A 70,233-nucleotide genomic window follows, 5' to 3' on the forward strand; every position below is an offset into this window, starting at 1 on the left:
CCTAATGCAAAAACGTCCTAAGTATGCAAAACACACTAAAAACGACTACTAATGAGATGAAATGTGATTGAAACAATGACAAAGTGATGAAGAATGAATGCTTAAATCATGCAAATTATAGACATATCACGGGGTGACAAAGATAGTCAACTTCTCGGTCACCGATCAACCAACCATCTACAACGTCATAATGGAAACGCCGTGGCTAAACCTAATGCGAGCTGTCGCCTCAACATATCATCTTTGTGTCAAATTCCCGACCCCCAATGGCGTGAAAACGTTCTGGGGCAGTCAAAAGAATTCTCGGATGTGTTTCATGGTAGTACACAAAATCCGAAACCCTATCACTGAAGCAAAGGCCGAGACCGACCGCAAGAAATCAAAACTTGGCCGGAGTGAAGAGAAAGCTATATCTAAACAGTTATAGCAATTACAGATTGAGGAAGCGCGCGAGGAGAAGAAGCCTACCTCGGATCCTGTAATCTCCATCAGCCTTGATGACGAACGGCTCGAACGATGCGTGGAAATCGGCAGCGACTTAACCGAAGAGATAAAGTCCGAGCTCATCTCATTCCTCAAAGAGAACATCAACACATTCGCCTGGTCGGCTGCTACCCGGGGTAAGCATCGACGTAATCTGCCACGAGCTGAATGTTGACCCATCTTTCAAGCCCATCAAGCAGAAGCGAAGAAAATTGGGTCGGGATCGCGCAGACGCCGTGAATGCCGAAGTAGAAAAGCTCCTGAACATCGGCTCGATCTCCGAAGTGAGATATCCAGACTGGTTCGAATCCTGTCGTGGTTAAAAAGAAGAACGGAAAGTGGAGAGTCTGCGTCGACTTCACCGACCTAAACAAAGCTTGCCCTAAAGACAGCTTTACACTCCCACATATCGATCGCTTAGTGGAAACAACCGCGGGAAACAAGTTGCTATCGTTCATGGATGCTTTTGCAGGATACAACCAGATTCTCATGCATCCCGATGATCGCGAGAAGGCAGCATTTATCATGGACCGAGGTATTTACTGCTATAAAGTCATGCCCTTCGGACTCAAGAACGCTGGCGCAACGTATCAACGGCTCGTCAACAGGATGTTCTCCGAGCAGCTTGGGAAGACGATGGAAGTTTACATCGATGACATGCTAGTCAAATCCCTTGAAGAAAACGATCACATAGTCCATCTACGCGACTGTTTTCGCCAGCTCAACAAGCACAACATGAAGCTTAACCCGGCAAAATGTCGTTTCGCGGTAAAGTCGGGTGAATTCTTAGGATATCTCGTAACTCACCGAGGCATTGAGGCAAACCCGAAGCAAATCGATGCTCTACTGAACATGCCCTCACCACAGAACAAGCGCGAAGTCCAACGTCTCACCGGGAGAGTCGCAGCCTTGAACCGATTCAAATCGCGGTCCACTAACCAATGCCTGGCTTTCTACGATACTCTGCGCAGGAACAAGAAATTCGAATGGACCGATCGCTGTGAAGAAGCTTTCCAGGAACTGAAGAAGTATTTGGCTAATCCACCGGTGTTGGCAAAACCAATCCCGGGCGAGCCATTATTTCTGTACATCGCAGTCTCTGACACAGCGATAAGTGGAGTCATAGTCAGGGAAGACAGAGGAGAGCAGAAGCCGATATTTTATGTCTCGCAAACTTTCACCGACACGGAAACACGCTACCCGTAAACTGAAAAACTCGCTCTCGCCGTAGTAATGTCAGCTCGGAAGCTACTGCCATATTTCCAGTCCCATTCGATTGTCGTCATGGCGCCCGTGTCACTCTGAACCATCCTGCACAGTCCGAGCCAGTCAGGACGCCTGGCCAAATGGGCAGTAGAACTCAGCGAGTACGATATCGAATACAGGAACAAAACATGCGCAAAATCTCAAGTCCTGGCCGATTTTATCATCGAGCTGCCCACTGAGAATGCCCGAGAAGAGTCGCCCAACGCCGTTTAGATCCTCCACGTCGATGGGTCATCCTCAAAACAAGGTTCTGGCGTCGGGATACGTTTAGCATCGCCAGAGGGCGAGATCCTCGAACAGTCTTTTCGACTAAATTTCGACGCAACTAACAACGTAGCGGAGTACGAAGCATTGATAGCAGGACTTAAGCTGGCTAGGGGACTTAAGATCAACAAGCTGTGAGCTTTTTGCAACTCCCAGCTCGTGGCCAATCAATTCAATGGAGAATACGTGGCTCGTGACGAACGAATGGAAGCATATCTTGCCCTCACGCAAGACTTGGCAAAACAGTTCGGAGAGTTCGAGTTAACCAGAATCCCGCAAGGCGAGAACACGTCGGCCGATGCCTTAGCAGCTCTAGCTAGAACCTCCGACCCAAATCTGAAGAGGATCATACCGGTAGAGTTCATCGAAAAGCCAAGCATCGAAGACAGTAGCAAAGATCAAGTATTAACAGCTCGGGAAACGGAAGACCTAGAAGAAACAGACACCGAACCGTTAGACCAACAAACTGCAGACGCAACCGGGCCCGAATACGGAAGCGACGCCAAATGGATTGGAGCCATCCGAAGTTACATAGCAGATGGAGAAGTTCCTACAGAAAAATGGGCAGCTCAGAAGCTTAAGGCAAAAGCGGCTCGGTATACTCTGATCGACGGAGAACTCTTTAAGTGGCGGTTCTCCGGACCCTTGCTAATCTTCGTCGAAGGCAACAAAGCTCGGAGAGTCATGGAAGAAATACACGGTGGATCTTGTGGAAATCACTCTGGCGTGAGAGCCCTAGCCATAAAGGTCAAACGCCATGGATATTTTTGGCCGACGATGGTCAAAGACTGCGAGAAGTTTTCTCAATGGTGCGACAAATGCTAGAGGCACGCACCAACCATTCATCAACCCGCCGAGCTCCTCTCTTCCATCACCTCGCCTTACCCCTTCATGCGCTGGTCCATGGACATTATCGGACCTCTACACAACTCCAAGCAGAAGAAACTCGTCCTCGTGCTAACAGACTACTTCTCCAAATGGATCGAGGCGGACTCCTACGCCAGCATCAAAGACGCACAGGTCGAGAACTTCGTCTGGAAGAACATCATATGCCGCCACGGGATACCTTACGAGATCGTTACAGACAAAGGATCACAGTTCATTTCGGCTCGATTCGAAGGATTCTGTGAGAAATAAGGAATTCGCCTCAGCAAGTCTACGCCTCGGTATCCTCAGGGAAACGGACAGGCGGAAGCAGCAAACAAAACGATTCTCGACGGAATAAAGAAGCGCCTCGACGCGAAGAAAGGCCGTTGGGCCGATGAATTAGAAGGAGTACTATGGTCGCACATGACAATGCCGCGACGGGCCACGGGAGAAACACCTTTCGCCCTCGTCTACGGCACGGAGTGTGTGATTCCCACCGAAGCCGAGATCCCAGGAATGAGAAGACGTTTGCTCCCCGAGCAGGAAAATACCAACACTCAGATGATGCTGGACGAACTGGACTTGATTGACGAAAGAAGAGATGCGGCTTTGGTCCGTATGCAGAACTATCAGAATGCTACAGCTCGGTACTACAATTCTCACGTTAAACATCGCCGCTTCCACGAAAGAGATCTTGTGTTACGCAAAGTCTTCCAGAATACCGCTGAACAGAACGCAGGTAAGCTCGGCGCAAATTGGGAAGGACCTTACACGATCGCAAAGGTCATCTGTCCCGGCGTCTATGAGCTAGTCAACATGAACGGCAGAGCGGTACCTAGATCTTGGAACGCCATGCATCTAAGGAAATATTACCGCTAAAAACCTAAGGTACGCATGTACTTGAACTACGGGGTGGCTTGATCCCTGAAAAGGGTACGTAGGCAGCTTGTCCTCGAATGAGTTCAGCTACCCTCCCTAATTAAAAAAGGGGGGGAGTGGGTCCGTATACATATACTCCCACTAAATTTTTCAAATTCTTTAAGTTTTTACCCTTCGGATTTTCAATTTTATCCACCTCGACACCTATCCCGAAATTCATCTCGGGAACCTTACGGTCTTCTTATCGACGCACAAAGCCAACAGTTCGTTCGGACGATGGCCACGTCCACGAACAAAGAACTCATTTCACCACTTCGGTTACAGCGCGCTATATAAGCATTCAAGACAATTCGGCCAGAGATATCTTGCCACAGAAATTATCTTCAGAAAACCCAGTTAACTTCGACACTGGTACCCCAGTTCGCTTCTAAGCACTGGCATCGACTATATCAGTTCGGGTTGCAACCGATAAAGATTAGTCCCACATGATCGAAACCCAGTTACTTTAACACTGGTACGTTACCCATCGTCACGGTTCGGAAGTTAGCTTCTACTGAACCAAAAGTCATTTCCACCGAAACCTAATAACATCAATATTAGCGTATATTTCGGCTCGGAAGTTAAAACGTTTGAATTTAACTTCTCAACGAGCAAATCATAAACCCAGTTAACTTAACACTGGTGCACGATCTTTTTCGTTTTTGGCTCGGAATTTAAAATTATTAGGCAAAACTTTTAACTTCTCAACGAGCAAGTCATAAACCCAGTTATTTGACAATGGTATCGGATTTAGCTCGGAAATATTATAAGATAAAAGTACTTTAACATAATATTCAGTGGATAAAGCCGTCCATGCATGTCTTACAAACAAAAAAAAAGGGGCAAAAGAAAGGATAAAAAGACATTTCAGGATCAGATCAAATCTTGGTTAACCGGCGAAACTTGAGCTGCCTCGGTATCTCGGTTAGAACCCGACTGGTCGGTAACACCTACTGCGGCTGCGGTGCCTTCGATCGATCGGTTCCCGAAACTATCATCGACAGAATCCGGAGAAACCGGTGGAAGCTTCAGGTCCTCTCGCAGCTCGGTTCCGAGACGGACGTACTCTTCCTCGGCATCCCCATACTCAGCCGGCCATTGAAGGACCTCTGCCTTCTCATCCTCGACCTTTTTCCCTTCCTCCAGCTCGGCTATCAGCTCGGCATTTGCCCGCGCTTGCACCAAGTACATATAGCGCGCGGATACCTTCCCGTACTAGTCCATGTTCGCCTCGATAGCCCTGACCTTCTCGGAGAACTCCCTCTTGGCTGCCTTCCTTTCCCTGACAATCTCCTTCTCCCGGAGAGCCTTTTCCTCGGTAAATAACCGATGTAGGCGAGCGATCTCGGCCTCGAGCTTTCTCTGAGTTCGCAGGCTATCCTCCGAAGCCTTCAACCGCTCTACCTTCCCGGCCTTGGCCAACGCCTTGGCCTCCTATTTAGCCGCAATCGCCTCGGAAATCCTAGCCTCAACCTCGGCTCTGGATATCTCCGACCTTTCACGAGCAATCTCGGATTTCCGAGCTCCAGAATCGTAGGCTCGAACCATGGAATTCATCGAGTTGAAGGCCTGAAATGGAACGGGAATCATCAGCAAACAAGTATGGAAACGATAGTAAAACACGTAAGGAATGAATCGATACCTTCAGAAATCCAGCAGTGGTTTCACGGTAGTATTGTGCCTCCAGCAAGGCCTCGGGAGCGGAAAGCGGCGGACCCGAGCAAGAAGCGATAAGATTAGCCAAAGCTATCTTATCCTTGTAGATGGGAGCCTTATACGGCTCCTCTTCTCCTTTCTGCGTCCTCCCGAGCTATCACCTCGGGGCCTCTTCCCTTTCGTCTTAGCCTTCGCCTCGGCACCCAGAGCTACGACCGCTCAAGCCCATACTTCCTCGGGAACTTCTACATCCGGCCGAACGTCACCAGAGGCCTCGGGTCTGGACGAATCTGCAGCGACCCGAGCCTCCTCAGTCGCCTCGGTACCATTGGAAATCTCTGGATCATTGTTAACCTCAGGCGGAGTTGGCGGTCCGAAAGTCGCCTCTAATACCCTTTTTTCCTCGGCCGCCTTTCTTTCGGCAGCATTCTTCGCCCTCAAAGACTGCGCGGCTCCTTGCATTTCAATGAGGTGATCTAGACGATGGTCGGATGATTCTGAAGAAGACTGGCTGGGAGCTCCGTGCAGCAAACGCAAGGCTCTCTCAATTCTTTCCTGGAAGAAGTGTTTCGTCCAATCGTACTTCCGAGCTATTAGTTCGTCGTGGAGATCTAGAAAGCCTTCGGGAACGTCTTCGAGAAATGACGGGTTCCGATCTGCATGAACAAGCAAAACGGTCAGTGAAAAGGTTAAAGCAAAACAAAACAGCAAATACGGCTTCGGGCGTAGTACCAATTTTTCTCCACTTTCCAACAACTTTCCCTAAGTAGTCCTCGTGGACACTATACTCATTCAAGGCTACGTAGAAGAAGTTATCGGTGTATTTCTCATCCTTGCTCGGGAAACCACCGATAACCCTCCTATTTGGCCTCGGAGATATGTAAAATCTCTCAACAGGGCCTGGTATGCGCCGGATCTCTAGGAGATTCCTCAAGTGGCAAAGGCTGACAATATTGACCGTCTCAATACTTCGGACTAAAATCCCCTCTAGATGCCGCAGGCCTCGGGTCGTTATCTGGGATAGAGCAATCTTGTACGACCACAGAAACGCCAAAATCGGCCTCGGGATTGGAAGCCAAAGGTAGCAATGGTAGAAGAACCCCTCATAAAGGGTGAAAAACCCCTCGGGCGGATCATCTGCTCGCTCATTCGGAGTTGGAAGTTTTAGCTCAATCCCCTCGCTAAAACCGAACCGGGCCTTGAGATCCCAAAGGGAATCCTCCGTGCATAAGGTGGAACCCGGGGGATCGGGTTTCCTAGCTTTCTTGGCTCGCTTTCTTTTCTGTTGACCCTTGACTGCTTGAACTTTAGCTTGAAGCAACCTGGCCGCCTCGTCAGAGTCATAATGAACCTCCTCGGCCTTAATAGGAAGTAGAGGCGTCTCGGGGGCACTTTGCCAGCATGAGACTCCAGCTTCACCAACTGCCGGTGGATGGATCCCCTTCCTATTCAAAATCGCCTCGGGATCATCAGGCAAATCCTGATCCCGAGCCACATCTGCAATCGTGTCTTCCCGAGCAATGAAACGGCTCGGGTCTTCTTCCTGTGAAGATGACTCTGCATCACTGCCGCGGTACAACTTGATCTGACGGTCCGTGGTGTCCGCCTCAGGGTCACTCGAAGAACTCCGGACCATTTTTATCTTGTATACAGGGAGAAGAGTGTCGCCTCGGGGCGAATCACTGGAGTCAGAGAGAGACATTTTCTGGCTCGGGTAATTGAAGAAGTTGATCGGAAGAACAAAGCTTGACAGATCGGAGAAATCGACCTAGATCTAATAACGGTGGCGCTACGATGGAAGTATTAACGGAAAAAGTATAAAATGCAAGAGCTCAAGATCAGAGAGAAAAGAGAACGAACCTTGAAAATTTTCCTTTGCAGTTGCGAAATGAAAAAATGAGTCGGAGACTTAACATTTATAGAGATTTAGGGCGCGTCGGGTACGAACGAGCCAAATAAAACACATCGTGTCTGCGTCTAAGGCGCGTCGGGCACGCACGAATCTCGGGAATCAACGAAGGGACCTTTCCACTTCTCGAGAAGGAATCCCAACCGTCACATGCCAAGAGAAGATGAAACGACAGAGGAATTCGAATCGCCAAAAAACTTTAAAGAGACCGAACTATCCGAAGTAAACGGCTTGGCCCAATTGTCATAAAGCTCGTCACGCTTGGTTCTCTAAACTAACAAGCTGGGGGGCTAACTGTTGGGGTCGGATTCCATCCTTTGGCACCGAGCCAGACTTAGAGCACCTCGGGAGTTTTTCAGAGATCACCTCGGGACATCGCATCATCCACCTTGGGTTATCCACCTAATCAGTCTAGGGTGCCTGAGCCCATCATCTTGTAGTATCCGAGCCCGGTCGCCTCGGGATACCCGAGCCCATCACCTCGGGGGTACCTGAACAAGACATCGGGGTACCCGAGCCCAATTGCCTCGTAGTGCCTGAGCCCATCGCCTCGGGGGCACCTGAACAAGACATCGGGGTACCCGAGCCAGTCTCTCCTGTACACCCGAGCCGATTGCACAAGTTCTCCGAGGCGAAGTCTTCATCATCACCCGAGGCAAAGACTTAGTAAATATTCATCTTCAAAGTATCATTTCTAAGCAAGGCGTCATTTCCGAAGGATCATTTCCGATAGACCCGGAAATGATAAGGAAGAATCTCGAAGGATCAACTCAAATCAGGAAAACTTCCGAAAACCCCGAAGAATAAGGAAACTATCCTAATCCGATATTCTAAGCCGACTTCAAGATAAATGGAAATCTTCCGAGAATATCGCTGGAGAGGCGGTTTGTCACCCCTATATAAAGAGATTCAAGGCTCTCGCAGAAAGGAGGCAATATCGCTCTAGAATTCACACTACGCAAAGCTCTCACAGCACAAACATCTTTTCTTTTACGATCAAACTCTTGTACGATCAAAACTACTCTTTTCATCAATAAGATCAAGAACACCATCTTTGGTTACAATTGTTTCTGTTGTTCTTTGAGAATTCACATTTATCGAATCCCTAAATTAAAACCCTAGACAAATCTCGATTGTGTTAGTTTCGACTTCCACATTGTTTACCTATAGAAGCAAGTGCATCGTGCCATAATAGAATTCTCGACTAAGTCATCAATGTGCCTATCTTATCTCACTTTCGATTATTACATGGCCAAAAGGTTAAGCCTAACTTTAAATCTAATAATCTGTTTAATAATGTATGGCTTGTATTTTTCAAAGAACTCATTCGTTTCATACAATGAATGAGATCTCAAATATTTTACCTTAGTCATCTGATATCTCTGTATTTTACCTCTTTTTAGCACACATTTCTTATGCATTTAGCTTAGTTTCCTCTCTGTTTCACTGCATTAATAGTTCTTTTTCATAAGATTTTCATCACTTAGTACGATTTGCATTGCATGGCATAGCATGTTGCATATTGGATGAGTTTCAGGTACTTTGGAGCTTATTTGGGACTTAATGGAGCAAAGAGGAACCAACACGACCTTGGAGCTAGACTTGGGATCGAGTTGGAGAGGAATGAAGTCGTTCAAGCCGCCTGGGAGCAGACTCGACCACGCAGGCTCGACGTCACGTCGAGTAGGACGCCAGGAGGCCGACTGGTAGCAGACTCGACCACGCAGGCTCGACGTCACGTCGAGTTGGACATCAAGGCGCCACCTTTGAGAATCACATGGACTCGACGTGGCAGGCTCGACGTCACGTCGAGTTGGTCTCCGCCGACTCACTATTTTGTTCTGTAGCTAATTAGGACAACCTAGTATTTCCTATAAATAGGGGTACATGCTATTGTCCAGCGGATATTCTTTTTACCCAGCAGATATTTCATTGCTCTCTCTAAAAACCCTAGTTTTGTAATCGTTTTTCCCTTTGATCCTTTGAGTTTTTGGATTTCGTTTCTTCATCAAAGTTGTAGATCTCGTTCTCATCTATAACATACTTGCTTTTTAATGATTTCTGGGTTTGAAACGTTTTCTGGGTTTTTATGCATGATATTCTTCAATGTTCTTGAGTAGTGGATTAGGGTTCTTGAGGATGGGATAGATTAGGTGTGGAATCCTTAGTATATTTAGGTGGTTATGTGTAGAATTGCTTGATTTCCCTTCTGGTTTAGTAGTTCTTAATGCTATTTCTTCTCTGATCAATTGGAAGTTGATCTCAGACATTTCCACACCCAAAAGGTGTTTGATGAAATGTCTGAACCAACTATTCCAGAGATTTGCATACTCTAGCCCAAGAGATTGGATGTTTAGAATGCTTATTGACTTTATTAGATTGAATCATAATGCCTGCTAGGTTATATTTCTTCAATGAGAATTGAGTATGAAAGTGATTTAGCTTGAGAATCTCTGTCACGAGAGTGGATTGATTTGTATTCGAATCTATTGTCTAGGGATAGCTTGATTGAGTTTGTTAACCACCTAGGTAGACTAAGGAGACTACTATAATCGATTATCCCATTCCTCAGGACCCTTTATCTCTATTGCTTGTTTAAATCTTGTTTCTGTTAGCTTCTGTTGCTTAGCTCGACCTGTTAGGCCTAGATCGTTTCACTGCTTTGTTAGGTTGATAGTTTCTTTTCTAAAGCTTTTGCATGATAGTTTCTGGTCTTTAGTTTACTTCTTGCTCTTGCTTACTTGCTGATTAGTTCTCTTTTTGCGCTTTTAAATTCGGTATTTGCATGTTAAATTGGTTGCTTAGGATCAATAGAAACACACAAAACGCTTTTATAACTGGCTTGACTTATTTGCTTTCTGTGCATACCTTAAATGCTTGCAGTCACACTGAGATTGGATTGATAAAACTGATATACTACAATGGCATGTGTATTAGGGATTGATACTTGTTAGATAGACAAAATCCTACTATCAATTTGGCGGCGTTGCCAGTCTTGTGTTGCATTGTTCCATTTCAGATTTCAGAAACGTTTAAGATCAAGTTCTTTCTTTACCTTGGTTACTAACTCTTCATTTCATCTGCTTGTTTTTGTGCTCCAGGTACCATCTTGACCTCACGTCGAGCCTGCCACGTCGAGACTAACCACTTTGTATGCAAACTCGATCTAAAGGCTCCAACAACCTCATCAGCTACAAAGACAACATCAATCGGTTAGCTCGTGAGTTAAGAGAAGGTAGAGCCAGAGACGATTGTGAACCACACAATCCAGTAGCCATGGAACCACAAGATCAAGATAATCAAGGAGTTGGTATACCACGGAACATTGGTGATGGTGATGCACCACGCAACCATCAACAGAGACAGGGCATCGTTCCACCTCCTGTCCAGAACAACAATTTCGAGATCAAGAGTGGATTGATCTCAATGATTCAAGGTAACAAGTTTCATGGGTTGCCTCTGGAAGACCCCTTAGATCACTTGGATAATTTTGATAGGCTCTGCAGCTTTACCAAGATAAATGGTGTTAGTGAAGACAACTTCAAGCTGCGTCTGTTTCCCTTCTCGCTGGGAGACAAAGCCCACCACTGGGAGAAGACACTACCCGCTGGCTCCATCACATCTTGGGACGATTGCAAGAAGGCCTTCTTAACAAAGTTCTTCTCCAATTCAAGAACTGCACGTCTACGAAATGAAATCTCCAGTTTTACACAAAAGCAGTCTGAATCCATTTGTGAGGCCTGGGAGAGATTCAAAGGCTACACTATACAGTGTCCACACCATGGTTTCAAGAAGGCTTCCCTACTCAGCACACTCTACAGGGGAGTTTTGCCCAAGATCAGAACGTTGCTAGACACTGCCTCTAATGGGAATTTCTTGAATAAGGATGTTGAGGAAGGCTGGGAATTGATAGAGAACTTAGCTCTATCTGATGGTAACTATAACGAGGATTATGATCGCTCCAACAGAGGTATTGGAGATCCGGATGCAAAGCATAATAAGGAGATGATTCAGGCTCTCAACGACAAGATGGATAAATTTCTGCTTACTCAACAGAAGCCAGTCCACTATATCACTGAAGAAGAGCACTATCAAATCCAAGAGGGGGAGAATACTCAAGCTGCAGAAGTCAGCTACGTTCAGAACCAAGGTGGCTACAACAAGGGCTACAACCCCTACCAGCCTGCTCATCCTAATCTATCTTACCGGAGCACGAATGTTGCAAACCCTCAAGATCAGGTTTACCCTCAGCAACAACAGAACCAGTCCAAGCCATTCATACCGTACAATCAAGGCTTTGTCCCTAAGCAGCAGTTTAGTGGCGGTTATCAACAATATAATCCACCACCCGGTTTTGCACAGCAACCCCAGCAAGCTCCACCTGCACAAGATCAAGACATGAAGCAAATGCTTCAGCAGCTTCTACACGGTCAAGCAGTTGGTGATAAGAAAATGGCTGAGATTCAAAACAAAGTCGACTGCTCCTACAATGATCTACATGTCAAGATTGAAGCTTTGAACTCCAGGATTAAGTACATGGAGAGCCAAGTTGCTTCTACTTCTGCGCCTCAGAATCCAGGGCAACTGCCAGGGAAAGCTATTCAGCATCAAAAAGGTCATGTTAATGCTATTCACCTTCGAAGTGGTCGAGAGCTGCAAACTCGACCTAGCCCCGCACCTGTCACTGAGGACAGTGAGATTCAAGAGGGGGAGAATTTCATTCAGCATGAAACTCAAGTCGATGACACCACTAAGCTCGACCAAGATGCTGTACTTAGTGATCAAGCTAGGAGCCCCCAGATCAAAGAACCAGTTATTGATAAGAGTAAGAAGAAAGCTTTCGTTCCACCACCCTACAAGCCCAAAATACCATTCCCAGGAAGATTCAAGAGGGATATCATTGAGAAGTACAGAGCCATGTTTGCTAAACACATCAAGGAGATTGAATTAAGGATGCCTCTCATTGATGCTTTCATGCTGATTCCGGATTCTCACAAGTACTTGAAGGACATGATAATGGAGAGAATTAAGGAAGTGCAAGGGATGGAGAGTCATGAGTGCAGTGAAATCATCCAAACGAAGATTATTCCCAAGAAATTGGGAGATCCTGGTTCGTTTACTCTACCTTGCTCTCTAGGCACTTTAGCCTTCAGTAACTGCCTCTGCGATCTTGGTGCTTTTAAAAGTCTCATGCCTCTCTCCGTGGCCAAGAGACTGGGTTTCAGCAAGTATAAACCTTGCAACATCTCCTTGATCCTGGCTGATGAGTCTATCAGATTTCCTCATGGGTTATTAGAAGATTTGCCTATTAAGATTGGAAATGCTGAAATCCCTACAGACTTCATAGTGCTAGAAATGGATGAACCAAAAGATCCTTTAATCTTAGGAAGGCCCTTCTTAGCCACTGCTGGAGCTGTCATTGATGTTAAGAATGGGAAGATTGATCTTAATCTGGGAAATGATTTCACAATGAAGTTTGACATCAATGATGCCACGAGGAAGCCAACAATTGAAGGACAGACCTTCGTAATGGATTGCCTAGCTGATGAACAGCTAGAGGAGGTTGCTGAGGAAGATCACCAACAAACTTCTTTGACTAAGAGTGGTGAAGCAGGATATCTTCTCACTGAAACCTTGAGCTGTGGTAAGTCACTAGATTCACACAAGGAAGCAGTAGGGTTAGAGGTCTTTAAAGGCTTGATTGGGTCAAAAACAGAGGTTAAGGTGGCATATGAAGCAAGCTCAACACATGCTCAACCAACTGACTCGAGTATACATTTGAGCAAGCCTACAACTCGTCTAGAGAACTCTAGCTCGACCAAACATCGTGATAAGCTGCTAGAGTCTAGCAATTCTGCTCCAGATGGCTGGTTAGAACTCAAGGAGAGGTCCAAATGGCAGGATAAAGCCATAAGGGAGCTAACATGCACTGTGAGAGAGCTGAATGATCAAATCAAGAAGCTCCATGGGATAGCCAACCAAGTACCACTCCAAATCAAGGACATCCCAAATGATGAAGCGTCTACTCTGGTCAGCGCAAAGGGGAGTGAATTCACTTCAGAATGGTCTATAGCGGAAGACTATCCAGTTGCTCAACAAGAAGCTTACTATGAGAAAAGAGCCATTGAGTACTCAACTGCAGATTTATCAAGAGAGCCTGCTAAGCCAGATGATTCATCCACCTGCAGGACAGAGGAGACCTCATTTTCTCTCTACAATCCACCCTAAGCTCATTCAGTGTGAGAAGTCAAGCTAAAGACTTTAAACAAGCTCATTTGGGAGGAAGTCCCATGTCTATCCTTGTACATATTAGTTAATTCCTTGTTATTTTTGATGTTTTTGCTTAAATGTCTCAGGATAAAGCGTTTTAAGGAAGCCAAGGCGCAAAACAGAATCAGTGGACTTGACTCGACCTGCCCTACTCGACTGCAAGTCGAGCTTGCCCCTTGGTGTCACTCCAAACCAAAACCGAAGCCCTACTCGACGTACTAGCTCGACCTAACGTCGAGCCCACCAGTACCACGTCAATTACCTCCTTCTTCACCCATCCATGAGGTAATAACTACAATTCACCATTGTATATACCACATTTCATTTTGTTTCTCTGTTGGTTTGCCCTGAGTACTCTCTTCCAAATGCTTGTTACACAGAGGACTGTGTAATTTAAGTTTGGGGGAGGGCTCAGGGAGTATTTGACATTGTGTTTTATTTTCTTATTTCAAATTTTGCATCATTGCATCTAAGGCATAGAAACCATAAAAATTTGAAATTTTTTCGAAAATGATTTCACAAAAACAGAGTGTTCATATAGCTTGCATTGTCATTTTAGGATTGTTTTAGTATGCTTTCACTTAGGGCTGTTGCATCATGCATTTGCATTGGAGATTATGATGATTATAACCTTGTAAATATGCTTATTCACTAAGTAGAACTCAGTGCCCTGGTTGTTAGTTCTCTAATGCATAATCGATTGAACTTGAAGTAAGACCGCACCATCTTTTGAATTCAACGCTTGACTTTCTTGTTTTTAGTCGAATCTCGCTTTGATCTTATGCCATTCCCTATCTATTTGAACTTGAATTTTGACTTATAATTATCATGCTGTGCATTGTGCTATGAACTCATGGATACCTTAAAATACTTGGACTTTCTTTTACCTTTTGATCACTCTTGCTAGTCCAAGTAGCTGACTCCCATCTTTGGAGCAGTTATTCCCTACCCTTAGCCTTAACCTTCTTTCAAGCCATTTATCATTTGTGTGTGAATGTGAGGCCTTATTTCGATTGAGCTTGGTAGAAAGTGTTAGGTCTGTAACGACAAGGATAGTATCTCATGTAGTTCTGGTTCACGTTATCTGGACCAGATAGGACTAGGTGGGTGCTTAATTCTGGGTTTGGGTTGTGTTTAAAAGAAAGAAAAGGTTGTGTTCATCATTGAAAGAAAAGAAAAGGGAAAAGAGTCCTAAGGAGAAGTAGCTAAAGTAAGAGAAGTCTAGTAAAGGATTTGGGTGTGCTAAAGTAAAGGAAAAAGGGTTCTGTAAATAGCTTAAAGAGATTGGGCAAAAGCCTTGTGTTTATAAGAAGAAAGAAAAGGGAAACCTAGTTGTTAAAGAAACCTGATCCGCTAGACAGAGCAGTAAGAAAGCTTCTCCTAGGATAGAAAGCAAAGAAAAGAAAGGGATGATTTGAGTAAAGTCTGTAAATGTTTTGAGTGCAAAAGGGTAGAGTTAAGTTCATGATTCTGGGATTAGAAATAGGACGAATTGGAATAGCACTTCGAAGAACTTGGGGGGCTAATTGTTGGTGTCGGATCCCGCATCAGAAGTACGAGACCAACCAAAGATTGCCACATAATCAAGATAATGGCCCATAAAGGATGAAGCCCATTGGACCCGTGAGCCGAAGGGACGGTCGAAGTGGTTGTCACCATTTCGAGAATCCGAAGTGACTGCACTGTGACACGAGTTCGGTGAAGAAGACACGGGTAAGTCGGTTCAAGGACACTTGGGCCAAAAGAGGCGAGGCCCATGAAGATCAGAGTCAACTCAAATTCAAACGTTGAGCATTAAAACCGAAGAATCAAAACGGACACATTTAAGAAGAAATAATTGTACTTAATTACTCATTTTAATGTCGTTTATCTATGTATAAATATAGAGGCCAATGACCATGTAAAGGGGATCATCCTCTGGAGAAAAGAAATACTATAGCAATTTTTCGTACCAATTTATAAGTTTTTACATATTCATTTTTGTCCCTCAAGAATAATCTTTCCCACCTAATAGAATACTTGAGTGTGTGAATCCGACATCCACAGGGTCTTATCCTTGTATGCATAACTTGATACTCACCTTTAGCATTCTACTAAAGCTCAATCATTCTTGAGAGATCCCCTTTTGCGATTTAAACCAGATCTTTAAGGGACCATCTTTGTCTCTAAAACCTTTACCTTTTAGCCAAATGTGTTCATATCCATTGCATAGTATGATTCACGGTTCGTACTTAATAAATGTTAAAGGGAATATGCAGATTTGAATGCTTGATTTGATTAAGGCAAAGGTTAGGTTGAGATGTGAAGAAGATGGCTAATGTTTTTAAGTAGAGATCAGTCAACCTTGCACTCTAGAATTAGCAACCTGGACATTGAATTCACTTACTCTATGTGCATGTTTTGGTTTTCTAAGTCTCCACCTTCAAACCTCTTCTCCAGCTTGGTTCTATTTGTTTGCTTGAGGGCAAGCAAGAGCTAAGTTTGGGGGAGTTGATATCTCTGTATTTTACCTCTTTTTAGCACACATTTCTTATGCATTTAGCTTAGTTTCCTCTCTGTTTCACTGCATTAATAGTCCTTTTTCATAAGATTTTCATCACTTAGTACGATTTGCATTGCATGGCATAGCATGTTGCATATTGGATGAGTTTCAGGTACTTTAGAGCTTATTTGGGACTTAATGGAGCAAGGAGGAAGCAACACGACCTTGGAGCTAGACTTGGGATCGAGTTGGAGAGGAATGAAGTCGTTCAAGCCGCCTGGGAGCAGACTCGACCACGCAGGCTCGACGTCACGTTGAGTAGGACGCCAGGAAGCCGACTGGGAGCAGACTCGACCACGCAGGCTCGACGTCACGTCGAGTTGGACATCAAGGCACCACCTTTGAGAATCACATGGACTCGACGTGGCATGCTCGTCGTCACGTCGAGTTGGTCTCCGCCGACTCACTATTTTGTCCTGTAGCTAATTAGGGCAACCTAGTATTTCCTATAAATAGGGGTACATGCTATTGTCCAGCGGATATTCCTTTTACCCAGCAGATATTCCACTGCTCTCTCTAAAAACCCTAGTTTTGTAATCGTTTTAAACCTTTGATCCTTTGAGTTTTTGGATTTCGTTTCTTCATCAAAGTTGTAGATCTCGTTCTCATCTATAACATACTTGCTTTTTAATGATTTCTGGGTTTGAAACATTTTCTGGGTGTTTATGCATGATGTTCTTCAGTGTTCTTGAGTAGTGGATTAGGGTTCTTGAGGATGGGATAGATTAGGTGTGGAATCCTTAGTATATTTAGGTGGTTAAGTGTAGAATTGCTTGATTTCCCTTCTGGTTTAGTAGTTCTTAATGCTATTTCTTCTCTGATCAATTGGAAGTTGATCTCAGACATTTCCACACCCAAAAGGTGTTTGATGAAATGTCTGAACCAACTATTCCAGAGATTTGCATACTCTAGCCCAAGAGATTGGATGTTTAGAATGCTTATTGACTTTATTAGATTGAATCATAATGCCTGCTAGTTATATTTCTTCAATGAGAATTGAGTATGAAAGTGATTTAGCTTGAGAATCTCTGTCACGAGAGTGGATTGATTTGTATTCGAATCTATTGTCTAGGGATAGCTTGATTGAGTTTGTTAACCACCTAGGTAGACTAAGGAGACTGCTATAATCGATTATCCCATTCCTCAGGACCCTTTATCTCTATTGCTTGTTTAAATCTTATTTATGTTAGCTTATGTTGCTTAGCTCGACCTGTTAGGCCTAGATCGTTTCTCTACTTTGTTAGGTTGATAGTTTCTTTTCTAAAGCTTTTGCATGATAGTTTCTGGTCTTTAGTTTACTTCTTGCTCTTGCTTACTTGCTGATTAGTTCTCTTTTTGCGCTTTTAAATTCGGTATTTGCATGTTAAATTGGTTGCTTAGGATCAATAGAAACACACAAAACCCTTTTATAACTGGCTTGACTTATTTGCTTTCTGTGCATACCTTAAATGCTTGCAGTCACACTGAGATTGGATTGATAAACCTGATATACTACAATGGCATGTGTATTAGGGATTGATACTTGTTAGATAGACAAAATCCTACTATCATCATCGCATTATCTTTATAAGGTTTAGAAAATTATTTTCACACTTTAACTACCAATTCTTTTGTCATATTCTTTTGTCATATTCTCGACACCTACTTTCTTTGCACCTTCTATTGACTCACATATAATATATATTAGACTTTGAATTGATTTTCAAGACATGTCATAATTATTTTCTCCTTAATTACTATCCTTCAATACTCAATTTTTTGGGTTAAACGCATTTGATTCCGTTGATGAAATATCAAAGTTGTTTTTCTTTTTGATCATGTTATAAAATTGTAGTTCCACTTGAGAATATTCTACACAAATTACATATCACCTTTTTAACGGCTTACATATCATTTTTGTATATATTGTAAAACTCATGAATAATGTGATCATTGATTATTTTTCTTAAAAGATAGATTATAATATTTTAAAATTTTAAAATTTCATAAGATAAAGTGCGACTCTTACAATATCTTTTTTTTTTAAATTATAAATTTACGTTGAGTTTAGTAATCTTGTATTTTTATTTAAGTGAAAATTTAATTAAAAAAATATGTAGTATATTGTTCTTAGAAACTAATGTTTCACTTTAAGTTTTGTTTTTTTGTTTAAAATTTTGCATATATAATAACATAAATTTAGTTTTATTCTACCATGCATTTAAATTTTACTTTCCTTTTAAAATTCATTAACACATTTAAAAATTTGAAGTATGATCAATTTAAATTTTTGTATATTAAAATTGGAATTATATTATTACTACTAATAAAATTTTCATAGTATTATTTTTGTTATTTTACATCTCATTTATTTGCATAATTTGTTTTTTATTTATTTGAATATTTTATTAATTATAAATAACATAAATATGCACTAAATGAATGTTTTGAATTTATTTACCTGTCATTTATTTACATAATTCATTTTCTATTTATTTAAATATTTTATTAATTATAAATAATATAAATATGCACTAAATGAATGTTTTGAATTTATTTAATATTAAATAAATAATGTTGTTTAGATGGATGTTTAGGTTAGGTGGACATTAGATGGAGAGAAGACTCTCCTATTATATATAATATAGATTTCATGGAATATATACATCACTTCCATCTTAAATAAAGGTAGACGAATTGAAAACACAAAAAGGCCCAGTGGAGTGGAGGACAAAAAAGAGAATCAGATTCGAAATTATTGTTATTGGGCCTAATGGGCCTTTTCTTTTTTCACCTGCTTTATAATTCCCACACAACATCCTCTCATTTACACACACCAACGTTGATTCTTCCTCTCTCTTTCTCATCTCTCGCGAAGACGAAGCCCAAAAAATGGCAGATCAGCTCACCGATGATCAGATCTCTGAGTTCAAGGAAGCTTTTAGCCTATTCGACAAAGACGGAGATGGTTCTCTTCTCTCTCAGATCTTTCCTCTTTCGATAATTTTGATCTATAATCATTGCTTCACTTAGTATTATTTAGTAATGGCTTTAGGAATTTGATGCTTTTCGTTGTTCATAGAATCTATGGATTTGACATTAACACGATATTTGGTGATTTCTTGATCGTTCGTTGATTATAATCGCAATTGGATCTATCTCGTTGATAATCTCAAACTTAATCGAGTTTTCGTTTTCCAGATTTTACTAATAGTGATTAGAATGACTCAAATATTTGAATCAATGGATGTGAATTCAATAATCGAAGAAATTTGAAGATTTTGTGTTGAATTGATTCAGTTATTTGAGTAGATTATGAAATTTGTGTTAAATTGATTCAGTTGTTAGAGTTAATTACAATAACATTTGAAGATTTGGTGTTTTATTAAAGTAAATTACAATGAAATTTGAAGATTTTGTGCTAAATTGATTTGAGTCATTAGAGTAAACTATAATGAAATTTGAAGATTTGGTGTTAAATTGATTCACTGATTTGTGTAGATTAGATTTGGTGTTAAATTTGTAGCTGATTTGAGAGAAATGTGTTGGTTTTGTTTAAGGTTGCATCACGACGAAAGAGCTAGGAACAGTGATGAGATCATTAGGTCAAAATCCAACAGAAGCAGAGTTACAAGATATGATAAACGAAGTAGATGCTGATGGTAACGGAACCATAGACTTCCCTGAGTTTCTCAACCTTATGGCTCGGAAGATGAAAGACACTGACTCTGAAGAAGAGCTCAAAGAAGCTTTCAGGGTTTTCGATAAGGACCAGAATGGTTTCATCTCGGCCGCGGAGTTAAGACATGTTATGACTAATCTTGGTGAGAAGTTAACTGATGAAGAAGTTGATGAGATGATCAAAGAAGCTGATGTTGATGGAGATGGCCAGATCAATTATGAAGAGTTTGTCAAAGTTATGATGGCAAAGTGAGGAACTATTCTCAATCTTTTATCTCTTTCTTTTTTAAGATTTGAATTGAACAACTTTGATTTTGCTTTATTCCTTGTTTGACTGTTCATTATTATGCATTCGTTCCAAATTTCATGTTATGAGCTATTGTGTGACTTTGGGTTAATTATTTGTTTGGAAAAATATTTTAAAATGTATTGGTTTTTTCTTGTGAACTACCATTGAAACGGTCGTTGAAAAAGCTATCTCTTGCTATTAGTGGCTTTTGTTTTTTGGATCAAAACTCTTGCTATTAGTATATTTTGAATAATATTTAAGGGGAAAGTGTCGAAAAAGATTTCATATTTCGATGAGTTCTATAACTAAGATGATTATTGTGTGGTTATATTTGTAGGGAAAATGTCGGAAAAACATTCTAATATTAGATGGGTAAATTCTAGAATGCTAATTTCGAAAGTTTAGGTGGTTTAAATTTTAAATCATAAAATTTCTTTGTTATAAAACTAAATTAAAAAATATTGGTCAAATCCTTTTTTTTGGCATTAAAAAGGTTGGTCACTAAAAAAATGTTGGCAACTCAACTCAAATTCATATTCGATTTTCATATCATACGATTCACATAATGCAATATATTTTAAGAAGATAAATAAATGTACACATATAAAAAAATATAAAAAAATATAAGTAAAAAGCATAACCTCCATTTTATTTTATTTTTCTTTCGAAATTCCCAGCTCTAATTTTCTTTTTTTTCAACTTCAAATTTCAGCTTTGTAAATAACATTCTTCTTTGTTGATACAATAAATTTAAGATTTTCTTTATCAAAAAAAAAAAGATTTAAGAACAAATAAAAAGCATACCTATACTTTTTCATGTGGATGTAATTGTATAAATAAAAAAGCAAAGATATGTTTAGGAGAATAAAATCATATATGGATGGTAAGCAGCAAAAGCCATTTACAGTTGAAATGAGAATCTCAAAATATGACTGAACCTTTTTTTGGTAACCATTATTTACTTCTTTTTCTTTTAAATATTATCGAATCTTGATACCTAATTCTTTTAAAATGTTTTGTAATTTATTAGGAGAAGAGGGAAGAGGGTTATGACAACTAAGCGTAGTAGCAATTCCACTGAATACAGAGACAAGAACGGTCGCCGGAAAAGTCACTGCCGTATTCTCTGAGCTCCGACCATTTTCTTCTTAATTCCTTTACTTTATATGCTTGTGTGTAATAATAAGAGATTTGTACTTGTTTGAATATATTAAATATTTACTACATTGTTATGTTTTCAAAATATTGTCTCTTTATCCGAAAAAATTTGAATCCATATATTTAGTTGATTTAGGCATTAGGCATTTCATATCTATCACAATGTTTAGTTTTCGTCTACAACTTACACACGTATACTATCAAATTTGAATCTAAGTTATGATACAACGACAATTCACTATACAAAACACTATTGTAGATACACCAGGTGTAACTTGTAATTGACTAATACTTTGGCGATCTAAGAGCATGATTATCCATAGTGTCTTAGAAATAAATCTTAAGAATATTTAAGTAATATATTTGTAAAATATGGATCTTAACTATGTTTTTGTTGCTTAGCTAAGAAACTCTCTTAGCAATAATGGCTTAATTGAGATTTAATTTTAATCATTTATTGCTAAGATCAAGTTTAAGATTTTCTTAAGAACCTGCCATTAATCATGGTCTAACTACTCTAATTTGTAAGTTGATTTAGGCCTTAGGCATTTGGTATCTACACAATGTGGGTATATGGTCTAATTCTTGTGAGATGATCGATATAATCAAATAAAGAAAATACAGTTTTAGGAATTATCCTAAACTTCTTTTCATAAAGCTTTTTTGTTTTATGTTAATTTGTTTTCAGAACCAAAAAAATGTGTTGGCCCCTATATGAGTTTGGGTTTCTCTTCTTTAGTTCTTTTACAAGACACTTTCTCTTGATGAAGTAAGGCTAAAACACAAGATTGCAATCAAGATAGAAACAAGACACATCCAAAGTAAAATTGTAGTAAAGTTTCGGAGACGAGCTTGAGCTTGAGCTTGAGCAATGAGTACCTCGCAGACATCGGGAGCTGAGGGAATAGGGAGTACTCGTCTGGGAGCGTCCGGTCGACCATTCTTCTAAAGCTTCTTTGGAGCTCCTTTGTGTATTAGTGTTTTGTTCAATGATCAAAAAATACTATTCCAAAAGATTTGTTCGTCGCTTAAGAGTCTTGAATCTCATTGGTCATTCTTCTCGTTGACTCTTTCATACGTCGCTTCTTACTTAATATGAACATTTGTTTCATTATCAAATCAATCAATGCAAACTCTGCATGAATTATCTTAGACCGATTAACCATGCAAACTTTGATTACGAATATTAATCAAAATACTAGTTTATAACACCAACTGCATTCAAACACTTTGTGTTACTTAGTAACAAAAACATTAAAACTTCTACCAATTTGAGATTCAACAACCAATATCGGTTAATCGGTTATATGAAGACAAATCCATCGCCTATATTAATTGGTCAAGTATTATCCTCATATATATATGCAACTAATTGTTCCCTTTCTCAATGATACTTTCATTCCATTTGTATGGGACAAAATTTAAATCTTATGGATAAGAAACAAAAAAAAAGGAAAAAGAAGTGTGTGAAAAAGGTCATGCATCTACATGAAGTGAAGCTTTAGAGTTCATGCAAAACGCTTTAGCAACTACATTTCAATATTTTAACTAGTAAGTTCTCTTCAAAACATTCTATAATTAATTTATAGACTGGGGATTATTATTAACATAAAATACATCTAGCTATTTTCAATTTAACATGGCAATAATATCCAAAGATAAGAATAGAATCCATGGCTTTTTGAGTAATTTTCCTCTTATGCAAGTAATCCTTTCCTTTCTCTACAATATTTTTCATTCCATAGTTCATTATTAGATAAAGCTCCAATTATGAGGGACAAAATGGAATACTTCTAGACCTAAAATAATGGAAAAGTTCTTTGAACGGGCCAATAAATTAAAAGATTTCTATAAAAGATAATTTGTTAGAGAAGGAAATTAAAGCAAAAAAGATGTGTGTGAAGAAATCTCATGCATATACAATGAAGTTGAAGCATTAGGGTTCATGCAAAAATTTTATGCTCATCGGCTATAAATATATCTTCAAGAAAACAAAAATAAACAAAAGATAGAATAACAACAACAAAAAAAAAAAGAGAAGATGGGGAAAAATTTATGGGCATTAATATATGTAACAATGATGATATTAATAATAGTTGAAGTGGAATCAAGTCTTCATAGAGTAGGCGGAGGAAGATACACTTGGAACTCCGACGTTAACTTCTCCGATTGGGCCAACCACCAACGTTTCTACTCCGGCGACTGGCTTTGTTAGTAAAATTTCTTCTCTCTTTTTATTTCTCCCATTTTCTTCTTTGTTAATCCTTTTTCTGACTAAAACATGTTTCTAAAATGGGCAGATTTCGGGTTTAATCGCACGCGTCACAACATCCTTCAAGTAAACAAGAGTAGCTACGAGCAATGCGTCGACAACGATTACATATTCAACATAACAAGAGGAGGACGAGATGTTTTTCAACTCCTAGAACCAAAGCCTTACTACTTCATTTGTGGTAGAGGTTATTGTCACAAAGGTATGAAGTTTGCCATCAACGTCCTTCCTCAACCATCACCATCAGCTCCAACCAATCTCGCCTCAACCACCACTCATCTCATACCATCAAATGCTATCACCGCAGCCATTCTCATTTTCACCTTTAAAGCTTTACTACTTTGACTATGCTTATGTCATTTGTTTGTTGAGTTGGGTTCAATGTATGAACTATAAAAAAGTTTGGGACACTTTTCCAAACTTCAAAAGTTTTCACTTCAGTAAGTCGCAGATCTATACTTTTGACCAAGCTACGTCGTTTGTTTTGGTTTCATTTATACACTACACAATAGGCTTTTGCTTTAACTAGGTTATGTCGTTTGTTTTCAATGCAAGAACTAATTAGACAAAAGAGGACACTTCCTGAACTTAGATATTCACTACAATAAGTCTTTAACCAAACAACCGAATAGTTAAAAGGGGCAAAAGCATATTCAAACCCCAACAGGCAAACAAGGCTGGCGATAATAGTCACAAAAAACATACCAAGCCTTAGTGTTTGATGCCTTAAACGCTTAAAAGCCGAGAGAGATCCTAAGGTAAAAGTCAGAAAGCCGATTTAACTACTACTACTTACTGAGCCAAGTAGGACTGCTCATTTAACAGAAGAACATGGAGTTGGCGACGTTGTCTTTGAGTTTTGGGAGCTGTGCAACAGAGATTGGTCCTGGAGCTGTGATTCCACCATGGCTTGATGATGTCTCAGACTGATCTTCAAACTTCATGAACGTCCCAAGCTGAGCAGCTGCCAAGTGAGCATAGCAGATCGGCGCAACTGCACAAGAATTAAAATGTCAGTTATTAAAAGAACATTGGGAGACTTTAAAAGCAATGGAGTAGAGAAACAAGTTATGGTAATTACCAACTGAAATGGCAGTGGTGCTTCTTTGGTACCTGAAATTTTGCCAAAGAAAGATATCAGATTTTTTCTGTGATCATCAGAATCAAAGTTGCACAAAACAAGTAATGAAGGTTGAGTGAGACTACATACACATAGGAGAGCGAGTGGACAAGTTCCTGAAGTTCATCAGGTGAAAAACCAATCTCATCATACAGGACATGGTAGTGCGTTGGACGGGTAGTTCCCTATTCAGAACATAAAGAGTGTTAAAACGATTCAGAACAGCAAATAATAGGAATCAAGTAATGAAGTTTTGAGATATATGAAACTTACAATCATTCCAGCGTGAGCACAGAGGTAGAAATCATTGTTCTTTGGGTGACATATTTTGTTGTCAATGATTGTCCCTGCGAAATAACCAAAACCACCATGAGATCGAGATCAGGTATGTGTCAAAAAAGGTTATAATAAAGATTTATCAATCACCTGGGGGAACATTATCAGGAGACGATGTCTGGAAGAACTTTGTATGATGATTCTTTTGAGCCACCAACAAGAGGAATTTTGGATTCCAATTTGCATCAAGGAGCTTGCAAGCCTGAGGAAAGAGAAATGCAATTAAGTACTAACAGAAGAAGAAAATTACGCTGAGAAACCTTTTTTTGTGACTATTTCAACTACCTCGATGATCTGATCGAGTTCGATATTCAGAACCTGATTGAATTGAGATTCACTCACACCATCCCTAGAAGCATTAAAATATCGAAACAACCGATATGAGAAAATAAAGAAGGGGAAAAATGAAGAGACAAAAGCTCTGATGTAACAAAGTAAATACCTGAAAATTATGATATGTTCTGGCTTTCTCTTATTCGAGCTGGTGTAGAAATCAACCAGCAACTCCCTGCAATCAACAAACAAAGTTACATAAATACTTCAAAACCAGACTTCATGCAAAGAATAAACAAAAACCACATTAAGAGTTAGTATAAGTGCACACTTGATGATGCCATCGTCTTCAGTTCCATTTTTCTTGAAAAGGGACTCAATCATCTCAGCCTTAGAAGGCTGTGTCCGAACAGATGCTCTATATTTGGAGATTAGTGGCCACTCCCTCGAACTCACCACCTAAGTAAATCATAACAATAGAGACAACTAAAGATCAGTCTTGAAGAATTAGCCAAATCAAAAGGCTGATATAAAAGCAAACAATATATAAAAAACAGTAGAGAGTAAACATATTACAGCAGCAATGGACGGGACATCAGACTGTCCAGGAGATCCATGTGAAACATCCATCCCAAGGATAATGGTTGGAACCTTGGAAATCACAGTGAAGGCAGGTGTACGCTCTACACTTAACATTGAGTTCAGGCCTCCAAGCTGTAGTTATATGTTATCAGAGATTGCACACAAGAAGCAGCAAATAAACCATTTACAAAAGAGAAAAAAAGGACAGAGATCACCTTAGCATTAATCTTCAAAAGTAAGTTTGTAAGATACTGATCATTAGGTTGCCGCGTCGGGGCCATGCATTGAGTAACAATGCCGAATTCAGTTAAGTTTTTCTTCTTCCAGGGCCCTGATGAGGAAGTCAAAGTTTTTATCCAAGGAAACTTTTGTTATATAGACCAAAGAAGATGTTAAAAGACTGGATTAAAGATATCTAACCGTAGAGATCGCAGTTCTTTTTCTCTGGGAGCACACATAGTATGAATTGTGGGACACCAGGGAGTTTAGACTGGATGTCCTTAAACATGTTCTCAACACGATTCATAGGAGGAGCGCGGCGGAATTGATTACCCTCCTCAAACACTTGAAAGGGAGGAGCAATTTCCTGGGACAAAATACAGAAAGAATCAGTTAGCATCTAAACTGTTGATCATCACAAACAAGTTTTCAAGAATACGAAAAACAAAAGAAGAGAATTCTGCTTACAATTCCTTTTGATCCCCCAATTTTGATCAGATCATCAACAACTTGGCGTACATTACAGCGAGCGGAGAAATTGACAACAACCCATCGTTCAATTTTGGTGGGCTCAACAAATTGCTGTACAACAAAGGGAATCAGACTATCTGAACAGGTAAAATACAAAGAAAGGCAGAGAGAAACAGCACCTTGTTGTTGAAATTCCAGCGACCATTTCTGGGAAAGGTTTCAGATCCACATCCCATTTTCAGCTGTCAGTCAAAGAAAACAAGAGAATATTAACTGTATGCAAAAGCTGAAAACAATTCATCATGTCAAAAGTAAGCGATTGTACCATACCTTGGGAGCTGGTAGAACACGACCCTCCACCTGAGTAAAGTTGGAGCTGATCGAAATGCCACAGGAACGCAGGAGTGGTTCAGCATCATAGTTGCTAACTTTAAGAGCCTGAAAGCATGAAACCAAAGATAAATAAATTCCAGTTCACTGACAAAACACAACAGTCATGAAGAAGTCAGGATACTTTACTTTGGACAGAACAGTCATCCTCTCTTGGGGTTTCTGTCTGGATTTCTCAACAAGGGCAGATCTTTGGAATGTGTTAAGTGCTTTTGTGTACCTCTGAAGTGGAATCAAGGCGCAGAGCTGCAAAGATTCCACCACATTACATACATTAGCATGATTTTTGAAAACAAATTAATACCATGAGAACGTTGATGAGTAAAAGAGGTAAACCTCAAGAGGAATGTAAGTGGGTCGCTTTGGCTTCCCAACATTGATGCACGGAAGATCCGCAGAATATTGCAAATCAATATGCCTTATTTCGCGGAAGTAGTCAGCAACTGTCACTTCAGTAGTATCGAACTCTCCATTTTCATTTGGGTTCCTTTTCTTCAATTCAAACCTAGACAATGTAAAAAGCAAACTTCAGAGAACCATTTATCTTTGAAAGAGATCACAATGTCAGAAAACTAAAACAGAAACAGATGCATCTCACTACGAAGTCAAATTAGTGAATATCTTACGTTTGTTCCCTGCAAGGCTTGTCACTCAATCCGGTGATCCTGAATTCTTGGTTTGAGGGGCTGACCTTAACCCTTAGGTTCTTAAGGGTTCTTTTAGCCTGTTGAAAACAACATGTTAAAATGTGTCAAGCCAAGCAAAAAGGTAAGGAACATGTTTAGACCATGAAAAAGCCACATATCATAATAAGTAATTTACCTTAGACCAGTCAATCGAATAAGGATCCCTCGCATTTTGGTTAGCAATTAGGAAATCAACCACTGGACCAGGCTTGATGATCATGGTGGTTGTAACATCTGGCATAAGAACAAGACATAAACTATTAGACACTAAATCATTGCTACAAAAGACAGAATCAAACACCAACGTCAAGTACAAGTGAAATGTACCCATATTAAGTGACATGCCACCCTGCGTTGTTCTGAAACTGGAGTGAAATCCCCTACAGCCTAAGATGTTACCACCAACTTGTTCACAGTTACTTGGATCATTGTGGAAAAAAGACTGTCGAACAAGCAAGCAACCTCTGCAGTTTTTACCAAAGATATTAGAAAGACAAAAATATATGAGATAAAAATAGAATCTATACACTTGGCACTTACTGTCTAGCAGCATGTTGCCTCAATATGATATCAAGAACCCGTATTGCCTCCTGGGAGTTCTCTGATTCCTGTCCCCGCATTGCATTAGCAAGAGCTTGTAGAGGAATTTTGGCCGCATAGCTGATCTCAACTCTAAAGTTTTTGGACCGGTTAGGCCTACGCAGTCTTTTCCTATCACCATCACTTGGACTTTCATTCCCATTGGGGCTACCGTTTCCATTAGTCCTGCTCATAAAATCCTCAATAAGAACCAAAACTAAAGCACACAACCAATGTGATGGTTATAGTCAGATGATGTTTTACCTTGCAGCAGATACTTCCTCAAGCACCACAGAAAAATCCATCTTGTTATCAGGCAAAGCTCCATATGTAAACAGCGTCTTCTCACCATCATAAGCAAACTCTTTACCATCTAGATCAGAATGGTAAGTCTCATGCACCTTGTCAAGGATTTTTCTTCCAACACCCTTTGCTTCAACAGGACGACCATCATCATAGAATAGCGCAACCTGTACAAACCCACAATTAATCCCATTAGTTTGACATGATTCAGAACCAAATAACAGAATAAGCAAACACAGCAGTAACAAAAAACATACACACTGCTTCCATTAGTTTGACATCATAACACAACAAGGTAACTAAAAATGCACATAAAGTTTCAAAAACTTACACTGTAGTGGAAGAAATGGCCCTGAAGATTAGCCACATCGACTTTGAAATGATTAGTCAACAATGGAATCTTTTGTCCCCTTGTTCCAAAGCCTTTTCTAGCCATAGGAACTCGCAAGTTCTTCTTCTCAGCAAGTTCAGTTTTAACACGAACTGGTTCCACATTTGGGGGTATAACTGGTGGAGGAGGTGGCAATGCATCAGTAACCACCCCACTCCCGTTTGCTCCATTTGCTGATTCAAGATCAGCACCGTTACCATTTGTTGAATCCATCTCCTGCACATAGAAACCACACAAAATAAAAAGTTTAGGTTTCAACATTTATAAGCAAAATACATAATCTTGTTCAAAACCAAGCAAAAATTTCAACTTTAAGCAAACATTAAAGCAAAAATGGCTACATTTGTGAAACTTTGCAACTTTCCTTCATAAAACCCCAAAGAGAAGTAAAATCTTTGACTAAAACTAAAAAAAGCCCCAATTTTTTTGTCGGATAAAGACGCATGCAAGTGTAAACAAACATGTACAACACGAAAAACGTCAGCTTTCATCATACATACTAATAAAATAGCGTCAGCCATGTGAAATTTCATAGCTTTATTCATAAGAAAAACCCCAGAAAGGTGACATCTTTGAAGCATAACCTCAACAAAAATCTCACCTTTAGAACAAAAACCCACAAAATCAAAGAGATAAGCAAGAAAAATCCAAACTTTTTAACACATTAACTCTAAAATCTACAAAAGAACACTGCATGCGAAGTATTCAACCTTTGAGAGTAAAAATAAAACCAAACTTTTTTTAGTGGGTTCGCAAACAAATCTCCGAAAAGTTGGGTTTTTGATTTAGAAAACACAGAAACCACACAAAAAGGCACAAACCCAGAGATTAAAGAAGCCACATTTCTAAGAAATACTCAAAACCTATGACCTTAACATAAACCCTACAGTAGAATCAAACAAAAAAAACACTCACAAAACCCTAAAATCATCACCTTTGAGTTTATCGATGAAACAAAAACGAAACCCTAGCCGAAACAAGAGAGGATTTTTTTTCTTTCCTTTTTTTTCAATTTCTCTCTTTTGCTTTTTTACTCTAAAAATTTTGCTCCGAGCTGAGAGGAAAAAATGGTTCAGTGATAGTAGCATAAATCGAGGATTCTTCGCTTACAGTTATGTTCCTCTACGACGCGGTTCCATCATAAGTTAACATGCTCCTACAATCTTGGCCGTTCATTTCGTTTGACTTTTTATTGACTTTGCTTTGTGTCCCGCTAGATTATTTTGAATTTTATATTTCAATTGGGTAGTGGTAGACAAACCTTCTGTGCTCTAATATTGAATGTGCGCATTAATTGACATGTACATGCTACATAAATATGGTTTTAACAACTGTGTTACAATAATTAAAAATTATTCTTAAGCACTAATATAAAATTAAAACAGTTTTATGTCTCCTAAACTATGTAACTTATTGTTAATTAGTTTGTGCTTCAATGATCTCGTTTATGGTTGATCCTCACTGGAATCCATTTTAAATATTGACTGAAACGGTTCCTATTTAAATATTGAGACTCCCTAAGCTGCAATTAAAAAAAATCTAAATTGGTGAAATGGAGAAAACTATAATTTGAGATGATTCTTAATTTGTGATTAAGGATATAAGAGGAGAATATGGGAGTTGTTTCTTTTTTTAAGATCATTCATTCATTGTATATAAATTATATGATATTCTTAAGGAAAAACGGTCTATTTCTCCCCGAGAACTATCGTATCTGGCCAGATAAAGCCCGATCTTTGACCTCTGTCTATATACCCATGAAACGGAAGTTAAATGTTTATTTCCACACCAATTGAAAGTTCGAGAGCTTAATGTCCATGAATCCTAAGTTCGAGATTTAAAACACCATAGTGCTGGGTTTAATTGGTTTATTGTATACCAAACCGATGCTTTAACCGATTAAACCTAATTAGAACCAATCTAAACCCAAATTACAACCTGTTCTTGGTTGAAAACAATCTCAAAATTTTCCGGAGTCGGCTTGTAACCGTAAACTCGTCGGAGCTAGATTCTTCTGCGGTGGTTATGAAGCAACCAACGGGAAAATGAATGAAACGACTGAGTTTCGTTCTCCGCGTGACTCCGATGGACATGGGACTCACACAGCTTCAATCTCCGCCGGCCATTACGTTTTTCTGGCGTCAACTCTTGGCTATGCTCGCGGCGTCGCTGCTGGGATGGCTCCGAAAGCTAGACTCGCCGCTTACAAAGTCTGTTGGAACTCCGGTTGTTACGACTCCGATATCTTAGCTGCTTTTGACACCACCGTAGCCGACGGTGTCGATGTCATCTCTCTCTCCGTTGGAGGCGTCGTGGTTCCTTATTACCTCGATGCCATCGCCATTGGAGCTTTTGGAGCTATTGACAGAGGGATATTCGTCTCTGCTTCCGCCGGAAACGGAGGTCCTGCTTGTTTACGGTGGTAGTTTACTCGGCGGCGATGGTTACTCTTCGTCTCTGTGTCTTGAAGGCTCGTTGGATCCGAATTTGGTTAAGGGAAAAATTGTTCTTTGTGACAGAGGAATCAATTCTAGAGCAACCAAAGGTGAAATCGTATGGAAAAATGGAGGCTTGGGGATGATTATAGCGAATGGTGTGTTCGACGGCGAAGGTTTAGTCGATTTTTGGGTTTGATGTGTTTTTTGGGTAATGGGTCATAAACAGGTTGTAATTTGGGTTTAGATTGGTTCTAATTAGGTTTAATCGGTTAAAGCATCGGTTTGGTATACAATAAACCAATAAAACCAGCGCTTTGGGGTTTTAAATCTCGAACTTAGGATTCATGGACATTAAGCTCTCGAACTTTCAATTGGTGTGAAAATAAACATTTAACTTCCGTTTCATGGGTATATAGACAGAGGTCAAAGATCGGGCTTTATCTGGCCAAATACGATAGTTCTCGGGGGGAAATAGACCGTTTTTCCTATTCTTAAGTTACATAGTGTTGACAAATAGTTAAACGTTTGACATTTGGAACTTACATAGCTAGCCAACTGGAGGAGGATATTACAATTATTCTCTAAAGTTTAACCATATTATATTACACACGTTTGCAAGTTAGCTATATGGTTAAAGATAGATGCACTTGGAACCAAAATTAACATGATACTACTCTATTTAAAGAGACATCACATAAGATCAGGAGGTGCTTTAGTTATGTATAGTACATTGTATACACTTGAGATATGATATAATATTTTTAGTTAATTAGTTAGTGTTGACATATAGTTTGAAGTGTTTGACATTTGGAACCTAGATAGCTATTAGCTAGCTAACCGGAGGACAAAGGAAAAAAAAATTAGCTAGTTGTTGGTGCATGAAAAAGGATATCTACAATTACCTTCTAGCTAGCTAGGTGGCTAAAGACAGATGCACTTGAAACCAAAACTAACATGATACTCGACTTGAAGAGACTACATGTTTACATTTTGAAGCATAAAAGATCAAGCACACTGATGATTTTTTTTCAGTATCATTAGACCAAAAACAGTTTTATAATGCACCAAACCATATAATTGGGCCTGATCCGTATCAGTGGACTGCTACCTGTGATATTCAGTTTCGTGTGACGTGGCAGTAGGGCATTGAACCGTGAATGTATTTTTTTTGGTGAAAACAGAGAAAAAAAAATCATTTGCACTTCTCTTCTCTCCTCTTCACGGTGAATAGCCCGATTCTTCACAGACTTCACCTCTCCATTTTTTCTGTGTAGATCTAGGTTTAAGGTTTGGGTAGATGAAAGTCTTGGTTTGTGATTATTCTTCTGCTGCTCTCGTCTTCTTCTACCTACTCCTTCCTCAGGCTCCTGTGTAGCTAAATAATAAATAAACAATCTTTGACATTTTTCCCCTTTCTACCGTCTTCTTCAATGGCATTGATCCAACATGCTTTGGTTTCTGGGACCTCTGCGGTTCGATTGAGCTTATCATCCTCCGTATCACCACCGTCGTCTTCTCCTCCGCCGTCAAGGGTTTCTCTCCAATTTCAGTTGGAGAAGAAGAGTTGTTGCCGGAGAATGATATGCAGAAGTATGGTTCAAGACGCCGTTCAAGTAATTCCTTCGGTTTACGCCAGAGAAAATAGAGCGTCTCTCTGCTAAGGAATCACTTATTCTCGCTGTAAATTCTCCTCTTTTTATTTAGGTCTTCGAATTTCTTAAAAATTGAAACTTCCATTTTTAGGAATTGGTTAGAATTAGGTTGAATTTAGCATCTAGTTTTGGAAATCATTAGATTGCTTGGATGGATTCACAGTTTGAACTTTATTAGTGAATTTTTGATTGCTCTCTGTTGGAGTTCTGAAACCAGTTTAGATTAAAGTTCAATGATTCTGGAGGATTCGAGGCTCTAGTTATAGGGAAGATCATTAATGTGCAAAAAGATTAATGTGAATAAGAGGATAACCACTCTTGAGCGCCTTAATCCAACTCCTAGACCAACCACGTAATTTGCTCTGTTTTAGGTGAAAAGGTAAACTCCAAAACTGCTTTCAACTTTAATTTGTGTGTGTGTAAAACTGAACACTTATTTTGAATATAGATTATGAAACTGAATTGAAACTGAATTGAATTGAATAGAGATTAGGAAGTGCATACTTGAATTGAATTGAATTGAATACAATTTATGAAAATGAACACGAGTGAAACAGAATTGAAACTGAACACTTGAATTTAGTAGAGATTAGGTAGATATGGTTGAGAATGCAGTTGTCTTTAAATGGAACAATGAATACATATGAAGTAGATAGGAAATTGAATGGCATCTTTGTAACTTGTTGTTCTGTTTAATGTTCAATGCAAACTGTGAGAATAGTTTCTGCAATATTCTTTATGTCGTTGGGTTTTTGTTAAGTATTTGTTTAGATATACTTAAAGTAAAATTAAATGGTGATGAGACATTAGCCAGCTAGACTGAAGTTATGTTGATGGCTAGTGTCTCAGTGACTTCAATTACTAAACCAAACACATAAACCAAACACATTAATACCTGTATTCAATAGAAATTATGTTGATTTTTGTTGAGTCTTTGCCTTTATAGTGACTCTATGAGAACTTAACAAACCACTTAAACTGAACTAAAACACAAAATGGCTTCCACCTTTAACTTTTCCTCTTCTCAGTCCTTTACCAATATGTTGTTTAGTCAAGAAGAAAATCCAACCCCTCTCAGTCCTTCACAGCCTCCTTGTTCTGAATCCCAAACACCCACAACCTTAGCTAGAGAACCTAGGGCTTGAATGGATGAGTGGAGAAATGACATATCATCTGCTGAGTGGGACGAACCACAAAATGACTTTCATTCAGCATTTGTTTTGTTATTAGCAGTTTTTCCTTTAAAAATAAACTAAAAAAATAAATCTATATTTTGAACTCCAAGTGGTTCAAAACTAAGAACAAAATACTTGAACCACTTTGCACAGTAATAACGCAGGATAATTGGAGTATTCCATGTGCAATACGTCTTCTTCTTTTTTAGTTCTTTTTTTTTTACTTTTTAAATAATAAATGTCAATATATTAATTACAAATAATCTCTAACATAAATATGAGACTAATTTGACCCAAATGTTACTTTATATATCGGGTACTGATTTTTATTTTTACTTGCATTATATTATCTATTTTTGTGAGTTATAATAATATGTATAGTATTTTGTAAAATATTTTATTTAAATTTAAAATTAATTTATAGATATTTTAGAGTATTTATAAAAATTTTAAATACATGTTCAGAATATGTTAAACCAGTAAATTTTAAATTTATTTTAATATAACTGTTTTTAGTATGTATAGTTTATTTAAAATTAACATTTTTTATAATGTAAATATTTCACCCGCACGTCTGATCCACTTTCACCATTCAACATATATTTAAAGCGTTCGAACCACTTGATCCGCATTAGTTCTGCTTGATCCGCTCCTCTCGGTACGCTTTCTCCATTCGGAGCCCTAGAGTAAGATGGAGTGTTCCTGAAGAGAATGCACTTGCAAGTGTCTGGCTCAACACATCCAAAGACTCACTTGTGGGGAATAAGCAAAGATCAGCAGCCTTTTGGGATAGGGTTGTAGCATATTATGTTGTATGTCCTGCTGTCTCTAAGCTCACCATTAGAGAGGCAAATACTTGTAAGCAGAAATGGCAAAAAATGAATGAGCTTGTCATGAAATTTGCTAGCTGCTATGAGTATGCCTCTTGGACTCCTCGCAGTGGAAAGACTGAAGATGATATTCTAGTGCTGGCCTACAAGCTTTATCACCAGGATCAAAAAACCAAATTCAGTCTTGAGCATGTGTGGAGAATCTTCAAGACTGATCAGAAATGGTGCAATTGGTGTGAGACAAAAATCAAACCAATCAGGAAAAAAGCTAAACTTTCCGAGGTAGAAGAAGAGAGCGTTCAAAGGCCTATAGGGGTCAAGGCAGCGAAGACTTTAGCCAAGTCCAAAGGTAAGGGAAAGAGCCAAGTTTCTGTGGCTGGTTCCGTGGCTGAATTTCATGGTTTGTAGAAAGTGAAGGAGAAAGATTTTGCTGTCAAAGAGAGACTCTCTAAGCAGAAGCTCTTTGACAGCATTCTTGGAAGGTCTGATGGTTTGAGTGACATGGAAATTAGCCTTAAGAACACTCTTATCAAAGAGTATCTGTTCGGAAGTAATGAGTTTGTGTTTGAGAATGAGTATTCTTTGTGTTTGAGAATGAGTATTCTGGTCTGTAGGTATGTATTGTACAATTTTGGAAATTCTGTTTATGATTCAAAAGGTCGACATTTTGAATTAAGTAGCAGAGAGTTTAAGGTTTGATTTAGTCACTAGAACAATCTTCTATGGAGTTCACAAGAACCATAGAGTAGAGATTGTTTGATTACTCAGAAGTGGTTTTCTTATGAACTAGCTGGTTCTTTATTGACAATGGTTTGTTCTGAGTGGTTTTATCTCAGGTATCCAGGTTAAAGAGGTTAAAAGTATCAATGAAGAGTTTTGCAAAGCACAAGTTTGTGTGTTGCAGGTTTTAACCTTGGAGTTTGTGTGTTGCAGGTTTGTGTGTTACTACAAAAGAACGCAACTTTGTTTCGAAATTTCGATCCTTGGAGTTTCAAGATTGTTTTTTTTTTTTTTTTTGGTTTCATCCTTTGGGTCCATAGCGTTGACAGGTCCTGCTTCGTTTGGCTGTAGATTACAAATCTAATTGCTTTAGGGTTTTGTCTTTTTGCCGATTTTGGGGATGGTTGATCTTTCAATTGAATCCTCAATCTGATTGCTGACATTAGAATGTTCATTCCAGTTTTGTCTTAATTCCCATCTAGTTGGTGAAAGGGTTTAGATTTTGCTTGAAATTTATGCTTCAGATGCGTTGAAGTTGTACTGTTTATAATTCTGTGTTGTACTTGGATTCAAAGTTGTTGCCTTTACATGTCATATATCTGTTTTGGCTATTTCATGCCTCACCATTGAATCCTTCGTTTCAGGCCAATCAACCATTTACGAGAGCTATCTTTCAGGCCTGAGTTCACTTAAAGGGTCCCTGCTTGGTTTGCTTATGAGACTGACTATTGTTTGTGGAGTTGAATAATATCTGCAAATGTCAAGTCTTCTTAATGTACTGCAACATATCCTTTATATCAATGTGTTGCAGTATTACTAATCTAGCTTCTAGGATTTATTCATGTCTATCATTCCTCTGACTAGTGGTAGTTCCAGTCCTCAAATTTATCAGACTGTTCAGGGAGAACGTTTATTTTTAGAAAATAATGCAAAAATGACCCCTTTCTTTGGCTCTCCCTCTCAATTTTCATTTTTGATTCTCATTTGCAGATATATCACTGTAGCTCTCTTGGATACTCAGGACTCTCTAGTAGGGGAGGTATAACTGTTGGAAACTGTAGATGGGTCTGGCACAGCGGTGGAGTCAGGTTGTCGTTTCCAAGAGTTGAGTCTTCATCCATGAGTATAAACATTGCAATGGGTTGTACGTTTCAGCATGGGAGAGCAAAAAGCTTAAGTCAGGAAAACGTAGTGGAGTTATCTGATGAAAACGATGATCTATGTCCTGTGGAGTGTGTCACTGAGTTCAAGACCGATGATGAATTGCTTAGAGTCCTTGAAAAGTCGAAAGAAACTAATTCTCTGGTCGTGGTTGATTTTTATCGCACTGCTTGTGGGAGTTGTACATACATAGAGCAGGGCTTCTCAAAAGTGTGCAAGCAATCTGGTGACCAAGAAGCTCCTGTTATCTTCCTTAAGCATAATGTGAGTATTTGATTTCTCATCTTCGATTCAAACAAGCGAGAAGTAGTGAAAAAGTCCATTAATAGCTCAAATGCTATTTGCAGGTGGTAGATGAATATGATGAACAATCTGAAGTCGCAGAAAGGCTCCGTATCAAGTAATCCCTCTTTAGAATTTTGGTCGCTAACAACACTAAAAAAAACGAATCGTGAGTTTGATATACTACAATCTTGCAGATTAATAAGTCCGAGATAGAGCATGGTTAAAAGTGTTCTGAGGGGCTGCTCACATGAAGTCTTTCAAGCTTGAATCAAGGTGGAGAATGTTGAAGTATGATCCAACCTTGAGACTCATTTAGCATGTTGGAGAGAGCTAAGTCAGAACGTTTTGAAAGAAGATTAAGAAGAAGCTACTGGTGGAAAGAGAGGGTCTCAAGTCATAGAATAAAGAGTCACGTGAGTGGAGGTGAGAAGAAACGACACGATGCCGTTTTAGCTCTATAAGAGAGACTCAAAGCTTCTTCTTCACATACAGTACCAGACGAGAAGATTCAAGATTCTTATTCTCAATTTTCTGGGTTTCTTGGTGAGAGTTAGAGAGAGAGAGAAGTGAGAGAGAGTAATTCTCAGGTCCTTCTTGTTCTTTATCTTCTTATTCTTCGTCTTCTTAGATAGAGAGAGTTAGTGTGAGGGATCTCCATTGAAGAGCACCATTGTAACCTCTTGAAACATTGGATAGTGGATTCGGCTTGTGAGGAGCAATACCTCACCGAGACGTACCTCAAAGTTGCGGTTTGCAACAGAGGGAACTCGTAAATCTCTTGTGTCCTTAGTTTATGTTTTATCACGTAATCGCAATAATCGAAGAAAGCAAATCAGTGTGAAATTGAGTCTGATTTCCAACAGTGATGTTGGTTATTCAAAATCTGGGTTTTGGTTATTCATAATTGTTGTTATTAACTTGATTAAACAAGAACAGAGGTATTGTTTATGAACAAAGGTTTGTTCTTTCATTGAATCTGTCGGCTTTATGATGAAAAGTGTTGTTTATGAAGATTTTTTCAAATTCGATTTGGGTTTTCTCAGTTTGTTGTGATTTTTTGATTGATTGTGGTCTTGAGAGTTTCTTAATTTTGATATCATAATTAAGAATTTTCTTTTGAATGATTTGAAGGTTTCTCTTGAGGATTGTACCTTGAACAATGAAGAAGCTTTCACTTTCTAGGAATGCTCTCTGCTCAAAGTGTAACGGTTAGTACATTCGTTCACTCGACGTCATTCTTTTAATACGTTTTTCGGTGTAGCTTTGAATTAGCTGAAGCTTGAACTTTATTTTGATGGCCTAAACTGGTGGTTCTATGAGCAACATGCCACACTTTGAACCTTATACATGATTCTTCAGTTTTTAAATTTGACAATTAAGTCGTAGATTTGGATTTTGCTCTATAATGGTATTGGTTGGTTTGTTCTGTTTTCATCTATCTAATGATACTTACATTGTGGACTGCTGGATTCAGCCAAAGCTACTTACTTGATTTGAATCTAGAATGAAATTAGGATTAGCTTCTGATTGTAAACTATGTTTGTTAGTGGTATTGCAGTGTTCTCTCTCTTTTGATCTAATCTTTAGCTCGTTCTTGAATTCTATAATGGTTTTAGGATTGAAAAAGTTGTGTGTATGGAGATAATTGCCTCTAAAATGTCTTATTCTCTAAATTGCCGCTTATTATTTTTACAGAAGTTTAGAAATTGCCGCTGTTTTTTTAGAAAATTTGTTTAGCGAATATATCCCATTAATTTCGGTTGGTTTTACCACAACTATTAATACCCATAACCTCTTATGTTAACCCTAATTTTTATTTAGCGATCCCCACTCCACAGGTTCTTTACTACTCTTCACGTCTCACCACCGTAACTCTTCTTTTCTACAGGTAATTTTATTACTTTTTTGATCATAAAACTGGCTTTGTTGATGAATTTTCTTGTTAATTTCGAACTTTGTAACTGAGTTTCTTTATCTATTTCATGAACTCATGTAGACATGGGGACTTGGGATGACTATATGGCTTATAGACGAAGGATGGACCAAAACCTATTGGGATCGAGTTCTCAACAGATGAGTGACTCCCCTACAGATGCTGGAGAACCGTCTAGAGTACCTGAGACGCCTACAAATGGACAAAGCTCAACGGATCCAGCAGATTTATTGACTCTGGACCAATTGCTTCGATCTGCAGGCCGTGCAAGCCTAAAAAAACTTGATCCGAGAAGAATGAATGGTGATGGATGGTAAATTCCACTTAAACTTCTGTTTTAATTCTGTAACTTTATTCTCTGAGTTTTTGTTCTCTTAGTAAGATTAGAGAAAAAATGTGGTCCGTGAATGACTTGAATGTGTTGTCATGATAGATTAGTTTATGTTGAATTAGAAGTCAACGAAACCTAACATGGCTTTTTTTTTTCTTAATCTAAGATAGTAGATTCATTACAGCCGAGTTTGATTATTCTATGTGCAAACACTATGTCTAAGCCACTTAATTAGTTACAAAGTTTACACTATGTCTAAGCCACATAAACAGAGCTATTAGAACAAGCGTATCATTGATTTATATTTATGATCATTAGCGTTGATTTCCTGTTTATATAACTACTCTTATATTTATTAACATACAAGGTTTGAATACACCAAGGGGATTACTAAGGCTGTGAAAAAAATTGTGGAGAGCGATTTCAAAGAAGTGGCTCCTAATTGGTCAACACTCTCAAGCGATACCAAGTTACGTTGGTTCAAAGCATTTGCGGTATGTTTTTTCAATATTTGTTTTGTCAAAGTCTTTATAATTAGTGTTACTATTTAGACATTGTTATCTATTTGATTTTCATTCTTTTTATTTGATCTTGTAGCAAAAGTATAATTGGTGTTATGAGATAACAACACTTGTTCAACATGAGTTTGAGACTTTGTGTGCATCTCGTTTGCTGGGATATGTCCATGAATGGAGAAAGGCATGGAAGCAAGACAAGGGGAAGCCCCAATGGATGTTAAACTCTGTTTGGATTGGTCTTATTGCTTTCTGGGAAAACGAGAAAAGCATCAAGAGAAGCAAAACCAACTCCAAAAATAAGAAGAGCGATCGTGGTGGCTTAGGGATAGCTAAGCACACATGTGGGTCAATGCCATATGTCCGGAGAAGAGAAGAGATGGTAATTTGTTTTATTTTTTGCATTCGATATAGTTTCTATCAAATTCAGTCCAAGTTTTCTATAATGACATATTTGTGTGTTTCAAAACTGTTTAGCGTGATAAGGTGACAGGAGAGCTCCCAGATATGGTTACTTTTATGGAAGCAACCCATAAGAGAAAGTCTGATGGTGTATTTGTGTGCAAAAAAGCTGAGTTGATCGCCAAAAAATGTCGAAACATGGAGCACCAAATTCTTAGTCAAAGAGACAATGATGATGGTGACACTTTGGACACTAACCATCTTACACAAGAAGAAATTGATGCCATTTACCAAGGGGTAAAATGCTGAAACTTCTATTATTTTTTTAATTATACTTCATGTGTTTTTTTTTTAACCATACTTTATGTTTTTAATACTTTTTTCTTATGTGAATTGTAACATGCAATTTTGAAATTCCAGGAAGTTCAAGTGAAGAAAGGCAAGAAATTTGGCTATGGTTCAATTCCGGAAGCTGATCCTAGTGTTGATGCATCTCCAAATTATGAAGAAATGTATCTTGAGACTCAAGAAAAGCTCCAGAAATCGGACCAAGTGATTGAGGGAATGCTGCTGAAGTTTAAAGATGTTGATTTTTGGATTACTATGATGCAGAACAAGTTTCCAAATGAAGTTCCACTTTCCATGATAACAACAATGAACACCAATGGTGGTCTTTGAATTCAATTAGTAATTTGGTTTCATTAAGACTTTAAGCATTTAGGATTGTTTTTCAATATTATGTTTGGATGTTTAAGTGTTTTGAGATTTTAAAATGTTTACTTATTATGATTTTTAATTTTATTATTTATTTTTATTTCTATTTATTTCTTAATTTTATAATATTTTTTTATTAAAAATTACCTAAAAAATATATTCCAACAAAAAGTTGATAAATGGTTCATGAGACATTTTGTTGGAAACTTAGTAGAATATATCAACATATTTTCAACGATTAATTTCTGATAAAATTCCAACAATTAAATCATCAGAAGTTTTTCACAAATTTACAAGAAAAATAGCAATAAATTTTCAACAATTAAATTATCAATAAATTTCTATGAAGTTCCAACAAATAAGGCGTCGGAAATTTCTCACACGTTTCCAAGAAAACATTTCAACAAAGTTGCAACAAATATGTTATTAGTAGTTTCCCATAAACAAACTTTCAGAATTGTTGAATATTTGTGATAAATTATCAATGACATTCCAACAAAATATATGTTAGAACATTTCGTTAGAAACTTCACGGTAAATTCCAACAAATATCCAACAAAAATATTATCAGAACTATCCAACAAATTGGTCATAGAATAACTCGATGGAAACATTTCCAATAAATTCGTGACAAATGTAGATTTTCAACGATCATATTCTAACAAATATATGTTCTATTGAAAATTTATTGGAAACATATAATTCCTACAAATTAACAACATAGATGGCTGTTGGAATTTAGCTTTTTTCTTGTAGTGTGTTGGTTAAGTTTTTTGTTTACTTAATTATGTATATATGTATTATTATTTGATCCGATTGTCTTCTTTGCTTAATTATGTGCAGGAACTCCTCTGAAATCTAGTGGTGTCGGCAAAGAAGAAAAGGAAAGGAATCTGGTTCTCTGTTGCTTTAATGTAGGGTTGTATTGCTTTATTTTATTCGAATTTACTAAACCATTTTATGTGGTCACAATATTATTGGTACTTTATTTTTTGTGGTCACAATGTATTTGTGTACTTTATGACTTTGTTGTATTGTCACAATTTCTCTTATATATATATATATATATATATATATATATATATATATATAAGTTTTGTTTGTGTTCAATACAAAACATACTTCTCATATTTCTATTACAAAACTCTTCTCATATTTCTCAATCTCCTCTCAATACAAATTTGTCAATCTTCTTCCTAGTACTAAAATTTGTCAATTTCCTCTCATTACAAATTTATTTGTCAATTACCATTACCATTACCAAAACTTATAATTTCTCAATCTCGTCAATTACCGTTACCATTACCAAATCTCTTTTAATTGTTTTCTTCTCAAAATTTCTTGTACCTTTTATTCTTCTAAATTTCTCTAATTTCTTCTAACTTTCTTGGACGTTTTCTTCTTCTAAATTTTTTCTTGTAGGTTGCTTTTTATTTTTTTTAATTTCTTGTGTAAACAGAGTTTGAATTTTTTTATGAGTTTCTTTTAAGTTTCCTCTTCTGAATTTATGTTAACTATTTATAACTAAACTTATAATTTAAGTATTCAAAAAAATATCTTTGTTTAAGTTTTCCTTCTGAAAAAACAAATAATGGCATCTCATTCTAATGATGATGACACTTTTGATGATATTATGGAGGAAAGGTTTGAAAAATGTTTTAAAGATGGTTTAGATAATTACAGTAGACGTGTAGCGGAAAAAAAAGAGAAAAAAAGCTGCTAATATAGAAAGAGAAGGAAATGTTCTATTATGGAACGATTACTTTTCGGATGATCCCGTTTACCATAATTCCATGTTCTGACGACGATTTAGAATGAGCAATCCGTTGTTCGTTCGTATTGTTCAAAGTCTTTGTCAATTTTCATATTTCCAACAAAGGGGGGATGCTTCTGGAAAGCAAGGTCTATCTTCCCTACAGAAATGTAGAGCCGTAATTCGACGTCTGGAATATGGTCTTGCAAACGATGTGATGGACGAATACCTCTGCCTGGGGACAACCATTGTGAGCTAAGCCCTAGAGCATTTTGTAGATGACATAATAAATTTATTCCAAAATGAGTATTTGTGGAGGCCTAAACTTGAGGATCTCCAACGATTACTCCATTCTAGAAAGGAACGCGGATTTCCGGAGATGGTAGGAAGCATTAATTGTATGCATTGGGAGTGGAAGAATTGTTCTACGGCTTAGAAAGGCCAGTATTCACGCGGACATGGAAAACCCACTATCGTTTTAGAGGCCATGGCATCACAAGATCTATGGATTTGACATGCTTTTTTTGGGGCTCTGGGTACATGCAATGATATAAATGTTCTTGACCGCTCACCGGTGTTTGATGATATATTAGAAGGTCGAGCTCCACGAATCAGTTACGAAGTCAATGGACATTAATACAAAATAGCTTATTACCTCACATATGGTATATATCCGAAGTGGGCAACATTCATCCAATCAATTCTCCGATCACAAGGACCGAAAGCATCATTATTTGCTAGTTGTCAAGAAGCAGTGAGAAAAGATGTCGAGCGTGCTTTTGGAGTCTTGCAGGTTCAGTTTGCTATTGTTCGAAACCCAGCTCTATTTTGGGATAAAGAGCGAAAGGCAAGATAATGAGAGCATGTACCATATTGCACAATATGATTGTAGAAGATGAATGAGACCAAGAGACTCAGTTCGATTTATCTGATTTTGTACAAGACGAAGGGAGCGGGACTTCTTATGTGAACTACTCTTTTTCTACAAAGATATCTACATATGTGAACAATATGATGGCCAATCGAGCTCAAATTCGTCAAGAAAAAATGCATCGCAATTGAAAGAAGATTTGATTGAGCATATTTGGCAAAAATGGGGCCTAAGGTAATTGACTCGTGGCGACTAAATTATCTTTATTGTTGGGGTCGGATCCCACACATCTTCGGTAGGATCCACTTGGATCTGTCCACGTCATTATTACATAATAATCCTCTTGGAATTAAAAATATTTTATTATAAGAATCGAGCTTAACCAGTCGGGAGTTCGGTTCGGTCCAGTAGAAGAGCTCGATCCTTGCCAATATGGAGTTAGCTCTTATTCGACAGACAGTTCGCATAGAGAAAGGCCGAAGCGAGGAGAATATTGTTTGAGGCTCGCGGTAGCATCAAGACGCGGGAGTTCGGAGTCAGCAAGAAAGAGTTCGGAAGATCCACGCGAAGCCCAAGATAGTTCAAATTCAAGCCGTTTCGGTCAAATTGTAACGTACAAGATTAATGCGGATCAATGCGATTATGAGCAGTAAATGACCGCATTGATCATGTTTTCTCTATAAAAACAACTTCAAACGCATGTGTTTGGAGGAGGAATCTTTTGACTGATTACTTCTAAGCAATACAATATACTTTCTTTCTTTATTACTTTCGCAAGGCATTTTGTACTTCGTTCTTGTCAAATTTCTTTACTTCCTTTCTTGGTTATTTTCCCTTTCGAATTCTTATATTCATTTTTGCTGATTTTACAAGAGTTTTTCTCCACTGAAATACTTAAAGACAATCGAGTGTGAATCCTACATCCACATGTTGGCGCCGTTTGTGGGGAGCTACCACAAAACTCTTTGATCACAAAATCTTTCTTTCCCAAACCAAGAAACTATGGTTGAGCAGCCAGCATTGAGCGATGCAATCGCCTTGCTCTCTTCCGAGTTAACAATTATATGGAGGCGGAGGAAGAAAAACTTAGTCTCGCTAAGAAGCATCGGCCACCTAAATTAGTCGTCGCAAATCCAACACAAAAGTTCGAACTTAAAGATCAAAAAAGGTTCGGAGTTAATCCTGCTACTAATGCTGTAGGGAAACCCTCCCCAAGTAGAGGAAGACACAATCCTCCTAATACTTGGGTTAGAGATGAAAGTGCCTATTGCGATATTCACAGAGTAAACGGGCACTCCACCAAAGATTGTAGCGTACTCAAAAAGCACTTCACCGAACTGTGGACAGCTGAAGAGCTCGCTAATTTCAATATAGAGGAATTTGTTGAGTCTTATCACAAAGAAAAAGAAGAATACGAATCTTCTAATCCTCCTGAAAAGAAACATAAGCCCAATGGGCCTGGAACTCCGAACACTCCTAAGAAAAGGATCGATGTTATAATGGGAGGATCCAAATTATGCCGAGATTCGATCAGATCAATCAAAAGGCATAAGAAATCAGCAGCAATTCAAACTGCTATGGGTTTTTAGTCAAATGAACAAATACCTTCTATCTCTTTTGACAATTCGGACACTCAAAGAGTAACAGGGCCTCATGACGATGCTCTTGTGATAACCTTAGATGTTGCGAACTTCGAAGTGACAAGGTATCTAATTGATACTGGAAGTCGGTAGATCTCATATTTCTGAGCACTTTGCAAAGAATGGGAATCAGTAAAGCCGACATTATTGGTCCACAGGCACCATTAGTAGCTTTCACGAGTGACACATCCATGTCCTTAGGAAACATAAAACTACCAGTGCTCGCCGCAGGTGTTCCAAAAATTGTAGAATTTATTGTTTTCGACCGACCGGCCGCTTATAACATAATTCTCGGAACTCCATGGATATACCAAATGATGGCCATTCCTTCAACTTATCACCAATGTGTGAAATTTCCGACTCCCGGAGGAATCGGAACCATTCGAGGAGATAAGGAAACGTCGCATTCTTGCTACCTCATGGGACATCGTTTAAAGCTCAAATAACAATTAATGATAAATGCGAAGCAAAAAAACACCTCCCGTTACCCAAGTGGTCTCAGTTCGAATGAAGTTACCACAAAAGTTGAAATTGATTCCGAATTTCCAGATCGAAAAGTAAAAATCGGTACTACTTTAGATTCAGAAATCAAAAATCAATTGTTAACATTTCTAAAAGAAAATAAACATACTTTTGCCTGGTCGGCAAAAGATATGCCCGGAATCGACAAAAGTATCATTACCCATGATTTAAACGTCGATCCCAGTTTTAAGCCAATAAAGCAAAAAAGAAGAAAACTGGATCCTGACCGAGCTCAAGCGGTCAATGACGAAGTCGATAATCTTTTGAAACTTGGTTCTATTAGAGAAGTAAAGTACCCGGATTGGTTAGCGAACCCCGTGGTAGTCAAAAAGAAAAATGGAAAGTGGAGAGTATGTGTCGATTTCACCGACATTAACAAAGCATGTCCGAAAGACAGCTTTCCTCTCCCTCATATTGATCGGCTTGTAGAATCAACAGCCGGAAACGAACTCTTGCCATTCATGGATGAATTTTCTGAATATAATCAGATCATGATGAATCCCGAAGACGAAGAGAAAACGTCCTTCATAACAGATAGAGGAATCTACTGTTACAAAGTTATGCCATTCGGTCTAAAGATGCCGGGGCAACATACCAGCGTTTAGTTAACAAAATGTTCGCGCAACATTTGGGCCAAAGGATGGAAGTTTATATTGATGATATGCTCGTGAAATCTCTTAAGAAATCCGAGCACATCACTCATCTTGAGAAATGTTTCAAAATTTTGAATGAAACTAAATCCAGCTAAATGTTCTTTTGGTGTTCCTTCCGGAGAATTCCTAGGTTATATAGTCACGGAAAGAGGAATAGAATCAAATCCCAATCAGATTAACGCTTTCCTCACAATGCCTTCACCAAAAAACATTAAATAGGTCTAGCGATTGACGGGCAGAATTGCTGCGTTGAATCGTTTCATCTCGAAATCCACCGATAAATGTCTCCCTTCTTATCAAATTTTAAAAGGAAATAAGAAATTTCGGTGGGATGATCAATGCGAAGCAACTTTTGATCAACTCAAAACTTATTTAACAACACCACCGGTTCTCTCAAAACCCGAGTCAGATGAGAAATTTTATCTTTACATCTCGGTTTCTAATCATTCCGTAAGTGGGGTCTTAGTTCGAGAGGATCGAGGTGATCAAAAGCTGATTTTTTACAAAAGTAAATCTCTTACCAGTCCGGAAACGAGATATACAATGATGGAAAAATTAGCTTTAGCAGTGGTCGTATCCGCTAGGAAACTCACACCATATTTCCAATCTCATCCGATAAAAGTCTTAACTTCTCATCCACTTCGCTCAATTCTTCACAGACCAAGTCAGTCCGGTAGATTTGCGAAATGGGCTATCGAACTCAGTGAGTACGATATAGAATATAAAAGTCGAACTAGTGCAAAAGCACAAGTTCTGGCTGATTTTCTAACCGAACTGCCGTTAGATTATGGAACCTTTATCGAAACAGATTCTACATGGAAATTACATGTAGATGGCTCTTTTTCTAAACAGGGATCCGGAATCGGTATTTGGCTTGAAACTCCGACAAAAGAAATAATCGAACAATCATTTCGATTAATGTTCCCGGCCTCGAACAACGAGGCGGAATACGAAGCTCCCTTAGCAGGACTTCGGCTTGGTCTTGCAATAGCAGAAAAAATAATAGCTTACTGTGATTCTCAGCTAGTTGTAAACCAGTTCGCTGGAGATTACGAAGCTAAGGCACCTCGAATGGAAGCCTACCTTTCAGCCGTCAAAAAGTTAGCTGGAAGATTCAAAGAATTCGAATTAGTTCGAATACCTCGAGGCGAGAACACTTCGGCAGACGCTTTCGCTGCCCAAGTTTCTACCTCAGATCCCGAACTTAAGCGAGTGATTCCAGTTGAATGTATTACTTCACGAAGTATTTCGGATGAAGATAATGTTTTGGAGGTCGAGCATATCGAAACTCCAGAATTAAATATCGATAGCAAGAACAGTTCGCTTGTTGTCACTAGATATCGAGCAAAGTCTCAAGATGTCGAGCTTACTCCACAAACAGAACTTCCTAAAAGAAAGCCGAGAAGAAAAATAAAAGATCAAGAGGTTCCCATTAAAGAACCATCTCGAGCTGAACAGTCACTTCCGGATATCACAAATAATGAAGAAGTTCTGGTAAATGATCCTGATATTCCTTCCGAGTCAGAACCAAGGAAGTTTATACTCAAGGATAATACCTCCGCTAATGATTGGGAGGCTGACTGGAGTGTACCCATCAAAAATTTCATTCTTAATGGAGAACTACCATCAAATAAATGACAAGCTCGCAAATTAAGAATCATCAGCGCTAAGTATTGTATAATTAAAGAGTCATTGTACAAGCGAGGCGTCAGTGATCCTTATCTATTATGTATTTTCGGGCCCGAAGTTGAAATAGTGACAAGCGAGGTCCACGAAGGGCTTTACGATAGTCATTCTTCGGGACGAGCAATGGCTTTCAAAATCAAACGACTAGGATATTTCTGGCCAACTATGATTTCTGATTGCATCGATTATGCCAAAAGGTGTAAAAAGTGTCAAATGCACGCTCCTCTTATTCACCAGCCATCTGAATTTCTATTATCTATATCCGCTCCATACCCTTTCATGAGATGGTCAATGGATATAGTTGGCCCGATGCATCGCTCAACGCGAGGCGTCCAATACTTATTAGTTTTAACGGACTATTTTTCCAAATGGATCGAAGCTGAAGCTTACGTAAATATACAAGATTATGTGGTAAAGACATTCTTGTGGAAACACATTATTTATCGCCATGGAGTTCCTTACAAAATAGTAACGGACAATGGTCCACAGTTCATTTCAAATGAATTTGAAGATTTTTGTTCCTCTTGGGGGATAAAACTTAGCTATTCAACGCCGAGGTATCCTCAAGGGAATGGGCAAGCGGAAGCTTCCAATAAAACTATTCTCAGCAATCTTAAGAAACGTCTGAATGCTCGAAAAGGTGGTTGGTATGATGAGCTGCAACCTGTGTTATGGGCATATCGAACAACCTTGAGACGAGCAACGGGAGAAACTCCCTTCTCATTAGTTTATGGGATGGAAGTAGTAGTCCTGGCCGAGTTGAATGTTGCCGGTTTACGCCGGAGCGAAGCTCCACTTAACGAAGAACTAAACTCTAAATCATTAGAAGACGTTCTCGATACAATCGATGAAAGGCGAGACCAATCCCTTATTCGACTTCAGAACTATCAACAGTTGACCGCTCGATACTATAATTCAAAGTTGAAAAAACAGACCTTTAAATGTAGGAGACTTTGTTTTAAGGCGAGTGTTCGATAACAAAAAAGAAGAAGGAGCTGAAAAACTCGGTATTAACTGGGAAGGCCCTTATCAAATCACAGAAAAATCCGAAATGGTGTATACCGTTTAATAGACCTTGACGGAAATCCCGTTCAAAGGCCTTGGAACATCATCAACTTGAAAAAGTTCTATTGCTAAAGCAAACATATTGAACTACGATTTGGTTTGATCCTATTTTGGGTATGTAGGCAGCTCGCTAAACACGAGTCCAGCTATAATCATAAAAATAAAAATATAATTCCAATCATGGGATCTTGTTTTTATAAGTTTGATATTCGAGCATAAATATAAAAATACGTTGCGAACAATGTAAGAAGAAATATTTTTAGCTAAAGGAAAAACCAGATCTAGAAGGGTCTTGGATTACGGAATAGCTCTGCTCCTTGGCCTGCGAGGTCAACGATGCTCAGAGTACAACCTGGCATGTTTCCGTACTCTTGTAGGCCTATCTCGATCCAATCAGAGGGATGGGCTTCGAGGCGATGAAGCTCGCGAGCAATATCGAGGCGACGCTTCTCTAGTTCCATTCTTTTTCTTCTAATCTCTCTTTTCTCATCTTCGAGCTCTTTATGCCGAGTAATAAGCTGAGAAAACAAAACGCTTCGTTTAACAAACAACGAAAGGAGTCAGGTTACTAGGTTGAACAATACCTTGTTAATAAACTCTTTAGCCTTGACACGATCTTGAGCCGATAATCTCCCGATTAACACATTTGGAACCTGAATGCTGGTTCCCCACCCTAATGGGCGAGACTCTTCTGGTTCGCCATTTGCTTCTGTTTTTACAAGCTCGATGTCTGACGTTTCCGGAAGACCACCGCTTATCTTTTTAAACGAATCGGAGGGATTCTCTGAAGAACTACCTTCCTCGAACATTTTTTTAGAATTATTGTTGATTAAATTCAATAATGAGCGACACTTACTTTATATTCGAAATATACTCAATCACATTTAAGAGGATTAATTGACGATTTCCCAAAATCTGAAATTATTATCTTCGTGGAAAATGTAATCGGGTTAATCACTAATTATATTCCCTAGATATAGCGCATTAAATAAGATTTGAGTAAATCGGCAAATTTAAGGCAAAAAGGGAAATATAATTAATATTGATGGGCCACCAGTCCAATAGTATGTTACAAAATTAAAAAAAGTTAATTAAGAAGGAGGAGGGTTCGCAGAAGGAACTTCGTCTGATGACGAACCGTTTTCGCGTTCGTCGGATTCGAGGCTCCTTTGGTAGATATCCCAATGCTTCAGGAACCTGATGTGTTCTCGAAGACAGCCGGGAATGCGGGCGATAGAATCAAATCCCCTCCTCTCCTAGTTGTGAACATCCGACTCCAAACGTCTGATCTTCCTTTCCGTTCTAGCAATCCGATCCTCGAGGTTACGATGTTTCATTCCGAGGCGTTGCCTTTCGGAGCAGAGGGAAACGTACATTTCCGTGATCTGCAAAGAACAGATACATTACGAATCTATCAAGTAAAACCTTGAAACCATGGTACTGGGTTCAAACCTGCTCCATGAATTCATGGCACTCGATCTGTTCTTCCTTAGACATGGAAGAAAGAAAACAAAGGAATTGCCACCCCTTGTGGAATGAATCCATCCCCCGTTGGGAAAAGAGATTCGCTTGAAGTGAATCGTGGTGGATTAGGATCAGAAGGTTCGTCTTGGGGAGAAGCCATCAAAAACAACTAAAAAGAAAAGGTTTATTGGGAAATTCCCAAAATCTTACTCTCCTTATATAGAAAAAATATGTAAGGTTACTCACTTGAGTATTTATTGAAAAAGGAAGTTAAACGTCAATCTATTGATCTGACAGTTATGACCTTTCGATTTTCGTGTACATGTACAAACAATACCTACAAAACATAGGTTATTCAAGTATCACTTAACACCTAGTAGGCGAACTGAATTTCGAACGTGAAATTCAAGGACAGTTAATAAATGGTATCAAACCTTTTTTGTCCTCTTCGAGAAAAACAAACAGTTCTCACTAAGATTTTTCTAATCGAACACATTTCGAAGTATCACGAAGTGTTCTTGTAAGCCGAGCTCTAACCTCGCAACCGAGAGACCGAGAAAAAATTATAATGTTTTTTCTTTAAAAAAGGTAAGTGGGTCTGATCAACCTATCTCTCCTATAATTCTAAAGCATGTCGGTTAGGAGGACTTTGCAAACCCTCCAGGTAAAATCGATGGTTTCTACCAAAAATAAATATTTCTTTCTAAAGAAATTTTGATTAAAAACCCCCTTGGGCAAATTATTCAAAACAGTACTAAAAGCCCCCTTGGGCAAAAAACTCAAAAAGTAACAAACGGCCCCATGGCCGACAAAGCAAGTTTTATGTCTTAAAATAAAAGGGACATTCCCCATAAAAAGGTGAGTACAATCACCATCATTCATTCATAGGCGAACCGCCTCCATCTCCTACTTGGCTTAAGACAGGAGCACCTCCGACGGGAGCATCTTGAGCTGTGAGAACAACCTCAGGGATAAGCGAGCTAGCAGGATCCTGACTAGAGAACTCCTGAGTTCGTTCCGAAGAAATTTTGTCAACATTGGTTCTGAAATCATTAAAATGAGCACTAGGGGAACCAGTTAACATCATTTCATCCAAAGACAAACCGGTATTAGGTTCGGTCAATGGAGGGGAATCAGCGAACTCAGAGGCAAATTGCTGTAAATCTAGATATGGCTGAGGAACGGTAGCTAGCTTAGCTTCAGTCTCAGCGAGCTCAGTGCCAACTGTCTCTTTTTCTTCGGCCAAATTAATTGATCCTTCCCCTATCTCCTTGATTAGATCGAGATTGCTCTTCAGCTCATCACGTTCGGAGTTATGATTGTTCCAAGCTTTATCTGCAGAAATAAATTTCTGCACGGCAAGAAGGAACTTTTGCCCAACTCCTTTAACCTCTTTCCGAGCATCATGAGATATCTTGCGAACATCCTGATCTTTCAGTTAGGAAAGAGATTCATTTTTGCGTTCAAGCTCCTCAGCAGCTGTCTTGACCTTGCTAAGCTCTGATTTCAGAAGCTCAATCTCGCCCTTCGCGAAGTTATGATCAGCAAGGGCAGTTTTCAGCTTTTGCTCTGTCTCGGCCAAAATCTTCCTTGTCTCCTCGCCAGATTTTTCGAGTTGCTCGATTTCTTTCTGACGAGCTGAGTCAAGACCAGCCGTCTCCTTCGCAAGCTGGTTGGAAATTTGGAGTTTCTCAATCTCTCCTTCGGCAATAGTAGCTCTCTTGGAAACTTTGGTAAACTCCTCCTCGTAATGGTTGATGATGCTGTTCACATCCAGGGTTGCCTGATAAAAAGAGATGCGATAAGAAAAAGGAGATTCAAAATCAAAGGTTTACAGATTCAAATAATCAAACCTGAGAGGAGTGGAATCAATGACTTATATACATCTTCTTGATGTCATCCCTCCAGTGCCCGAAAGACGGAAGTTTCTTCCCAGAGCGAGTATGGAAACAGAGCGAGTATGGAAACATCTTTAGATGTTTCCAATCTTCTCTTTATCTAAGTGAAAAATATTCGTATGAGTATAGAATTCCTTAAAAAATCAGCTAAATCTCCAGTATCAAGAGATTAATTGAGGATTACCTGATGGAGATGAAGCTCTGGCAACTAGTCCTGAGCTCGGAGATGATCGAGCTCTAGAGGTATTACCTCGAGGACGCCTGGGGGGTAGCATCCCTGAACTCAGTGGCTCTCTCAGGACAACTCCTAAATCAGGATTCCTACCCTGAATGTCAGCAGATTCAGGAACTGGAAGACTTGAAGAAATAGCTTCGGCTTTCCTCGTGCTCTTGGACCTTCCCTGAAGCGGGGGTTCAGGATCCTCAGCCTTCTTCTTCTTCGTAAAAGAGGAGCCATCTAAGGGACCTCCTTCTTCAGCAGTGACAGCAACCATGATGTCTGCTGCTGGGGATGAGGAAGGGGCATTGTTTATGGTGACCGCCATTGATTTTGAACCTTCGAGGGACCCGTCATCAACTAGGAGAGTTTTCCGGTAGACTTTTTCGTCCCCGGCGGAGGATGCGTTTTTCTTGTTTTTCCCAATCTGAGAGATCTGATCTTTGACCTTCTTGTCCGCTTCTCTGATCCTTCTCCTATCTCGGGCGTTTAAACTCGAGAGATAAATTTCAGCAGGAGGAGGATCGACGGATGAGTAAGGCCCATTCTGACGGAATGTCCGGCACCGTAAATTCTCTCCAAAGAAAAAGAATTCCAACTAACTGGCCTCTCGATGACAGCCTTGCAAAAATTGAAGAAGTCAACAGAGGAAACTGGCCTAATTTGGGAACCTGCGGAAAAACGAGAAAAGCGCTAACACAGTTTAAAGTAACCTGAAAAACTTATTTATTTAAGTCCTAGTTTCTACCCAAATTCGATGACCAGTGAGTTCGGAGGAGTTCGGAAGAACCCTGAACGGAAAAACTATTTATACGGAAGAAAAACCAAAACTTCTTCCAGGCGTTGTCTTTTAAAGGCAGGCCGTCAATAAGGTTCCGATCTGCGATCGGATAAAGGGCATAATACCCAGAAGATCGGGATTCACGAGCCTGGAATAATTCCAAAAGCTCGCTAAGTCCCAGCGAGTAGCCCGCCTCCGCCGCAACTGTGAAGGTACACATAAGATACTGGAGCATGTTGGGCGACATCTGAGAGAAGGCAATTCCCAGATGGTTGAGGTAGGTAAGAAGAATCTCGGGAAGGGGAAGGAACAATCCGCACCCTTTGAAATAAATTTCATAGGCGCAACAATACCCCTCTCGCCCCGATTCTGGAGACTCGTAAGGCTCCGGTACCACCATCTCCACTTCGGGGGGAATGTGGCATAAGCGACGGAGATCATTGAGAGAATCGATGGACGATTGACTCTGGGGGTGAAGATCAAACTCGCCTCCTGTTTGGGTTTGAGGTTCGGTTCCCTCACCCATGAGAGCTTCGAGATCATCAGCCTCATATTCGCGGAATTCAGAAGGGAGGTTCGACATTTTACAGAAGGGATTTTTACCGAAAGAAAACAACGACTTCTGTAATGGGAATAAAAGTTTTCTAGGTAAAGAAGATAAGAAGGAAAAGTAATATTACCTCTTAGAACCCTAAAGTACGATGGAAGACCGCCTCGAGAATATTGGGAAGTGGGATAATTTTTCCCGCAGTATTAATATAAAATTAAGAAATTAATGATGACGGTTGTCAGGGATATCAAATCACTTGATTATCTGAGATCGGCGTAATAGCGTAAAACATGGAATAATTCCAGAGTATTAAAGATCTCGATTCGTTAATTACTGTTTACTTAAGTCTTCCAAGCCGAGCACTCAGCTCGCAAGACTTGGGGGGCTAAATGTTGGGGTCGGATCCCACACATCTTCGGTAGGATCCACTTGGATCTGTCCACGTCATTATTACATAATAATCCTCTTGGAAAAGATATTTTATTATAAGAATCGAGCTTAACCAGTCGGGAGTTCGGTTCGGTCCAGTAGAAGAGCTCGATCCTTGCCAGTATGGAGTTCGCTCTTATTCGACAGACAGTTCGCATAGAGAAAGGTCGAAGCGAGGAGAATATTGTTCGAGGCTCGCGGTAGCGTCAAGACGCGGGAGTTCGGAGTCAGCAAGAAAGAGTTCGGAAGATCCACGCGAAGCCCAAAATAGTTCAAATTCAAGCCGTTTCGGTCAAATTGTAACGTACATGATTAATGCAGATCAATGCGATTATGAGCAGTAAATGACCGAATTGATCATGTTTTCTCTATAAAAACAACTTCAAACGCATGTGTTTGGAGGAGGAATCTTTTGACTGATTACTTCTAAGCAATACAATATACTTTCTTTCTTTATTACTTTCGCAAGGCATTTTGTACTTCGTTCTTGTCAAATTTCTTTACTTCTTTTCTTGGTTATTTTCCCTTTCGAATTCTTATATTCATTTTTGCTGATTTTACAAGAGTTTTTCTCCACTGAAATACTTAAAGACAATCGAGTGTGAATCCTACATCCACATTTATCATCATGTTTTTAATGTTTTTATTGAATTTTACGTATTTTTTTGTTAAGTATATTCTACGTTTTTATGGATTGTAATATTACCTTTTGTAATCTTATGTTTTTATATATTTATTTTCGATTTTGCAAATAATTTTTTTTTATTAATGATACCAATACTGGTCTCACCACTAGAAACAAATTTACTACCAGTATCATAAAAAATCTCAAAAAATAAACAAACATTAAAATTAATACTAAAAAATACTCTATGAGTACCAGCTATGTGCATGCTCTAAGATCAAGAAAGGTGCTTGAGTTATGTTTACATTCAAACCCAAAGAAAATTGAAAGAAAACGATTTCTGACCTAGCCATCTAGCAAGTGATATTTAGGATACTTTGTAACTTGAATTTGTGTGCATTGTTTCTTAATCTTTGTGATGATATACCAAACACTGATTTTGAATTGGTTAAGTTAGAGGCTTTTACCACACTAATCATGAATTAGCCTAATTATTAGAGTTTCATTACCTCGAAAATATGTAAATTGCATGATTTCTAACATCTTGATTGTTCACAGTTTGCTCATTTTAGCACTTTGTTTAGTTTAGTTTTCAATTCACATACTAGTTTAATTGCTTTCATTTTTTTTTTTTAATTGCTTTAATTTACTCAGTGTTTTGCCCTTATTTTACATCTACGCTAACGTATAATTAGAAGTTCTAGCTAGTAGTAAACCGTAAATCTCATACCATTTCAGGTCCAAATGGTTTCGTCATAATTTAGTGGGTTATGACATTACTATGATTACATACCGTGCATATGTGGTAATGAGTATTTATGGTTAAAATTTTATAAAACCTGAGTAGACAAAATCAATCACATTCGCAGTTAAACAGAATCAGGAACAGAGAAAACTTGTTATTACATAACTTTATTTACCTTAAAAAACTTAGTCTTATTCATGATCATTAATGATAACTTAGTCTTATCCAATATTGGATAACTACATTAGCTTAAACAACTTCCACAGACTCAAGAAACAGAACTTAAAATTTCACACAATGATTAGACCAAATTAAAGTCATTAAGCAAAATAAGAAAGTTTGAGCTCCGATGAATTCCAACGCTATACTCCGTCCTAGAGATACAAACAAACAAACAAACAAACAAAAGACCTCACTTGCAGCTCCTTCAAGGCTCTTGGAATTGCGGCAAACCCTTTCCACGTATACTAATTTTTGGCCCTTCTTGTCAAAACCCAAACTAGACCAAACTCTTTTACTCGTGCAGTTGTACCGTGTGTTCCAATTTTAGGGTCCGATTTGTCTCATTTCCTCTGATCTTGTTGTTAGCCCGAAGTAATGTTTTGGTCTCGTGAGCTCTCAATTGTTCTAGTGGTTTCTGAATCTGCTCTTCTCTCCTTGATGGGCTTTATTATGATTTCTCTGGTTCGGTCTTGTGTTATTCTTCTCCGAGTATAATGTTTTTCGGTTTGAGGTTTGTTTAGCTCTTTGTCTCTATAATCAAGACATGATCGAGATATGGTCAGTTCATGGCTTCTAACGAGGCGTCAATTGGTTGTGGAATTTGACAGCGCCTTTTCTGGAAAATCTTTGGGATTGAGTTTCATAAGTATTATGCATCTTTTTTTTTTTTCCGAAACAGAAGTCTAGATTCAATCAGTTTGAAAGATACATGGTTTCACTATAAATGTTTTGTTAGCTACATTATAGACTCGTTTATGTGTTTTTTTTTGTAGTTAGTTTTGTTTATTTATTTATTTATTTGGGGAGTGAGTTTGGTAAGTTGTTTCTGTTTAATTTGGGTATAAAATTATTTTTTGTTTTGTTTTTGTTTTGGATTGTAAATTTTTTATTTTATTTATGTTCTCTTTAATTTAGAGTTTTGTTTACCTTTTAGCAATATGCTTACATGGATTAAATTGTTTTTTGTCGACGTATGTAATTTTCACTTATGTCATTCTTTCATGATAATGAAAACTAGATTCGGACCCGCACGTTCGTGCGGAAATATGTTAATAGACTTATTTGGTTTCAATTTGGTTTAGATAAAAAAAGTAATCAGATTTGTTTTGTTATGAGTAAGGGCTTGATTGGTTCTCCCGCTAGCACCTTCCTAGCGGTTGCTAGCGGTCGGTTGCGGTTGTTAGCGGTTGGTACCAATCATAGAAACCGCTCTGTACCGCTTCAAACCGCTCGAAATCGCTGAATTTCAAAAGCTCCGTCCCGCAAGCGTTTGCGGTTGCGGGCGGTAGCGGTTGGATTTAAAAAAAAAAAAAATCAAACGTTTACTTATAATTATTATAAAATATATAATCTTATATATATCTTTCATCTTTGTATCACGTTCTCATCAGAAACCCTAATCAATATTCTACAACCTTATTTTCTCAATGTCTTCCATCCAAACTGATGAAAATCAATTTGAATATTTTTTTCTTTTCATTATATATATTGTTTTTCTTTTTGATAGAATATATGTTTCGATTTGTTTTCTCGAATAGAAAGTTACTTGCTTTTTGATTGAATTCAACGTTATTTACAGTTTGTCCCATTACTTGATACAATTTTTGGTGTTAACCCAGCATAAAATACTATCTTATTATAAAATTTCTTTATTTTTGAATAATTATTTAGTACTTTATTTATGGTTTTAATTATTAAGCATGTTCAATTTTTCTAATATTATCATAATAATATCTTGGTGTTTTTATTTCTTTTTTTTGTAATATTTTTTATTTTTTTAGTCATTTTTTATTTAACTGCTACCGCACCCGCTGGTTTACCAGTCATAAACCTTCCGCAAACGCATCCATTTTCAAATGCTAAACCAGTCGTTCAAAACGCTTGGTAACGCTTGAAACCGCAACCGCCCGCTTCCGCAAACTTCCGCAACCGCAACCGCAACCGCTGCGTTTAAACCAGTCAAGCCCTAAGAGACAAATACATTAAAATAGAGATAATGAGAGAAAGGTGGTATGTCCATTTCGAGATAGAAAACATGTCTCGTCCCATATATGTCAGGACCTTTCTATCTCATAACCGTTAAAAAAAAAACTATCCGTTTAGGATTGTATATTTTAGTCCAACAGATAAGGAAATAGATATGACATTCTGATGAAAAACCCGTATTTCATGTACTTTTCGTTTGTGTATTTAATTTTAGTGAGAGTTTGAGAATTGAATTTAGCTACCTGGAATTTCGGTTTCCGTCCCGTTACCCATAATTCTCGTCCCGGATTTTATCGAGAATAGTTTGGATAGTATTTTTCATTTTCTAAATACCCGTTCTTGTCCCATATCCGATATTTTCTGAATTATAGAGAATTAATTTTTTGTATATTAATAATTTGAATTTCCCGTTCATGTCCCGTCCCTATGTGATATATCCCGATACTTCTAAAATTTGGTTTGGTGTATATTATTAATTATGGTAACTAAGCTACATTAATATTTCTGATATTTTAATTTTCTAATTTTATTTATTTATTTGATCAAACTAAAATATATAAATATTTTATTTATTTATTTTCATACTATTCAAATTCTAATTTATAAGTGTCTTGTTAGAAAATAGAATTTAATTTGAGAAACAATTGTTGGCGATGGCACAAAACGTAAAACATACTAAAACAATATCATTTTAATACAATAACTAGATTTTAACCCGCGGTACACCGCGGGGCTATACTTTAAACAAAAGTTTGAAAATTATCTATAGATATAACCTATTGTTTTGTTTGGTTAAATATACTTACATATGTATATATTATATATATTACCCCGCGATACTTCGGGTCGATTTTTTATAACAATAATTTTTAAATTTTAAGTTGTATTTTTTTGTTAATATTATTTATTTTATTTAGTGTTTAAGATTATATAACTGTATTTGATTGTTAATCCTAGGATTTCACCCGTAGTATACCGTCCCGTATTAATATCGACCCAAACCCGTCCCACCATATAACCCGTCCCATGAAATTAAACATCATTTTGTTATATTTCGTTTTAATAATATTTTTATTTAAAAACATATACAATTCGAGTCAATTTATAAGTTTGCTTTAAAAAACATATAGTTGTAATGTTTTTATTATAATAAAGTAATAATATATAGATGTTGCTTACTATAGTTATAATCAAAACCAACTAAAAATCTAAGTTTAGTGTTGATTATGAATCATAGTTACGACCAAAAAAAAAATTAATCAAATACAATTAGTGTAAATTAACTAATTAAGAAAACAAACAGAAATATAACAAAACTTGCTTTAAAATCGTTAACAAAAAAAGGAAACATCATATTTAAGCAAGATCTTTGGAGCCAAAATCTTTTTTTCATATCTTTTATTTAATTTTCCAAATCTTAAGAATTAAATCCAGTGGCATTCCATTGTAAATAGTAGTGAAAGCCAGGATTTATTTCATAATTGTATTCAAAAATGTATATATAGATATTATTAAAATAGACATTCAAATATCTTTTAATTATTTTAATTTAGTTGGCATAATTATAGATTTCACGTAGTTTTGGAATAGTTATACTATTAATCCGTTTAGTTATGGAAATTTTATTAATTATATTGATTTTTGTATTGGAATATTCCCCTATATTTCCGAAAAATATATATATACATATATGATATATTAGTTTTGATTGTGTCAGTGGAATATACTACTTTCAAATTATTTTGTACCTTCTTACTATTTTTTTTTGTTAAATTTTTTAATGCAATTATTTTACTGGCATTCTATGTAATATTCTACAACTAAAAGGTTTTTTAGTTTTTAGTGATTCTCAATTAATAGTATAGATTATGACAAAAAAAATCCCATATTAAAAGAAAAAACTAGTTGTTTGAAAAGATAAAAGAAAATGACTTTGGATTGTGATTTAAATCATGCCTGAAAAATTTTATTTTATCAAATTTGTGATTTAAATTTTGTAAACCGGTTTTTGATATTGATCAGTGTTAGCGTTTTTTAGCGGTAGGGCTTGATTGGTTCTCGCGCTAGCACCCGCCTAGCGGTTGTTAGCGGTTGGTTGCGGTTGTTAGCGGTTGGTACCAATCACAGAAACCGTTCTATACCGCTTCGAGCCGCTCGAAATCATTGGATTTCAAAAACTCCTTCTCGCAAGCGTTTGCGGTTGCGGGTGGTAGCGGTTGGATATATAAAAAAAAAATCAAACGTTTACTTATTATTATTATAATATATATTAATCTTATACACTATATATCTTTCATCTTTGTATCACGTTCTCAACAAAAAAAACCCTAATCAATATTTTGAAACCCTGTTCTCTCAATTATGTCTTCAATCCAAACGATGAAAATCAAGAACCCAAAGAAGAACCCAAAGAAGAACCCAAAATCAGATTTCTAAGTGGTGCTCAAAGGAAAAATATTCTTAAGAATATTAACGACTGGTTTGGAATTGTTTTGAATTGGAACTGTGTTAAAAAATCGTTTGGATACCTTGAAAAAACTCTATAATATTTATAAAAGAAATCCAGAAAATTAGCGAATTTAATATTATTTGCAGTTTATCCCATTACTTGATGCAATTTTTTTGTGTTAAACCAGATACATAAAGTACTATCTTGTTACAAAATTTCTATATTTTTGAATAATTATTTAGTACTTTATTTATGGTTTTAATTAGTAAGCATGTTCAATATTTCTAATATTATCATAATTATATTAGTATTTTTATTTCTTCCTTAGAAATATTTTTTATTTATTTTGGTTATTTTTTATTTAACAGCTACTGCACCATCCGGTTTATCATTCATAATGCTCTAGCAAACGTAGCCATTTTCAAACGTTAAACCAGTCGTTTAAAACGTTTGGTAACGCTTGAACCTGCAACCGCCCGCTTCCGCAAACTCCCACAACCGCAATCGCATCCGCTGCATTTAAACCAGTCAGGACCTAAATTGGAACTGGGCTAGATGGGCTATCCCGGTAGAACCGGTCCGATTGACCGATCTGGTCCTGTCTGGTTATCAAACACTGCAATTACCGCATCTTGTGTTGTAAACCGGACCGACCATGAATTCACTTTGATCCTAAAATGTCAATCAATGCTAATTTTTTAAGGAATTAAATCTCTCTAGCCCCTTTTCCTCCAAACATTCTTTCAAAAACCCTCACTTATTCTCACTACCCCTCTCCTTCCCAATACATTTAAAAACCAACTATACCCTTGCCTTTTATCCAATTTATTTCTACATTAAATTTTATTACCAACAAATTCTTAAAAGCAACCAATCATATTCATTCTCTCTCCTCTCTCATTAACTACCAAAAACCTTAAAAAATTAGATTATTCTTCTTCTTCTTACGACATATTTCCTCTCCTCTCTTCTTCTTCTTCTTCTTTTTTTTTCTTCTCCATCTCCAAAGACATATCTCATCTCTTCTTCTTCTTCTCCATCAAAAAACTTTTAAAAAAATCAAATTCTTCTTCTTCTTACGATTCAAGCATCTTCAATGACATATTTCCTCTCTATTTCTTTTTCTCCATCCACCATTAAAGCTCGTTGTTTACTTCTTCTTCTCTATCCACTAGTAAGTATACTTATTTTTTTAGTGAATTATGATTGAGAAAAGTTGAATTCGTAGCTTGAATGCAGTTTTTGGTAGAAAAAATTGGGAATTGTAGATTTAGAACAACTGAAACCATTAGGTACAACTAAGTATAATATTACCGAAACCCTAAATTTGGTGCAATTGGGACAAATGAGTACAACTATGTTGATGGACTGCTACGAAAAATATAAAATTATAGACCATTTTCTTTCTCTCTTTCTTTTTCAGGGACAATAAAAAAGAATTCAGTCATGCGCTTTAATTTGCTTGTGCTTATGCTTTGGAGAACATAGAAGAAAATGAGGTAAGAAGAGGTCGAAGAGGCCGAGTAGTTTAAGCGAGTGGTTTACCAATGATGGTAACAATGATGGTGACGTTGATGGGACGATGAGGGTGACCAAGGTTGATTTCTAAGTGCCATTATTAGGATGATTTAAGAAGCGATGTTGTTTGTATTGGTTTTGTTTGTGAAACTTACTTGTTCTGTTTCGTACAACTAAGTTTTAACAGATACAACTCTGGTTGATTTTTTTATCGTATCTATACAAATTAAATTGTTTTGTCTTGGTACAACTAAGTACAACCTGTACAACTAAGGTCTATTGCCTTGGCTAGTTTTCAGAGTTTTATATAATATGAAAATTTAAAACCAAATAAAAAAATCTTAAAAAATGCATACTCGGTGGTAATGAAACTACACAAGAAGTTTTTGACAAAAAAATTCATATTTTCCTAAATTAGTGAAATTCTTATCACAAAATCTCACATTCATACACTAACAACCTTATACTTCCATTGTTACTTTGTAGATTTGAACTAAAAAATTTTAAATTTTTGAAATACTTGTATTTTGATAAATATAACTACACTCATACAAAGAAATGGTATTTTTGATGAGACAATACCATCGGTTCCACCCACAAAAATTAATTTAGAGTTGATAACAACTAGATTTACTAAATTCTCGATATTGTACAACTATGAGCAAAAATGTGCAACCGAGTACAACTGTACAACTATGAACAAATTTTAGATATTTATGTTAGATATTTCTCAGATATTTTTAGATATTTGTAGATATTTCTTTTATTTTTTATTTTAATCAAAATACTTAGATTCACAAAAAAAAAAAAAAAGTAAAATACTTTTTTTTTCAACACTATATATTTTTTAACATACTTAGTAGATTCATAGTGTTGTTGTGAATTTTTTGATCAAAACACTTTGACTCATAGTTTTTTGGTGATTTTTCTGTCAAAAAAACTTAGATTCATACAAACCCAGATACATAGTTGTACATAAGTGTACCAGTTGTACCTAAACACTTAGATTCATGAATAACATTAGAAACCAAAACACATCTGAACACACCAAGTCTTCTTCTGCTTCTTCTTCTCCTTATCCTTCTCTTTCTCCTTCTCCTTCTCAGTCTCAGTCTCAGTCTCCTTTTCTTTTTCTTCCTCTCGTAATAGAGAAACAAATGTTATAGGCTAATATATACGTACAAAAAATTTCATCTATGTCTGCAATCCACTCCTTATTAACTTACTTGAAACCAGATTTCTTCCAAAATTGACCAAGAGAAATCAATCATTTTAAGAAGAGTTTACAAACAAAGTTACAACTTTCACTCAATATCTCCAAATAAAAACAAGAAAAAGTAGCTACATGTCGTCCGAATTTCAAACCCGAATTGTAATTCAAATCCTATTAGTAATCTTAAAATCCGAACTGTAATCATAAAAAATCCTAATTGTAATCGAAATTCCATTCAAAATGCATTTGTTTCAAACAAAATCAAAGAGAATTACATATCAAACCCTCACAGAGAAGAATAAATTGGAAGAAATCAAATCCTAATTAAACCCAACACAATAAAACAAAATTAGGGATCAAACAAATGAAATCTTATAAAGAGAAGACACGGCGGAGTTCTCACGGCGGATTTCTCGATTTCACTGCGAATTTCTCACGAAGAAGAAGAGAGAGGACGGATCTTTGGATCGATAGAAACGAGTGAAGAGGGAAGATGAAAAAGATGAATGAGTATCGATGGAATCGAGAAAAGAGAGAAAAAAAAAGAAGAAAGAAAAAGAAGAAAAGAGATTGAAAGCTTTGTGTTTGTCGGATTGTTGACTCGAGACAGAGAGAAACGAAGAAGATGAAAAAGTCGTAGCGAGGAGAAATAAAAAAAGGTGATTTGGAAATTAGTGTTTGGATTGACTTTGGGGATAAAAGATCCGAAAGTCATATGGATCTAGATCCAACTGACTGGTTGGATCGTAAATAAGTGAAAATTTCTTGTTTTATTTGTCTTTTACTATTTTTCTAAATTAAAATAAACTATTAACTATATTAATTTTATTACGGGGCTAAATGGAATGGATTTTGAGTATAGGGGGCCGACTAGATTAAACTCCATTTTTTAATTATATTTTTGGAGAAAAGTGAGAAAAAACTGAAACGGTGCGACGTTATTTAATCTTTAAATCCCACCACCAAAGCATCTTCTTCTCTCTTTCATCTACGAACCCTACAAACCCAGAAACCACACAGTAATTAATGTCTCTTTCTCTCCATGTGATCTTTATTTGACTTTTCTTCTTCTTCTTCTCCATCTTTGAAATTGTGGGGATTGATCAAATCAAAATCAAGACTTCCTTATCTGTTTCTTTTTATTAAACTATCTGGAAACAAGAGAGAGATACCAGTTTTGTGTGTTCTTTATCTGCAACTCTTTCAGGCAAACACTCTTTTGTCTCTTTGCTTCTCTTATTATTTCTATTTTTATGTTGATGAGACTTCCATATTTTTGGGTCTTTGTTTTTTCTAGATCCTTTGGTTTTATTGTCTATATTATTCATTTTGACGATCTGGGTATTGAGTTTGGTTTGATGATTCTTCATAAAGTTAGAAATTTTTTCTTCTTTTCAAATCAAGTTAATATATTTGTTTTTTGACTCTTGATCTTCTGTTTTGTTGTTGTTAGCTTCTGGTGATTGAATATATGATCAAAGAAAGCTAAATAAGATTCTTTTTTCAGGTTAAAGAAGTCATGATGATGTTCAATGAGATGGGAATGTATGGAAACATGGATTTCTTCTCTTCCTCCACATCTCTCGATGTGTGTCCATTACCACAAACAGAACAAGAACCAGTTGTTGAAGATGTTGACTATACCGATGATGAAATGGATGTGGATGAGCTTGAGAAAAGGATGTGGAGAGACAAAATGCGTTTGAAACGTCTCAAGGAGCAGCAGAGTAAGTGTAAAGAAGGCGTTGATGGTTCGAAACAGAGACAGTCGCAGGAGCAAGCGAGGAGGAAGAAAATGTCTAGAGCTCAAGATGGGATCTTGAAGTATATGTTGAAGATGATGGAAGTTTGTAAAGCTCAAGGCTTTGTTTATGGTATTATTCCTGAGAAGGGTAAGCCTGTGACTGGTGCTTCGGATAATTTGAGGGAATGGTGGAAAGATAAGGTTAGGTTTGATCGTAATGGTCCAGCTGCTATTGCCAAGTATCAAGCAGAGAATAATATTCCTGGAGGGAGTAATGATTGTAACAGTTTGGTTGGTCCAACACCGCATACGCTTCAGGAGCTTCAGGACACGACTCTTGGTTCGCTTTTATCAGCTTTGATGCAGCATTGTGATCCTCCGCAGAGACGGTTTCCGTTGGAGAAAGGAGTTTCTCCACCTTGGTGGCCTAATGGGAATGAAGATTGGTGGCCTCAGCTTGGTTTGCCAAATGAGCAAGGTCCTCCTCCTTATAAGAAGCCTCATGATTTGAAGAAAGCTTGGAAAGTTGGTGTTTTGACTGCGGTGATTAAGCATATGTCGCCTGATATTGCGAAAATTCGTAAGCTTGTGAGGCAATCAAAATGCTTGCAGGATAAGATGACAGCGAAAGAGAGTGCTACTTGGCTTGCCATTATTAACCAAGAAGAGGTTGTGGCGCGGGAGCTGTATCCCGAGTCATGCCCTCCTCTTTCTTCTTCATCATCTTTGGGAAGCGGGTCGCTTCTCATTAATGATTGTAGTGAGTATGACGTTGAAGGTTTTGAGAAGGAACAACCGAGTTTCGATGTGGAAGAGCAAAAACCAGAGATTGTTATGATGAATCCTCTAGCAAGCTTTGGGATTGCTAAAATGCAACATTTTCCCATAAAGGAGGAGGTCGCCACCACGGTTAACTTGGAATTCACGAGAAAGAGGAAGCAGAACAACGATATGAATGTTATGATTATGGACAGACCAGCACGTTACACTTGTGAGAATGGCCAGTGTCCTCACAGCAAAATGAATCTTGGATTTCAGGACAGGAGTTCAAGGGACAACCACCAAATGGTTTGTCCATACAGAGACAATCACTTAGCTTATGGAGCATCCAAGTTTCATATGGGGGGAATGAAACCAGTAGTTCCTCAGCAAGCAGTCCAACCGATCGACCTATCAAGCTTTGGAGTCCCGGAAAACGGACAGAAGATGATCACCGATCTTATGGCTATGTACGATAGAAACGTCCAGAGTAACCAAGCTCCTCCTCCATTGATGGAAAATCAAAGCATGATCATTGATGCAAAAGCAGCTCAGAATCAGCAGCTGAGTTTCAACAGCGGCAATCAAATGTTTATGCAACAAGGGACGAACAACGGGGTTAACAATCGGTTCCAGATGGTGTTTGATTCGACACCATTCGATATGGCAGCATTCGATTACAGAGATGATTGGCAAACCGGAGCAATGGAAGGAATGGGGAAGCAGCAGCAGCAAGATGTGTCAATCTGGTTCTGAATATTACACACTCTCTGTAACATTCATTCTTTCATAATAACTCTGTTACCTACTTACCTGACTTGGGTTTGTATTCTATTGGCACCAACGCTCATCTATATTGTTGATGATGATGAAGCCATCTATTTTTTTTGTGTGAAAGTCATTAACTCATTTCATGTTTAATAACCTCATTATCCATTGAACATGTTTTCTCATGCCACAAGTATTTCTTGAGTTTGAATGATTATTTGAGTTCTATGTTTTAATCTTTGGGTTCAAGTATAACATTCATAAAACAAAATGAAACTCTTCTCACTTTTATTTTTAAAACAAGTTTTATGAGTTTGTCATTTTTGTTGGTTGTTCTATAGTCAACTTAATTAAACAATCAATATTGTAAAAAAAAACACATGGCTTAGCCATATAGTTAGGGTTATAAAAGCATTTATCTTATATTATAAGTTATCTTTTTGCTTTCATGTAGAAAGTATATTCTCTTATAATTTGTTTGGTCAAACACAATTAAATAAAATAGTAACAGGTTGCCAACAATTGCATCATTGTCGGCTACTGTGGCTGCTTCTTCACCACAGGCAAATTCTCTAATGTAATTTTCTTTATCCACATTGTAATCCAAATTGGATATTTATATAATAATAAGGTGAAACAAGCCAAAAATGGTGAGATTGTTTTTGGGAGGAAGAGAAGACAAACGTTGTTGTCTCCTTTAGTTTGGAATTGGAGGACAGGCCATGTGATATGCCTTGTGAAACCCCACCACTCTTTTAGTCTCCTCATAGCCAAAGCTGACTACATTCATGCACCCATATTTTGTTTCTTTATTATTCATTTTATTTCTTATATTCACATAATAATAATGAAAAGATATAAAATATAACTACCATTTTTAACTTAGCAAAAAAAATTTAACTTAGTAATTTATGTTAGTGTTGTGATTATGACATCATCCACATTAGATTCTTATAGAATATGACAATTTTATTTTGTCATTTAAAAAAGAGTTTTCTGCAAAACAATATTTTAAGTTAATTTCGTTTGCAAGTTTACCTTTCCGTCCGAATTATGCAAGTCAACCCCACAATCTAAAAAGTCACCTGCAATACTGCCTTTCCGTGTAGCCATGATGTGGCACTCGATAACTCCGTTTGAAAACATAAGGGGTTTTTTCAAAAAAACCTCCATGTAATTTTGTTTTTGCAAGACAAACATCTATGTCAAATAAATGCATGTCAAAAATCACCTACAATATAGCCCTTCCGTATATCGATGACGTGGAAATTGATAACTCATTTTATGTAATGTAGAAATATCATGCATATGGAGCCTCAACTTAGTTAATTCCTCTATCATAGTCTCATCCCACCATTTTTATATGTGACATGCCCTAGTCTATCAAAAGTCAACCAAAACTTCCACCAAAATTCAAAAATTTATATGAATCACATAAAATTCAACCAAAATTCAACCAAGATTTCCGATTATGTAAAAAACAATTCAACTGTCACTTACATCAAAATTTGACATGTGTAGAATAGCTTTCCTGGATGCGTCGTTGTCCGAAAAGGTTAAGGAAGGCTATTCTACACATGTCAAAATTTTGATGTAAGTGTTTATTGAATTGTTTCTACATGATCAAAAATCTTGGTTGAATTTTAATTGAATTTTAAGTGATTCATATAAAGTTTTGAATTTTGTTTGAAGTTTTGGTTGAATTTTCATAGACCGGGGCATATCACATATGGAAATGGTGGGATGAGGCTATGATAGAAGAATTAACCAATTTGAGGATCGAGATGCATGATACTTCTACATACTACATTACATAAAATGATTTATCGATTTCCACGTCATCGATATACGAAAGGGCTATATTGCAGGTAATTTTTGAGATTGTGATTTGACCTGCATTTATTTGACATGGAGGTTTGTCTTGCAAAAAAATTTACATCGAGGTTTTTTTTGCAAAAACCCCTTATGTTTCCAAACGGAGTTATCGAGTGCCACATCATCGATACACGGAAAGGCAGTATTGCGGGTGACTTTTGAGATTGTGGAACTTGCATAATTCGGACTTGGAGGGTAAACTTGCAAACAAAATGGACTTAGAAGGTGTTTCTTAGAAAACTCTTTAAAAAATTATAACAAGTTCTAAAACAATGAGTAAATAATATTTATGATTTGTAACAAGCGATTGAATAGTAAAAAATAATTATAAGAAAACAAAAAATATAATTTTGAATCTAAATAAACTTTTTAATCTTAATTTCATTTTAAATCGTTTTAGGAGAATAATATGAATAAATTATTATTTTTACCAATTTAAAAATTCAATTAGGTAAACAAGGTGATTGTAAACTAACCTATTTTTGGACGATTTACAACCGCTTTGTTTAGACTTCTAACCGGTTTTTTAAACCATCTATCACAGTAATCGGTTTCATCCGTTCGTTCGATTCGTAACCAAACAAACGGTTGAACTTCGAACCACCTTGACCTATGTTACTAATCAAAACCAGAGAAAGTGAAAAATAAAATAATAGTAGCATGTGCTTCTCAAACATGGTCTTTACAGTGTAAACAACGGTCAAATAATCACTATGAAATCAATATGATATCACTCTTTCTTACCTACAAAATATTTTGATCAAGGATCGACAACTGATGATGATAAATTTAGCGTATTTGTTTAGGCATCAAGATCATGACTACTACTCATTTGCAAGTGTTTTGATAATAAGTCACATAGTCATACTATCCAATAAATATGAGCCCAACCAGTGGTGGATACACTAAGAAGATAAGGAGGGGTCGGTCACATGACATCCCTTGTGTAGTTATACCCCTTAACCCAAGTTCAATTTTTTTATTGACACCTTTGGCTTCTTTAAAAGAAAAGCTGTTATACTTTTTCCTTTTATTGTTCTAAATATCACAACATTTTATTTTCAGCTTACTCTACATTTTTTTATATTGAATATGAAAATAGTCAAATTTTCTCCTTATTTCTATATGCTTAGTGTCTATTTGATATTGTTACGTGATAAATTACATGGCACATTTTTAAAATCCAATAAATTTATTGGATAGTACGACTCACGATGGGTAAAACGATCTTTCCAAATCCTAAAATTCTCCTCAATAAATATTTAGTTATATTGCCCCAAATCGATTTTAAAAGTTTTAGGCTCTAGTTGGTTAGGTTGTATTCTTGGTTTAGTAATATTCTCCGTTCAATTTTTAATTTTTCCACCAATTGATATTTGAGAAATGATCTCTAATGGCCTCTAATCAAGTTTTATAAACATAAACTAGATTTTAACCCGCGGTACACCGCGAGATGATTTAATTTTAAAGTTAGTATAAAAATATTTTGTAAATTGTATCTCCTTATAACATATTTATTTATATTATAGTTTATAATTGTTATTAAATAATGGTATACCACGAGTCCACGAGACAATTATTAATAAACGGAGGATTTAACCCGTATTAAAGTGGTATATAAATATTGATTCAAATTCGTCCTCCATATAAATACTTTCCGAAATATAACATGTTCCGTAATTTCTTAACCCGTCTCGTGATTTATTTTTATTTTAAAATTTAATGATTATTTATTATATA

At 37.6% G+C, this 70,233-nt stretch overlaps 8 protein-coding genes across 8 annotated transcripts; 6 read left to right on the forward strand and 2 right to left on the reverse strand.

Annotated features, from left to right (window-relative positions):
- The first annotated feature begins 18,972 nt into the window (after positions 1-18,972).
- Positions 18,973-21,350, forward strand: LOC9315102 (calmodulin-5). The gene is made up of 3 exons (XM_002878989.2): positions 18,973-19,122; positions 19,715-20,084; positions 21,155-21,350. Exons 1-3 carry the CDS (start codon positions 19,047-19,049, stop codon positions 21,252-21,254), a joined length of 546 nt encoding a protein of 181 aa, XP_002879035.1. The 5' UTR covers positions 18,973-19,046; the 3' UTR covers positions 21,255-21,350.
- A 1,817-nt stretch (positions 21,351-23,167) lies between these two features.
- LOC9315103 (lamin-like protein) lies at positions 23,168-23,998 on the forward strand. Its single transcript, XM_021028303.1, has 2 exons — positions 23,168-23,492; positions 23,583-23,998. Exons 1-2 carry the CDS (start codon positions 23,324-23,326, stop codon positions 23,897-23,899), a joined length of 486 nt encoding a protein of 161 aa, XP_020883962.1. The 5' UTR covers positions 23,168-23,323; the 3' UTR covers positions 23,900-23,998.
- Positions 23,999-24,115: 117 nt separating this feature from the next.
- On the reverse strand, positions 24,116-29,995 carry LOC9315104 (protein argonaute 4). The gene is made up of 23 exons (XM_021028302.1): positions 29,839-29,995; positions 28,845-29,120; positions 28,475-28,680; positions 28,172-28,396; positions 27,959-28,095; positions 27,768-27,865; positions 27,572-27,669; positions 27,282-27,450; positions 27,075-27,191; positions 26,886-26,993; positions 26,735-26,797; positions 26,553-26,666; positions 26,286-26,451; positions 26,081-26,196; positions 25,860-25,997; positions 25,615-25,742; positions 25,453-25,518; positions 25,296-25,359; positions 25,101-25,212; positions 24,948-25,021; positions 24,765-24,859; positions 24,636-24,667; positions 24,116-24,548 (listed from the first exon to the last, which is right to left on the reverse strand). The coding sequence occupies exons 2-23, from the start codon at positions 29,115-29,117 to the stop codon at positions 24,373-24,375; spliced, it is 2,775 nt and encodes a 924-aa protein (XP_020883961.1). The 5' UTR covers positions 29,118-29,120; positions 29,839-29,995; the 3' UTR covers positions 24,116-24,372.
- A 6,284-nt stretch (positions 29,996-36,279) lies between these two features.
- On the forward strand, positions 36,280-37,284 carry LOC9315106 (thioredoxin-like 4, chloroplastic). The gene is made up of 3 exons (XM_021029003.1): positions 36,280-36,494; positions 36,710-37,144; positions 37,228-37,284. The coding sequence occupies exons 1-3, from the start codon at positions 36,477-36,479 to the stop codon at positions 37,282-37,284; spliced, it is 510 nt and encodes a 169-aa protein (XP_020884662.1). The 5' UTR covers positions 36,280-36,476.
- A 416-nt stretch (positions 37,285-37,700) lies between these two features.
- Positions 37,701-40,118, forward strand: LOC9315107. Its single transcript, XM_002878994.2, has 6 exons — positions 37,701-38,122; positions 38,297-38,373; positions 39,162-39,411; positions 39,797-39,923; positions 40,027-40,042; positions 40,081-40,118. The coding sequence occupies exons 2-6, from the start codon at positions 38,325-38,327 to the stop codon at positions 40,116-40,118; spliced, it is 480 nt and encodes a 159-aa protein (XP_002879040.2). The 5' UTR covers positions 37,701-38,122; positions 38,297-38,324.
- Positions 40,119-40,132: 14 nt separating this feature from the next.
- LOC110229464 lies at positions 40,133-41,129 on the forward strand. Its single transcript, XM_021029708.1, has 3 exons — positions 40,133-40,326; positions 40,422-40,643; positions 40,767-41,129. The coding sequence occupies exons 1-3, from the start codon at positions 40,162-40,164 to the stop codon at positions 41,022-41,024; spliced, it is 645 nt and encodes a 214-aa protein (XP_020885367.1). The 5' UTR covers positions 40,133-40,161; the 3' UTR covers positions 41,025-41,129.
- Positions 41,130-51,588: 10,459 nt separating this feature from the next.
- On the reverse strand, positions 51,589-54,193 carry LOC110229256 (meiosis-specific protein ASY2-like). Its single transcript, XM_021029005.1, has 5 exons — positions 53,644-54,193; positions 53,433-53,500; positions 52,822-53,376; positions 52,204-52,497; positions 51,589-52,140 (listed from the first exon to the last, which is right to left on the reverse strand). Exons 1-5 carry the CDS (start codon positions 54,191-54,193, stop codon positions 51,589-51,591), a joined length of 2,019 nt encoding a protein of 672 aa, XP_020884664.1.
- Positions 54,194-64,312: 10,119 nt separating this feature from the next.
- On the forward strand, positions 64,313-66,808 carry LOC9315108 (ETHYLENE INSENSITIVE 3-like 1 protein). Its single transcript, XM_021028621.1, has 2 exons — positions 64,313-64,554; positions 64,855-66,808. Exon 2 carries the CDS (start codon positions 64,867-64,869, stop codon positions 66,604-66,606), a length of 1,740 nt encoding a protein of 579 aa, XP_020884280.1. The 5' UTR covers positions 64,313-64,554; positions 64,855-64,866; the 3' UTR covers positions 66,607-66,808.
- The last annotated feature ends 3,425 nt before the right edge of the window (positions 66,809-70,233 follow it).

Source organism: Arabidopsis lyrata (genome assembly GCF_000004255.2).
Source record: "Arabidopsis lyrata subsp. lyrata unplaced genomic scaffold ARALYscaffold_4, whole genome shotgun sequence".
Classification (NCBI taxonomy): domain Eukaryota; kingdom Viridiplantae; phylum Streptophyta; class Magnoliopsida; order Brassicales; family Brassicaceae; genus Arabidopsis; species Arabidopsis lyrata.

Bases quoted from the DNA above. Each gene is read 5' to 3' on its own strand.
- LOC110229256 (XM_021029005.1), bottom strand. From the start codon at position 54,193: ATGTCGAACCTCCCTTCTGAATTCCGCGAATATGAGGCTGATGATCTC. The intron at 53,501-53,643 runs GTATAAATAGTT...GTTTTTCCGCAG, and splicing joins GAAGTTTTGGTTTTTCTTCC to GTTCCCAAATTAGGCCAGTT. The intron at 52,498-52,821 runs GTTGCCAGAGCT...TCTTTTTATCAG, and splicing joins CATCTCCGAGCTCAGGACTA to GCAACCCTGGATGTGAACAG.
- LOC9315103 (XM_021028303.1), top strand. From the start codon at position 23,324: ATGGGGAAAAATTTATGGGCATTAATATATGTAACAATGATGATATTA. The intron at 23,493-23,582 runs GTTAGTAAAATT...TAAAATGGGCAG, and splicing joins CTACTCCGGCGACTGGCTTT to ATTTCGGGTTTAATCGCACG.
- LOC9315107 (XM_002878994.2), top strand. From the start codon at position 38,325: ATGAAGAAGCTTTCACTTTCTAGGAATGCTCTCTGCTCAAAGTGTAAC. The intron at 38,374-39,161 runs GTTAGTACATTC...GAACTCATGTAG, and splicing joins TCTCTGCTCAAAGTGTAACG to ACATGGGGACTTGGGATGAC. The intron at 39,412-39,796 runs GTAAATTCCACT...TTAACATACAAG, and splicing joins AGAATGAATGGTGATGGATG to GTTTGAATACACCAAGGGGA.
- LOC9315104 (XM_021028302.1), bottom strand. From the start codon at position 29,117: ATGGATTCAACAAATGGTAACGGTGCTGATCTTGAATCAGCAAATGGA. The intron at 27,866-27,958 runs GTACATTTCACT...TTCTTATGCCAG, and splicing joins TGGCATGTCACTTAATATGG to ATGTTACAACCACCATGATC. The intron at 25,213-25,295 runs GTAGTTGAAATA...CTCTTTCCTCAG, and splicing joins AACTCGATCAGATCATCGAG to GCTTGCAAGCTCCTTGATGC.
- LOC9315106 (XM_021029003.1), top strand. The intron at 37,145-37,227 runs GTGAGTATTTGA...TGCTATTTGCAG, and splicing joins TTATCTTCCTTAAGCATAAT to GTGGTAGATGAATATGATGA.
- LOC9315108 (XM_021028621.1), top strand. From the start codon at position 64,867: ATGATGATGTTCAATGAGATGGGAATGTATGGAAACATGGATTTCTTC.
- LOC9315102 (XM_002878989.2), top strand. From the start codon at position 19,047: ATGGCAGATCAGCTCACCGATGATCAGATCTCTGAGTTCAAGGAAGCT. The intron at 19,123-19,714 runs GTTCTCTTCTCT...GTTTTGTTTAAG, and splicing joins ATTCGACAAAGACGGAGATG to GTTGCATCACGACGAAAGAG. The intron at 20,085-21,154 runs GTGAGGAACTAT...GTAATTTATTAG, and splicing joins GTCAAAGTTATGATGGCAAA to GAGAAGAGGGAAGAGGGTTA.
- LOC110229464 (XM_021029708.1), top strand. From the start codon at position 40,162: ATGTTAAACTCTGTTTGGATTGGTCTTATTGCTTTCTGGGAAAACGAG. The intron at 40,327-40,421 runs GTAATTTGTTTT...AAAACTGTTTAG, and splicing joins TCCGGAGAAGAGAAGAGATG to CGTGATAAGGTGACAGGAGA. The intron at 40,644-40,766 runs GTAAAATGCTGA...TTGAAATTCCAG, and splicing joins TTGATGCCATTTACCAAGGG to GAAGTTCAAGTGAAGAAAGG.